The sequence below is a fragment of the Pristiophorus japonicus genome, chromosome 11 (genome assembly GCF_044704955.1).
Source record: "Pristiophorus japonicus isolate sPriJap1 chromosome 11, sPriJap1.hap1, whole genome shotgun sequence".
NCBI lineage: Eukaryota > Metazoa > Chordata > Chondrichthyes > Pristiophoridae > Pristiophorus > Pristiophorus japonicus.
Window position 1 is genome coordinate 25,677,696 of NC_091987.1, and position 72,089 is coordinate 25,749,784.

General features: G+C 49.2%; 1 long non-coding RNA gene across 1 annotated transcript; it reads left to right on the forward strand.

Annotated features, from left to right (window-relative positions):
- Positions 1 to 8,461: 8,461 nt before the first annotated feature.
- Positions 8,462 to 52,850, forward strand: LOC139275701 (uncharacterized). Its single transcript, XR_011595735.1, has 3 exons — positions 8,462 to 8,517; positions 42,467 to 42,510; positions 52,747 to 52,850. It is a non-coding gene; the product is annotated as an uncharacterized lncRNA (long non-coding RNA).
- The last annotated feature ends 19,239 nt before the right edge of the window (positions 52,851 to 72,089 follow it).

Sequence of the window (72,089 nt, forward strand, 5' to 3'; positions counted from 1 at the left end):
TATTTTGAAGAAGAGCAGGGGAGTTATCCCCGGTGTCCTGGGGCTAATATTTAACCTCAATCAACATAACAACAACAGATTATCTGGTCATTGTCACATTGCTGTGTGTGGGAGCTTGCTGTGCTCAAATTAATTCCCACATTCCGACAGTGCGAAAGTGACCAGCGTGATTTCAAGCGCATTCTGAGCGCAATTTCCCGTTGCACTCAGAGCAGAATCTCTGGCCCTCACGGTTAAAGGGTTAATTTGCAGTCGCTACTCACGGACGGGAAGAAAAGTTCCTGGAAATGCTTTGCGATCGTAGTCATGGTTCGGGTTGTTCTCGGCTTCTTGGATCCGCTGAAGATCTCTGAACATTGCTGCGGGGGTGGGGCCGTATTTATACATCCGATACCAGGGTAATTCCAGGCCGGGTGCTTTAACCAATGATCAGAGGCGCACAATTCACAATGTCTCAACATGAAACCAAAAGCGATCTGTGACCCACACACCCTGACAGAGGGGAGAGAGAGAGAGGGGGAGGAGAGAGAGAGAGAGAGGGGAAAGAGAGGGAGGGAGAGAGGGCGGGAGAGGGGGGGAGAGAGGGAGAGAGAGAGTGGGGGAGAGAGGGAGAGAGAGAGGGCGAGAGAGGGAGAGGGGAAAGAGAGGGGGGGAGAGAGAGGGCGGGAGAGGGGGAGAGAGAGGGGGGAGAGAGAGGGGGAGAGAGGGAGAGAGAGAGAGAGAGGGAAAGAGAGAGAGAGAGGGCGAGAGAGGGAGAGAGAGAGGGGGGACAGAGAGGGGGAGAGAGAGTGGGGGAGAGAGAAAGAGAGCCTCTCACCCTCACTGTCTGCACCTGGGGGAGAGGCTAAATATAGAGAGAGCGGGAGAGAGGGGCAGAGTATTGTGTTCCGAACACAGATGAGACTGCACACAGGGAGGTTAAAGTAACAGTGACCTCAGTCTTTAATAAGACACTCCAGAGTGAGGAACAGGCCTTAGGGGCCGGCTTATATACAGTGCTCCCAAGGGAAGTCCCTTGGGACTTCAGTAGATGCGCTCCCTAGTGGCGGAACATGGGAGTGCATGCTTTACAGATACACAACATCACTCCCCCCACAAAGTCAAAGTGAAATCTATTTACAAGGTGAGGTGGTTGGGAGCCTTTCTTTCCCTGGTGGACCGCCTCGATACAAATGTCTGTTCTGGTGTGTTGGCTGTGCTCTCGCTGGGCTGGCGTGTTGTTGGCCCTGCAGGGCTGCTGTGTGAGCCTGGCTTTGCTGGGCTGTTGGGCGTGATGGGTTCAATTTCCTGGTCCGGCGTGGTGTCGTTGATCCTTTGGGTGTGTGTTGGGGGCTCGAAAATGTTGGTGTCTGCTGTGGGTTGTTCAGGGCAGTCTGTGAACCGCAGCCTCGTTTGGTCCAGGTGCTTTCTGCAAATTTGTCCATTGTCTAGTTTGACTACAAACACCCTATTCCCTTCTTTAACTATCACCATGCCCGCGATCCACTTGGGACCATGTCCATAGTTTAGCACATACACAGGGTCATTCAGATCAATTTCCTGTAACACAGTGGCGCGACCATCGTTTACATTCTGTTGCTGCCGCCTGCTCTCTACCTGATCATGCAGGTTGGGGTGAACCAGCGAGAGTCTGGTTTTAAGTGTCCTTTTCATGAGTAGCTCAGCCGGGGGCACCCCTGTGAGCGAGTGGGGTCTCGTGCGGTAGCTGAGCCGTTCTTGGGACAGGCGGGTTTGGAGTGAGCATTCTGTGACTCATTTGAGGCTCAGTTTGATGGTTTGTACTGCCCGCTCTGCCTGTTCATTGGAGACTGGTTTAAACGGGGCCGAGGTGACATGTTTGATCCCATTGTGGGTCATGAATTCTTTAAATTCGGCACTGGTGAAACATGGCCCGTTGTCACTGACCTGTATGTCAGGCAGGCCGTGGGTGGCAAACATGGCCCTCAGGCTTTCAATGGTGGCGGTGGTGGTGCTTCCCGACATTATTTCATATTCAATCCATTTTGAAAAAGTATCCACCACCACCAGGAACATTTTACCGAGAAACGGGCCCGCATAGTCGACATGGATCCTCGACCATGGTCTGGAAGGCCAGGACCACAAACTTAGTCTTGCCTCTCTGGGCGCATGGCTCAACTGAGCACATACGCTGCATTGCCATACACAGGACTCTAAGTCAGAGTCGATACCGGTTCACCACATGTGGGATCTGGCTATCGCTTTCATCATTACTATACCCGGGTGTATGCTGTGGAGGTCTGAGATGAACGTCTCCCTGCCCTTTTTGGGTAGCACTACGCGGTTACCCCACAACAGGCAGTCTGCCTGAATGGACAGCTTGTCCTTTCACCACTGGAACGGCTTGATTAGCTCTTGCATTTCAACGGGGATGCTGGCCCAGCTCCCATGCAGGACACAGTTTTTTACTAGGGACAGCAGAGGAGCTTGCCTCATCCAGGTCCGAAACCCGCGGGCCGTGACAGGTGATTTATTATTTTCAAACGCTTCCATGATCATCAACAAGTCTGCGGGCTGCGCTACCATCAACAAGTTTGAAGGCTGCGCCATTTCCACCCCCGTGGTGGGCAATGTAGCCGACTGAGAGCATCCGCACAGTTCTCGGTGCCTGGCCTGTGGCGGATGGTATAGTTATACGCTTTTAGCGCGACTGCCCACCTTTCTATGCGAGCTGAGGCATTAGTATTTATCCCCTTGTTTTCAGCGAACAGGGATATGAGGGGCTTGTGATCGGTTTCCAGCTCAAATTTGTGGCCAAACAGGTACTGATGCATTTTCTTTATTCCGTACACACATGCTAATGCCTCTTTGTCAATCATGCTGCAGGCCCTCTCGGCCTTAGACAAGCTCCTGGAGCCATAGGCGACAGGTTGCAACTTCCCCGCAACGTTAGCTTGTTGTAATACACACCCGATTCCATACGACGCCGTATCACATGCTAGCACAAGTCTTTTCCATGGGTTATACAATACAAGCAGCTTGTTGGAGCATAAAATGTTTTTGGCTTTCTCAAAAGCAATTACTTGTTTTTTTTCCCATACCCAGTTCTCACCTTTGCGCAATAGCACATATAGGGGCTCTAAGAGGATGCTTAACCCCAGTAGGAAGTTCCCAAAATAGTTGAGTTCCATGAACGACTGCAGTTCCGTGACGTTCTATGGCCTGGGCGCATTCCTGATAGACTCTGTCTTGGCATCTGTGGGCCAAATGCCGTCCGCCGCAATCTTTCTCCCCAAAAACTCCACTTCTGTTGCGATGAAGACGCATTTCGTCCTCTGCAGCCGCAGCCCTACGCGATCCAGACGCTGGAGGACTTCCTCCAGGTTTTGTAGGTGCTCGATTGTGTCTCGACCTGTGACCAATATGACGTCCTGAAAAACCACCATGCATGGTACCGACTTGAGTAGGCTCTCCATGTTTCTCTGGAAGATCGCTGGAGACGTCCGAATTCCAAACGGGCATCTGTTGTAGTTGAACAGTCCCTTGTGCGTGTTGATGCAGGTGAGGCCCTTCGAAGACTCCTCCAGCTCCTGCGTCATGTAGGCCGAAGTCAGGTCGAACTTGGTGAACATCTTGCCTCCTGCCAGCGTTGCAAATAGGTTGTCTGCCTTAGCAGCGGGTATTGGTCCTGTAGCGAGAAAAGATTAATAGTTACTTTTTAATTGCCGCAAATCCTGACCGTGCCATCACTTTTGAGAACTGGAACAATCGGGCTGGCCCACTCGCTGAATTCCACTGGGGAGATGATGCCCTCACGTTGCAGCCTGTCCAGCTCGATTTTCACTCTCTCCCTCATCATGTGAGGTACCGCTCGCGCCTTGTAGTGAATGGGTCGGGCCTCTGGGATGAAGCAGATCCGCACCTTCGCCCCGGAAAAGTTTCCAATGCCTTGCTCAAAAAGGGAAGGAAATTTGTTAACAACCTGGGTACATGAGGCCTCATCGACATGTGATAGCGCTCGGATGTCATCCCAGTTCCAGCAGATTTTGCCCAGCCAGCTCCTTCCAAGCAGTGTGGGGCCATCGCCCGGGACAATCCAGAGTGGCAGTTTGTGCACCGTGTCCTCGTAGGTGACCTTGACCATGGCGCTGCCCAGGACAGTGATAAGCTCATTGGTGTACGTTCTCAGTTTCGTATGGATGGGGCTCAGGGCTGGTCTGAATGCCTCATTGCACCACAGTCTCTCAAACATCTTTTTACTCATGATGGATTGGCTAACGCCAGTGTCCAGTTCCATGGCTTCAGGTAAAACATTCAAATTTACACTCAGCATTATAGGTGGACATTTCATCGAAAATGTGTGCACCCCGTGTACTTCAGCATCTGTCTCCTCTCTTTGAGGCTCAAAATTACTTTGATCCACCATGGACCGATCTTCCCCTGCCACGTGGTGGTTAACATGTTTTGCAGAGCTTGCAGCTCGTCTGCAAGTTCGTTGGAGGTGCCCCATTGTTCCACAGCTCTTGCAAACATACCCTTTGAAGTGGCATGAATAGGCTGAATGGAAGCCTCCACAACGCCAACAAGGTGTGAATTGTCTTGTATTCATCGTTTGTTGGGGACTCTCAGTCATCTGGGTCACCTGAGGCCTGCTGGCAGTTGCAGGCTCGTGGTTTCTGCCCTGTACATTTCTGCTCGCAAACACAGTTCCAGTTAATTAATGAACATTGCTCGCACTTGTGTGCTGAGAGATTTGTTTGGTGTTATCACTGGTGGACACAAACACCTGTGCTATCACAATGGCCTTACTGAGGGTCGGTGTCTCTACAGTCAAAAATTTTCGTAGGATGGTCTCGTGACCAATGCCCAGAACAAAAAAGTCTCTGAGCATCTGCTCCAGGTAGCCATCAAACTCACATTGTCCTGCAAGTCGCCTTAGCTCGGCGACGTAGCTCGCCACTTCCTGACCTTCAGATCGCTGGCACGTGTAGAACCGATACCTCGCCATCAGCACGCTCTCCTTCGGGTTAAGATGCTCCCGAACCAGTGTACACAGCTCCTCATCTGTGGGTTTCACCGGAGCCAGAAGATTCTTCATGAGGCTGTAGGTCGGTGCCCCGCGGACCGTGAGGAGGACCACTCTCCTTTTTGCAGCGCTTCCTTCTCCATCCAGCTCGTTGGCTACAAAGTACTGGTCAAGCCGTTCGACATAGGCTTCTCAGTCCTCAACCTCTGAGAACTTCTCCAGGATGCGCACAGTTTGCTGCATCTTTGCGTTGGATTCGTATACTCGTCGCCAGTTATTGTGTTCTTAACACAGATGAGACTGCACACAGGAAGGTTAAAGTAACAGTGACCTCAGTCTTCATTAAGACACTCCAGAGTGAGGACCAGGCCTTAGGAGCCGGCTTATATACAGTGCTTCTAAGGGATGCTGGGAACCCTTGGGACTTCAGTAGATGCGCTCCCTGGTGGCGGAACATGGGAGTGCATGCTTTACAGATACACAACAAAGAGGAGGAGGGAGAGAGAAGGGGCGGGGTGGGGCGGGGGGAGAGACGGTGGAGAGAGAGGAGGGGAGAGAGTAGGAAATGGGTGACCAACAGGAAGAGCAGTGCAAGGAAGGTAGTGCAGGGGTCCCGAGCGGTCATCCCCCTGCAAAACAGATACACCGCTTTGGGTACTGTTGAGGGGGATGACTCATCAGGGGAGAGCAGCAGCAGGCAAGTTCATGGCACCGTGGGTGGCTCTGCTGCACAGGAGGGCAGGAAAAAGAGTGGGAGAGCTATCCTGATAGGGGATTCGATTGTAAGGGGAATAGATAGGCGTTTCTGCGGCCGCAACTGAGACTCCAGGATGGTATGATACCTCCCTGGTGCAAGGGTCAAGGATGTCTCGGAGCGGATGCAGGACATTCTGAAAAGGGAGGGTGAACAGCAAGTTGTCGTGGTACATATAGGTACCAACGATATAGGTAAAAAATGGGATGAGGTCCGACGAGATGAATTTAGGGAGCTAGGAGCTAAATTAAAAAGTAGGACCTCAAAAGTAATAATCTCAGGATTGCTACCAGTGCCACATGCTAGTCAGAGCAGGATCGCAGGATAGCTCAGCTGAATACGTGGCTTGAGGAGTGGTGCAGAAGGGAGGGATTCAAATTCCTGGGACATTGGAACCATTGGTTCTTGGGGAGGAGGGGCCAGTAGAAACCAGACGGTCTGCACCTGGGCAGGACCGGAACCAATGTCCTAGGGGGAGTGTTTGTTAGTGCTGTTGGGGTGACAGATTAGGAAAAGGGGAGGTGCAACGAGACCTGGGTGTCATGGTTCATCAGTCATTGAAAGTTGGCATGCAGGTACAGCAGGCGGTGAAGAAGGCAATGGTAATTTGTCCTTCATAGCTAGGGGATTTGAGTACAGGAACAGTGAGGTCTTACTGCAGTTGTATAGGGCCTTGGTGAGACCTCACCTGTAAGATTGTGTTCAGTTTTGGTTTCCTAATCTGAGGAAGGATGTTCTTGCTATTGAGGGAATGCAGCGAAGGTTCACCAGACTGATTCCAGGGATGGCAGGACTGACATTGGAGGAGAGACCGGATCAACTGGGCCTTTATACACTGGAGTTTAGAAGAATGAGAGTTGTTGATGCAGTTCATTGGATATATTCAAAAGGGAGTTAGATATGGCCCTTATGGCTAAAGGGATTGAGGGCTTTGGAGAAAAAGCAGGAAAGGGGTACTGAGGTGAATGATCAGCATGATCTTATTGAATGATGGTGCAGGCTCGAAGGGCCGAATGGACTACTCCTGCACCTATTTTCTATGTTTCTATGTTTCTATGTTGGAGGGGCAGTACTGAGGGAGTGCCGCACCATTGGAGGGTCAGTATTGAGGGAGTGCTGAACTGTCGGAGGGTCAGTACTGAGGGAGTGCCGCACTGTCGGAGTGGCAATACTGAGGGAGCGCCGCACTGTCGGAGGGGCAGTACTGAGGGAGCGCCGCACTGTCGGAGGGACAGTTCCGAGGGAGTGCTGAGCTGTCGGAGGGTCAGTTCTGAGGGAATGCCGCACTGTCGGAATGGCAGTACTGAGGGAACGCCGCAATGTCGGAGGGGCAGTACCGAGGCAGTGTCGCACTGTCAGAGGTGACGGTTTCGGGATGAGACGTTAAACCGAGGCCCCGTCTGCCCTCTCAGGTGGATATAAAAGATCGCATGGCCAGTATTTCGAAGAAGAGCAGGGGAGTTCTCCCCAGTGTCATGCTGCAAATATTGATCCTCAATCAACCTCAGTAAAACAGATTGTCAGCTCACTATCACATTGCTGTGTGTGGGAGCTTGCGGTGCACAAATTGGCTGCCGTATTTCCCACATTACAACTGACTACACACCAAAATAATCCGTAATTGTCTGTGACGTGCTTTGGGACATCCTGAGGTGGTGCAAGGCGCTACAGAAATGCAAGTCTTTACATCTTTTCCTTGGATACTCTCTCATCTCCTGTTTCCCATATTTTGTCTCATCCATCTTTCTCAAACCAGACAAAGTTGGCCAGTTCCCCAGCTCAGGGCAGCCAATCAGAATTCAGACTGGATGATGAGTCACCGGTATCCAGGGAGAGCGGAAGTTTTCAGTTTGTTAATTAAACAAGAAAGTTTACGCCCGAGAATAAAGTTCCCTTTATACTGTCCCAACAAACACTTCCAGGGCAGGTACAGGGGGTTAGATACAGAGTAAAGCTCCCTCGACACTGTCCCATCAAACACACCCAGGGCAGGTACAGCTCAGGGTTAGATACAGCGTAAAGCTCCCTCTACACTGTCCCATCAAACATTCCCAGGGCAGGTACAGCACGGGGTTAGATACAGAGTAAAGCTCCCTCTACACTGTCCCATCAAACACTCCCAGGGCAGGTACAGGGGGTTAGATACAGAGTAAAGCTCCCTCTATACTGTCCCATCAAACACTCCCAGGGCAAGTACAGGGGGTTAGATACAGAGTAAAGCTCCCTCTACACTGTCCCATCAAACACTCCCAGGGCAGGTCCAGGGGGTGAGATACAGAGTAAAGCTCGCTCTACACTGTCCCATCAAACACTCCCAGGGCAGATACAGCATGGGTTAGATACAGAGTAAAGCTCTCTCTACACTGTCCCGTCACTTACTCCCAGGGCAGGTACAGCACGGGGTTAGATACAGAGTAAAGCTCCCTCTACACAGTCCCATCAAACACTCCCAGGGCACGTGCAGCTCGGGTTAGATATAGAGTAAAGGTCCCTCTACGCTGTCCCATCAAACAGGTCAGATACAGGGGGTTAGATACGGAGTAAAGCTCCCTCTACAATGTTGCTGGAGCTTTTCAGTTTGTTTCAGCTGTTTCATGTGTTGTGTTTACATCTGAAAGTGAAAGTGTGTTGGGACGGTCAGATGAAGATTTGGAGCTGGGAATAGCCCTCCATACACTCACACCCTGTGTCTGAAGCTGGCACCCTGGTCCTGAGGATCCCCAGGGACATTCCTGAGCTGACACTCCTGAGTATCAGGAAGAGATATACACCGGCCTCTGTGAGCAGTTTATTCTGACACCGATTGCTCTGTGGGGAGTTTGGGATGGAGGGAGTTTCTGGTCTAAACTGATGAATCACTCGGTGGTTGAATTCCGATGGGTTCACAGTCCGAGCTTATTCCTGGCATCCTTCAATTGTATTCCCCAGTCTCTCTCTCTCTCTCTGTCTTGCTCTCTCTGTCTCACGCTTTGTCTCTCTCTCTAACTCTGTCTCTCTCTCCCTCTCTCTCCCCCCCCTCTCTCTCTCTCTTGCTGTCTTTCTCTCTCGCCCTCTCTCTCTCTTGCTGTCTTTCTCTCTCCACCCCTCTCTCTCTGTCTCATTCTCTCTCTTTCTTTCTGTCTCTCCCTCTCTATCTCTCTCTCTCTCTCTGTCTCTCTGTCTCTCTCTCTCCCTCTCTCTCTGACTCTGTCTCTGTCTCTCTTTCTCTGTCTCACTCTCTCTCTCTGTGTCTCTCTCTCTGTCTGTCTGTCTCTCTCTCTCCCTCTCTCTATCTCTCTGTCTCTGTCACTCTCTCTGTCTCAAAGGAACATAGAAACATAGAAAATAGGTGCAGGAGTAGGTCATTCGGCCCTTCGAGCCTGCAGTGCCATTCAATGAGTTCATGTCTGAACATGCAACTTCAGTACCCCATTCCTGCTTTCTCGCCATACCCCTTGATCCCCCGAGTAGTAAGGACTACATCTAACTCCTTTTTGAATATATTGAGTGAATTGGCCTCAACAACTTTCTGTGTTAGAGAATTCCACAGGTTCACCACTCTCTGGGTGAAGAAGTTTCTCCTCATCTCGGTCCTAAATGGCTTACCCATTATCCTAAGACTGTGACCCCTGGCTCTGGACTTCCCCAACATTGGGAACATTCTTCCTGCATCTAACCTGTCTAAACATGTCAGAATTTTAAACATTTCTATGAGATCCCCTCTCATTCTTCTGAACTCCAGTGAATACAAGCCCAGTTGATCCAGTCTTTCTTGATATGTCAGTCCCGCCATCCCGGGAATCAATCTGGTGAACCTTCGCTGCACTCCCTCAATAGCAAGAATATCCTTCCTCAAGTTAGGAGACCAAAACTGCACACAATACTCCAGGTGTGGCCTCACCAAGGCCCTCTACAACTGTAGTTGCACCTCCCTGCCCCTGTACTCAAATCCCCTCGCTATGAAGGCCAACATGCCATTTGCTTTCTTAACCGTCTGCTGTACCTGCATGCCAACCTTCAATGACTGATGTACCATGACACCCAGATCTCGTTGCACCTCCCCTTTTCCTAATCTGTCACCATTCAGATAATAGTCTGTCTCTCTGTTTTTACCACCAAAGTGGATAGCCTCACATTTATCCACATTATACTCCATCTGCCATGCATTTGCCCACTCACCTAACCTATCCAAGTCACTCTGCAGCCTCATAGCATCCTCCTCGCAGCTAACACTGCCACCCAACTTAGTATCATCCACAAATTTGGAGATACTACATTTAATCCCCGCATCGAAATCATTAATGTACATTGTAAACAGCTGGGGCCCCAGCACAGAATCTTGCGGTACCCCACGAGTCACTGCCTGCCATTCTGAAAAGTACCCATTTACTCTTACTCTTTGCTTCCTGTCTGCCAACCAGTTCTCAATCCACGTCAGCACACTACCCCCAATCCCATGTGCTTTAACTTTGCACATTAATCTCTTGTGTGGGAACTTGTCGAAAGCCTTCTGAAAGTCCAAATACACCACATCAACTGGTTCTCCCTTGTCCACTCTACTGGAAACATCCTCAAAAAATTCCAGAAGATTTGTCAAGCATGATTTCCCTTTCACAAATCCATGCTGACTTGGACCTATCATGTCAAATGCGCTGCTATGACATCCTTAATAATTGATTTTATCATTTTACCCACTTCCGATGTCAGGCTGAGCAGTCTATAATTCCCTGTTTGCTCTCTCCCTCCTTTTTGAAAAAGTGGAGTTACATTGGCTACCCTCCACTCCACAGGAACTGATCCAGAGTCTATGGAATGTTGGAAAATGACTGTCAATGCATCCGCTATTTCCAAGGCCACCTCCTTAAGTACTCTGGGATGCAGACCATCAGGCCCTGGGGATTTATCGGCCTTCAATCCCATCAATTTCCCCAACACAATTTCCCGACTAATAAGGATTTCCCTCAGTTCCTCCTTCTTACGAGACCCTCTGACCCCTTTTATATCCGGAAGGTTGTTTGTGTCCTCCTTAGTGAATACTGAACCAAAATATTTGTTCAATTGGTCTGCCATTTCTTTGTTCCCCGTTATGACTTCCCCTGATTCTGATTGCAGGGGACCTACGTTTGTCTTTACTAACCTTTTTCTCTTTACATATCTATAGATATCTCTCTCTTCCTCTCTCTGTTGTGTATCTGTAAAGCATGCTCTCCCATGTTCCGCCACCAGGGAGCTTATCCCCTGAAGTCCCAAGGGATCTCAGCATCCCTTGGGAGCACTGAATATAAGTCGGCCCCCAAGGACTGTTCCTCACTCTGGAGTGTCTTATTAAAGCCTGAGGTCACTGTTACTTTAACCTCCCTGTGTGCAGCCTCATCTGTGTTAGGAACACAATAACTGGCGACGAGTATACGAATCCAACGCAAAGATGCAGCAAACTGTGGGCAACCTGGAAAAGTTCTAAGAGGGTGAGGACTGGGTAGCCTATGTCGAACGGCTGGAGCAGTACTTTGTAGCCAACGAGCTGGACGGAGAAGGAAGCGCTGCAAAAAGGAGAGCGGTCCTCCTCACAGTCTGCGGGGCACTGACCTACAGCCTCATGAAGAATCTTCTGGCTCCGGTGAAACCCACAGATCAGTCGTATGAGGAGCTGTGTACACTGGTTCTGGAGCATCTTAACCCGAGGGAGAGCATGCTGATGGCGAGGTATCGGTTCGACACGTGCCAGCGATATGAAGGTCAGGAAGTGGCGAGCTACGTCACCGAGCTAAGGCGACTTGCAGGACAATGTGAGTTTGATGGCTACCCGGAGCAAATGTTCAGAGACTTTTTTGTACTGGGCATGGCCACGAGACCATCCTACGAAAACCGTTGACTGTAGAGACACCGACCCTCAGTAAGGCCATTGCGATAGCACAGGCGTTGATGTCCACCAGTGATAACACCAAACAAATCTCTCAGCACACAAGTGCTAGCAATGTTCATTAATTAACTGGAACGGTGTTTGCGAGCAGAAATGCACAGGGCAGAAAACACGAGTCTGCAACTGCCAGCAGGCCTCAGGTGACCCAGATGACTCTGAGTCCCCAACGAAGGATGAATACAAGCCAATTCACACCTTGTTGGCGTTGTGGAGGCTTCCATTGAGCCTATTCATGCCGCTTCAAAGGGTATGTTTGCAAGAGCTGTGGAACAATGGGGCACCTCCAACGAGCTTGCAAACGAGCTGCAAGCTCTGCAAAACCTGCTAACCACCGCGTGGCAAAGCAAGATCGGTCCATGGTGGATCAAAGCAATTTCGAGCTTCAGAGAGAGGAGGCAGATGCTGAAGTACACGGGGTGCACACATTTTCGATGACATGTCCACCTATAATGCTAAACGTCAAATTGAATGGCTTACCCATAGCCATGGAACTGGACACTGGCGCTAGCCAATCCACCATGAGTAAAAATATGTTTGAGAGACTGTGGTGCAACAAGGCATTCAGACCAGCACTGAGCCCCATCCACACGAAACTGAGAACGTACACCAAAGAGCTTATCACTGTCCTGGGCAGCACCTTTTCAGAGCTCCTACATGTGTTATTACGCAAAGGAAGATACAAATAACCGTCCAAAGGTACGAAGGGACAGTGTGTCTCATGACAAGGAGGAACTGAAGGATATCCTTATTAGGCAGGAAATTGTGTTCGGGAAATTGATGGGATTGAAGGACGATAAATCCCCGGGGCCTGAGAGTCTGCATCCCAGAGTGCTCAAGGAAGTGGCCCTAGAAATAGTGGATACATTGGTGATCATTTTCCAACAGTCTATCGACTCTGAATCAGTTCCCATGGACTGGAGGTTAGCTAATGTAACACCACTTTTTAAAAAAGGAGGGAAAGAGAAAACAGGTAATTGTAGACCGGTTAGCTTGACATCAGTAGTGGGGAAAATGTTGGAATCAATCATTAAGGATGAAATAGCAGCGCATTTGGAAAGCAGTGACAGGATCGGATCAAGTCAGCATGGATTTATGAAAGGGAAATCATGCTTGATGAATCTTCTGGAATTTTTTGAGGATGTAACTAGCAGAGTGGACAAGGGGGAACCAGTGGATGTGGTGTATTTGGACTTTCAGAAGGCTTTTGACAAGGTCCCGCACAAGAGATTGGTGTGCAAAATCAAAGCACATGGTATTGGGGGTAATATACTGATGTGGATCGAGAACTGGTTGGCAGACAGGAAGCAGAGAGTCAGGATAAACGGGTCCTTTTCAGAATGGCAGGCAGTGACTAGTGGCGTGCCGCAGGGCTCAGTGCTGGGACCCCAGCTCTTTACAATATACATCAATGATTTGGATGAAGATATTGAGTGTAATTTCTCCAAGTTTGCAGATGACATGAAACTGGGTGGCGGTGTGAGCTGTGAGGAGGATGCTATGAGGCTGCAGAGTGACTTGGATAGGTTAGGTGAGTGGGCAAATGCATGGCAGATGGAGTATAATGTGGATAAATGTGACTCCCTCCCTAAATCTCTCCGCCTCTCTACCTCTCTTTCCTCTTTCAAGACGCTCCTTAAAACCTCCCTCTTTGACTAAGCTTTTGGTCACCTGCGGTAATGTCTCCTTACATGGCTCAGTGTGAAATTTATTTGTTTTGTATTATAATACTGGGATGTTTTGCCACGTGCTGCTGTACAGAGGGGCTCCTTGTGCATGAAACACAAAAAATTAGTATGCAGGTACAGCAAGTAATCAGGAAGGCAAATGGGATGTTGGCCTTTATTGCAAGGTGGATGGAGTATAAAAGCAGAGAAGTCCTGCTACAACTGTACAGGGTATTCGTGAGGCCACACCTGGAGTACTGCGTACAGTTTTGGTCTCCGTATTTAAGGAAGGATATACTTGCATTGGAGGCAGTTCAGCGAAGGTTCACTCGGTTGATTCCGGAGATGAGGGGGTTGACTTATGAAGATAGGTTGAGTAGGTTGGGCCTATACATATTGGAGTTCAGAAGAATGAGAGGTGATCTTATCGAAACATAAAAGTGTCATGTATCTCACACTACTGTATATAACTGTATCTTACCATGCTATACATGACTGTAACTAGATATGACCTGTAACCACAAGCATACTTTACCACCAGGGGTGCACTTGCAGGAGACACTGCATACGTGTTCCACACAGGTATATAAAGGCAGGTCTCAGGCAAGTGAGGCACTCGAGAGCTGTGAAATAAAGGTGCAGGGCCAGAGTGACCTTGACTTCAGCATGTGCCTCGTGTAAGTCTGTACTGCAGGGTCAGGACTTTACAATAAAATAATGAGGGGGCTCGACAAGGTGGATGCAGAGAGGATATTTCCACTCATAGGGGAAACTAAAACTGGGGACATTGTCTCAGAATAAGGGGCCGCCCATTTAAAATTGAGGTGGGGAGGAATTTCTCCTCTCAGAGGGTTGTACATCTGTGGAATTCTCTGCCCCAGAGAGTTGTGGAAGCTGGATCATTGACTATATTTAAGGTGGAGACAAACAGATTTTTGAACGATAAGGGAGTGAAGGGTTATGGGGAGTGGGCGGGGAAGTGGAGCTGAGTCCATGATCAGATCAGTCATGGTCGTATTGAATGGCGGAGCAGGCTCGAGGGGTCGAATGGCCTACTCCTGCTCCTATTTCTTATGTTCTTATGATCTAACCCATGTGTAGTTTGGGATGCGGTGCTCATTGACACAGAGAGGAATTTCCGTAGGCTTATATTCATTGACACACTCAGTTTATTTTGAAAGCGTACAGTTCAATGAGCGAATTACACGGTGTATTGTGAGACGGCGGTGGGGGGGGTCTTCACCACTTCTCTGTCCCACCCGGGCGGTGTGAGGATTAACCCCCAAACACCTTGTGCACCGCTTGGAGGTCCAGGGTCCCCTTCAGACAGTAGTGGCTCAGATCGGCCCCCTCCTCCAGGCTCTGTCCCCCCGAGTACAGGATCAGGTTGTGGGCAGGTATTCCCGTCCCCTCCGCGATCTCTGCCTTCAGCTCCCGCACACCGGTCCCGGGATCCACGCTCAGTGCCAGATTGCGCCCGCCGCAATGCCACACCCGCACGCTGAGTCGCCGCGGGGCGGCGGGTGGGAGCAGTGCATTGTGGGCCCGGGCCCCCACATGGTCCGCACCGAGGGCCTTCACCCGCGGGTAATCGGAGCGGGCACTGGGCTGGGCCGCAGGTGGGCAGCTCTGGAGAGAACAAACACACAGATTAATAGCTCCGTCAAAAGCCCTGGTGGTGGACAACACCTCCATTAAACATCCCCTTAACCTCCTCTGCTCCATGGAGATCAACCCCTCATTCTCCAGTCTCTCCACCTCACTGAAGTGCCTCACCCCTGGGACCATTCTGCTCAATGTCCCTCTCAACATCACAACATCACAACATCATAAGATAAGAAATAGGAGCAGGAGTAGGCCATACGGCTCCTCGAGCCTGCTCCACCATTTAATACGATCATGGCTGATCCGATCATAGACTCAGCTCCACTTCCCTGCCCGCTCCCCATAACCCCTTATCCCCTTATCGGTTAAGAAACTGTCGATCACTGTCTTAAATTTATTCAATGTCCCAGCTTCCACAGCTCTCCGAGGCAGCAGATTCCACAGATTTACAACCCTCTGAGAGTCTGAGAGAAGAGATTTCTCCTCATCTCAGTTTTAAATGGGAGACCCCTTATTCTAAGATCATGCCCTCTAGTTCTAGTCTCCGCCATCAGTGGAAACATCCTCTCTGCATCCACCTTGTCAAGCCACCTCATAATCTTATATGTTTCGATAAGATCACCTCTCATTCTTCTGAACTCCAATGAGTAGAGGCCCAACCTACTCAACCTTTCCTCATAAGTCAACCCCCTCATCTCCGGAATCAACCGAGTGAACTTCCTCTGAACTGCCTCCAAAGCAAGTATATCCTTTCGTAAATACGGAAACCAAAACAGCACGCAGTATTCCAGGTGTGGCCTCACCAATACCCTGTATAACTGTAGCAAGACTTCCCTGCTTTTATACTCCATCCCCTTTGCAATAAAGGCCAGGATTCCATTGGCCTTCCTGATCACTTGCTGTACCTGCATACTAACCTTTTGTGTTTCATGCATAAGGACTCCCAGGTCCCTCAGTACTTCAGCATTTTGCAATTTTTCTCCATTTAAATAATAACTTGTTCTTTGATTTTTTCTGCCAAAGTGCATGACCTTGCACTTTCCAACATTATACTCCATCTGCCAAATTTTTGCCCACTCACTTCTCTGCTCCAAGGAGAACAACCCCAGCTTCTCCAGTCTCTGCACGTAACTCAAGTCCCTCATCCCTGTTAACTGTTAAATTTTAAAAACTCATTTTGTATCAGCTGTAGGTAGTACCATTGTCTCTGAGTCAGAAGGTTGTGGGTTCAAGTCCCACTCCAGGGACTTGAGTACAAAAATCTAGGCTGACACTGCAGTGCAGTGCTGAGGGAGCACAGCACTGTCGGAGGGGCAATACTGAGGGACTGCCACACTGTCTTGGGGGCAGTACTGAGGGAGTGCCCCACTGTCGGAGCGCCAGTACTGAGGGAGTGCCGCACTGTCAGAGGGGCAGTACTGAGGGAGTGCCCCACAGTCGGGGGGGCAGTACTGAGGGAGCGCCGCACTGTTGGTGGGGGGGGCAGTACTGAGGGAGCGCCGCACTGTCGGAGGGGCAGTACTGAGCGAGTGCCGCACTGTCGGGGGGGGCAGTACTGAGGGAGTGCCACACTGTCAGAGGGGCAGTACTGAGGGAGTGCCCCACTGTCGGGGGGGCAGTACTGAGGGAGCACCGCACTGTCGGGGGGGCAGTACTGAGGGAGCGCCGCACTGTCGGAGGGGCAGTGCTGAGGGAGTGCTGCACTGTCGAAGGGGCAGTACTGAGGGAGCGCCGCACTGTCGGATGCAGTACTGAGGGAATGCCGCACTGTCAGAGGGGCCTGAGGGACTGCTGCACTGTCGGAGGGGCAGTACTGAGGGAGTGCAACACTGTCAGAGTGGCAGTACTGAGGGAGTGCCGCACTGTCAGAGGAGCAGTACCGAGGGAGCGCCGCACTTTCGGAGGGGCAGTACTGAGGGAGCGCCACACTGTCGGAGGGCCAGTACTGAGGGAGCGCCGCACTGTCGGGGGGGGGGCAGAACTGCGGGTGTGCCGCACTTTCGGAGGGACAGTGCTGAGGGAGTGCTGCACTGTCGGAGGGGCAGTAATGAGGGACTGCTGCACTGTCGGAGGGGCTGTAGTGAGGGAGTGCAACACTGTCGGAGGGGCAGTACTGAGGGAGTGCCGCACTGTCAGAGAGGGAGCACTAAGGGAGCACTGCATTGTCGGAGGGGCAGTACTGAGGGAGCACTGCATTGTCGGAGGGACAGTACTGAGGGAGTGCTGAACTGTCGGAGGGACAGTACTGAGGGAGAGCCGCACTGTCGGAGTGACATTCCTGAGGGAGTACTGCACTGTCGGAGGGGCAGTACAGAGGGAGCGCCGCACTATCGGAGGGGTAGTACTGAGGGAGCGCCTCACTGTCGGAGGGACAGTATTGAGGGAGCGCCGCTCTGTCAGAGGGGCAGTCCTCAGGGACTGCTGCACTGTCGGAGGGGCAGTACTGAGGGAGTGCAACACTGTCGGAGGGGCAGTACTGAGGGAGTGCCGCACTGTTGGAGGAGCAGTACTGAGAGAGTGCTGCACTGTCGGAGAGGCAGTACAGAGGGAGTACTGCATTGTCGGAGGGGCAGTACTGAGGGAGCACTGCATTGTCGGAGGGACAGTACTGAGGGAGCGCCGTACTGTCGGGGGGGCAGTACTGAGGTAGCACCGCACTGTCGGAGGGCCAGTACTGAGGGAGCGCCGCACTGTCGGAGGGCCAGTACTGAGGGAGCGGCGCACTGTCGGAGGGCCAGTACTGAGGGAGCGTCGCACTGTCGGAGGGGCAGTGCTGAGGGAGCGCCACACTGTCGGAGGGCCAGTACTGAGGGAGCGCCGCAATGTCGTGGGGGCAGTACTGAGGGAGCATTGCACTGTCGGAGGGGGAGTGCTGAGGGAGTGCTCCACTGTCGGAGGGGCAGTACTGAGGGAGCGCCGCACTGTCGTGGAGGCAGTACTGAGGGAGCGCCGCACTGTCGGAGGTGCCGTCTTGCGAATGAAACGTTAAACCGAGGCACCGTCTGCTCTCTGAGGTGGATGTAAAAAATCCGATGGCATTATTTTGAAGAAGAGCAGGGGAGTTATCCCCGGTGTCCTGGGGCTAATATTTAACCTCAATCAACATAACAACAACAGATTATCTGGTCATTGTCACATTGCTGTGTGTGGGAGCTTGCTGTGCGCAAATTAATTCCCACATTCCGACAGTGCGAAAGTGACCAGCGTGATTTCAAGCGCATTCTGAGCGCAATTTCCCGTTGCACTCAGAGCAGAATCTCTGGCCCTCACGGTTAAAGGGTTAATTTGCAGTCGCTACTCACGGATGGGAAGAAAAGTTCCTGGAAATGCTTTGCGATCGTAGTCATGGTTCGGGTTGTTCTCGGCTTCTTGGATCCGCTGAAGATCTCTGAACATTGCTCCGCGGATGGGGCCGTATTTATACATCCGATACTGGGGGAATTCCAGGCCGGGTGCTTTAACCAATGATCAGAGGCGCACAATTCACAATGTCTCAACATGAAACCAAAAGCGATCTGTGACCCACACACCCTGACAGAGGGGGAGAGAGAGAGGGGGAGGAGAGAGGGAGAGAGAGGGGAAAGAGAGAGGGAGAGAGAGGGCGGGAGAGAGGGGGAGAGAGAGGGGGGAGAGAGAGTGGGGGAGAGAGGGGGAGAGAGAGTGGGGGAGAGAGAAAGAGAGCCTCTCACCCTCACTGTCTGCACCTGGGGAGAGGCTGAATATATAGAGAGGGGGAGAGAGAGACAGAGTATTGTGTTCCTAACACAGATGAGACTGCACACAAGGAGGTTAAAGTAACAGTGACCTCAGTCTTTAATAAGACACTCCAGAGTGAGGAACAGGCCTTAGGGGCCGGCTTATATACAGTGCTCCCAAGGGAAGTCCCTTGGGACTTCAGTAGATGTGCTCCCTAGTGGCGGAACATGGGAGTGCATGCTTTACAGATACACAACATCACTCCCCCCACAAAGTCAAAGTGAAATCTATTTACAAGCTGAGGCGGTTGGGAGCCTTTCTTTCCCTGGTGGACCGCCTCGGTACAAATGTCTGTTCTGGTGTGTTGGCTGTGCTCTCGCTGGGCTGGCGTGTTGTTGGCCCTGCAGGGCTGCTGGGTGAGCCTGGCTTTGCTGGGCTGTTGGGCGTGATGGGTTCGATTTCCTGGTCCGGCGTGGTGTCGTTGATCCTTTGGATGTGTGTTGTGGGCTCGAAAATGTTGGTGTCTGCTGTGGGTTGTTCAGGGCAGTCTGTGAACCGCAGCCTCGTTTGGTCCAGGTGCTTTCTGCAAATTTGTCCATTGTCTAGTTTGACTACAAACATCCTATTCCCTTCTTTAACTATCACCATGCCCGCGATCCACTTGGGACCATGTCCATAGTTTAGCACATACACAGGGTCATTTAGATCAATTTCCTGTGACACAGTGGCGCGACCATCGTTTACATTCTGTTGCTGCCGCCTGCTCTCGACCTGATCATGCAGGTTGGGGTGAACCAGCGAGAGTCTGGTTTTAAGTGTCCTTTTCATGAGTAGCTCAGCCGGGGGTACCCCTGTGAGCGAGTGGGGTCTCGTGCGGTAGCTGAGCAGTTCTTGGGACAGGCGGGTTTGGAGTGAGCATTCTGTGACTCATTTAAGGCTCAGTTTGATGGTTTGTACTGCCCGTTCTGCCTGTTCATTGGAGACTGGTTTAAACGGGGCTGAGGTGACATGTTTGATCCCATTGTGGGTCATGAATTCTTTAAATTCGGCACTGGTGAAACATGGCCCGTTGTCACTGACCAGTATGTCAGGCAGGCCGTGGGTGGCAAACATGGCCCTCAGGCTTTCAATGGTGGCAGTGGTGGTGCTTCCCGACATTATTTCATATTCAATCCATTTTAAAAAAGTATCCACCACCACCTGGAACATTGTGCCGAGAAACAGGCCCGCATAGTCGACATGGATCCTCGACCATGGTCTGGAGGGCCAGGACTACAAACTTAGTGATGCCTCTCTGGACGCATGGCTCAACTGAGCACATACGCTGCATTGCCATACACAGGACTCTAAGTCAGAGTCGATACCGGGTCACCACACGTGGGATCTGGCTATCGCTTTCATCATTACTCTACCCGGGTGTGTGCTGTGGAGGTCTGAGATGAACGTCTCCCTGCCCTTTTTGGGTAGCACTACGCGGTTACCCCACAACAGGCAGTCTGCCTGAATGGACAGCTTGTCCTTTCACCACTGGAACGGCTTGATTAGCTCTTGCATTTCAACGGGGATGCTGGCCCAGCTCCCATGCAGGACACAGTTTTTTACTAGGGACAGCAGAGGAGCTTGCCTCATCCAGGTCCGAAACCCGCGGGCCGTGACAGGTGATTTATTATTTTCAAACGCTTCCATGACCATCAACAAGTCTGCGAACTGCGCTACCATCAACAAGTTTGCAGGCTGCGCCATTTCCACCCCCAAGGTGGGCAATGTAGCCGACTAAGAGCATCCGCACAGTTCTCGGTGCCTGGCCTGTGGCGGATGGTATAGTTATACGCTTTTAGCGCGACTGCCCACCTTTCTATGCGAGCTGAGGCATTAGTATTTATCCCCTTGTTTTCAGCGAACAGGGATATGAGGGGCTTGTGATCGGTTTCCAGCTCAAATTTGAGGCCAAACAGGTACAGATACATTTTCTTTATTCCGTACACACACGCTAATGCCTCTTTGTCAATCATGCTGCAGGCCCTCTCGGCCTTAGACAAGCTCCTGGAGCCATAGGCGACAGGTTGCAACTTCCCCGCAACGTTAGCTTGTTGTAATACACACCCGACTCCATACGACGACGTATCACATGCTAGCACAAGTCTTTTCCACGGGTTATACAATACAAGCAGCTTGTTGGAGCATAAAATGTTTTTGGCTTTCTCAAAAGCAATTACTTGTTTTTTTTCCCATACCCAGTTCTCACCTTTGCGCAATAACACATATAGGGGCTCTAAGAGGATGCTTAACCCCAGTAAGAAGCTCCCAAAATAATTGAGTTCCATGAACGACTGCAGTTCCATGACGTTCTATGGCCTGGGCGCGTTCCTGATAGACTCTGTCTTGGCATCTGTGGGCCAAATGCCGTCCGCCGCAATCTTTCTCCCCAAAAACTCCACTTCTGTTGCGATGAAGATGCATTTCGTCCTCTGCAGCCGCAGCCCTACGCGGTCCAGACGCTGGAGGACTTCCTCCAGGTTTTGTAGGTGCTCGATTGTGTCTCGACCTGTGACCAATATGACGTCCTGAAAAACCACCGTACATGGTACCGACTTGAGTAGGCTCTCCATGTTTCTCTGGAAGATCGCTGCAGACGTCCGAATTCCAAACGGGCATTTGTTGTAGTTGAACAGTCCCTTGTGCGTGTTGATGCAGGTGAGGCCCTTTGAAGACTCCTCCAGCTCCTGCGTCAAGTCAGGTCGAACTTGGTGAACGTCTTGCCTCCTGCCAGCGTTGCAAATAGGTTGTCTGCCTTAGCAGCGGGTATTGGTCCTGTAGCGAGAAAAGATTAATAGTTACTTTTTAATTGCCGCAAATCCTGATCGTGCCATCACTTTTGAGTACTGGAACAATCGGGCTGGCCCACGCGCTGAATTCCACTGGGGAGATGATGCCCTCACGTTGCAGCCTGTCCAGCTCGATTTTCACTCTCTCCCTCATCATGTGAGGTACCGCTCGCGCCTTGTGGTGAATGGGTCATGCCTCTGGGACCAAGCAGATCCGCACCTTCGCCCCGGAAAAGTTTCCAATGCCTTGCTCAAAAAGGGAAGGAAATTTGTTAAGAACCTGGGTACATGAGGCCTCATCGACATGTGATAGCGCTCGGATGTCATCCCAGTTCCAGCAGATTTTGCCCAGCCAGCTCCTTCCAAGCAGTGTGGGGCCATCGCCCGGGACAATACAGAGTGGCAGTTCGTGCACCGTGCCCTCGTATGTGACCTTGACCATGGCGCTGCCCAGGACAGTGATGAGCTCTTTGGTGTACGTTCTCAGTTTCGTATGGATGGGGCTCAGGGCTGGTCTGAGTGCCTCATTGCACCACAGTCTCTCAAACATCTTTTTACTCATGATGGATTGGCTAACGCCAGTGTCCAGTTCCATGGCTTCAGGTAAAACATTCAAATTTACACTCAGCATTATAGGTAGACATTTCATCGAAAATGTGTGCACCCCGTGTACTTCAGCATCTTCCTCCTCTCTTTGAGGCTCAAAATTACTTTGATCCACCATGGACCGATCTTCCCCTGCCACGTGGTGGTTAACAGGTTTTGCAGAGCTTGCAGCTCGTCTGCAAGTTTGTTGGATGTGCCCCATTGTTCCACAGCTCTTGCAAACATACCCTTTGAAGTGGCATGAATAGGCTGAATGGAAGCCTCCACAACGCCAACAAGGTGTGAATTGTCTTGTATTCATTGTTTGTTGGGGACTCTGAGTCATCTGGGTCACCTGAGGCCTGCTGGCAGTTGCAGGCTCGTGGTTTCTGCCCTGTACATTTCTGCTCGCAAACACAGTTCCAGTTAATTAATGAACATTGCTCGCACTTGTGTGCTGAGAGATTTGTTTGGTGTTATCACTGGTGGACATAAATGCCTGTGCTATCACAATGGTCTTACTGAGGGTCGGTGTCTCTACAGTCAAAAGTTTTCATAGGATGGTCTCGTGACCAATGCCCAGAACAAAAAAGTCTCTGAGCATCTGCTCCAGGTAGCCATCAAACTCACATTGTCCTGCAAGTTGCCTTAGCTCGGAGACATAGCTCGCCACTTCCTGACCTTCAGATCGCTGGTACGTGTAGAACCGATACCTCGCCATCAGCACACTCTCCCTCGGGTTAAGATGCTCCCGAACCAGTGTACACAGCTCCTCATCTGTGGGTTTCACCGGAGCCAGAAGATTCTTCATGAGGCTGTGGGTCGGTGCCCCGCAGACCGTGAGGAGGACCGCTCTCCTTTTTGCAGCGCTTCCTTCTCCGTCCAGCTCGTTGGCTACAAAATACTGGTCTAGCCGTTCGACATAGGCTTCCCAGTCCTCAACCTCTGAGAAGTTCTCCAGGATGCGTACAGTTTGCTGCATCTTTGCGTTGGATTCGTATAATCGTCGCCAGTTATTGTGTTCTTAACACAGATGAGACTGCACTCAGGGAGATTAAAGTAACAGTGACCTCAGTCTTCATTAAGACACTCCAGAGTGAGGAACAGGCCTTAGGGGCCGGCTTATATACAGTGCTTCTAAGGGATGCTGGGATCCCTTGGGACTTCAGTAGATGCGCTCCCTGGTGGCGGAACATGGGAGTGCATGCTTTACAGATACACAACACAGAGGAGGAGGGAGAGAGAAGGGGCGGGGTGGGGCGGGGGAGAGACGGTGGAGAGAGAGGAGGGGAGAGAGTGAGAGAGAGAGGGAGACAGACACAGACAGGAAGAGAGAGGGGGAGAGAGAGGGGGAGAGAGAGAGAGCCTCTCACACTCACTGTCTGCACCTGGGGAGAGCCCAAATATATAAAGAGATAGAGAGAGCGGGACGGGGGAGGGAGAGAGAGAGAGTGGGGGGGGGGAGAGAGAGAGGGGGGGATAGCCCCTCAACGTCACTGTCTGCTCCTGGGGGAGAGGCCAAATCTATATAGAGAGAGAGAGGGACGGAGAGAGGGGGAGAGAGATGGGGAGAGAGAGGGGGTGAGAGTGAGAGAAAGGGGGGAGAGAGAGGGGGGAGAGAGAGAGGGGTGAGAGTGAGAGAGAGGGGGGAGAGAGAGGGGGGAGAGAGAGAGGGGGAGAGAGAGGGGGGAGAGAGAGGAGGGAGAGAGAGAGGGGGAGAGAGAGAGAGAGAGGGGGAGAGAGAGGGGGAGAGAGAGAGAGAGACAGAGAGAGAGAGAGACAGAGAGACGGAGAGAGAGAGAGGGATAGCCAGAGAGAGAGAGAGGCAGACAGAGAGAGAAAGAGGCAGAGAGAGATAAATTGATAGACAGAAGGAGAGATGAAGAGAAACAGATTAAGAGAGAGAGGGCGAGGGAGACAGGGGGAGAGACAGTGGGACAGAGTGAGAGAGAGAGAGAGAGAGAGGAAGATAGACAGAGATAGAAGGGACCTAGAGACAGTCTCTCTCTGTCTCTCAGCTCATGTGTTGTGTGTGTGACGTTCTCCCTGATCTTCACCTGCTCTTTCCCATTTTTGTCTCCTGGTCAGACATGGCTCAGTGGGATCCCCGTTCTCACAGCTCTGAGTCAAAGGTTCGTGGGTTCAAGTTCCTCTCCAGAGACTTAAGCACAAGAATCCAGGCTGACATTCCCAGGGCAGTACTGAGGGAGTGCCGCACTGTCAGAGGGGCAGTACTGAGGGAGTGCCGCACTGTCGTAGGCGCAGTACTGAGAGCGCCGCACTGTCGGAGGGGCAGTACTGAGGGAGTGCTGCACTGTTGGAGGGGTAGTACTAAGGCAGTGCCGCACTTCGAGCGGGGAGTTCGAGGCGCGTCAAGGAGCGGCCTATAAAAAGGCCTTTGATCGTCGGAGGCAGTGGGACTTCGAGCGGGGAGTTCGAGGAGGCAGCGGCCTATAAAGGCCCAGCCGGTGCAGCTGCAGCTGGGAGAGAAGGCAAAATAGATGTAGAAAGAAATCGAAAGGTGACGTCACAGCCAAGGGGGTAAGTGATTGGCTGGTGATTGGTAAGTAGTTTTTCGTTTTCTTTATCAGTTAGTAACCTTTTAATATTGTTGTTGCCAAATTAAATTAATCTAAGGGGTTAAATCATGGCAGGAGAGCTCGGACACGTGTTATGCTCCTCCTGTACTATGTAAGAAGTCAGGGACGCTTCCGGTGTCCCTAACGACTACATGTGTGGGAAGTGTATCTGCCTGCAGTTCCTGACGGACCGCATTGCGGCCCTGGAGCTGCGGGTGGATTCACTCTGGAGCATCCACGATGCTGAGAATGACGTGAATAGCACATTTAGTGAGTTGGTCATACCGCAGGTAAAGGGTACACAGCCAGATAGGGAATGGGTGACCAACAGGAAGAGCAGTGCAAGGCAGGTAGTGCAGGGGTCCCTAGCGGTCATCCCCCTGAAAAACAGATACACCGCTTTGGGTACTGTTGAGGGGGATGACTCATCAGGGGAAGGTAGCAGCAGCCAAGTTCATGGCACCGTGGGTGGCTCTGCTGCACAGGAGGGCAGGAAAAAGAGTGGGAGAGCTATAGTGATAGGAGATTCGATTGTAAGGGGAATAGATAGGCGTTTCTGCGGCCGCAACCGAGACTCCAGGATGGTATGTTGCCTCCCTGGTGCAAGGGTCAAGGATGTCTCGGAGCGGGTGCAGGACATTCTGAAAAGGGAGGGTGAACAGCAAGTTGTCGTGGTGCATATAGGTACCAACGATATAGGTAAAAAATGGGATGAGGTCCGACGAGATGAATTTAGGGAGCTAGGAGCTAAATTAAAAAGTAGGACCTCAAAAGTAATAATCTCAGGATTGCTACCAGTGCCACATGCTAGTCAGAGCAGGATCGCAGGATAACTCAGCTGAATACGTGGCTTGAGGAGTGGTGCAGAATGGAGGGATTCAAATTCCTGGGGCATTGGAACCATTGGTTCTTGGGGAGGAGGGGCCAGTAGAAACCAGACGGTCTGCACCTGGGCAGGACCGGAACCAATGTCCTAGGGGTAGTGTTTGCTAGTGCTGTTGGGGAGAAGTTAAACTAATATGGCAGGGGGATGGGAACCTATGCTGGGAGACAGAGGGAAATAAAATGGAGGCAGAAGTAAAAGATAGAAAGGAGAACAGTAAAAGTGGAGGGCAGAGAAACCCAAGGCAAAAAACAAAAAAGGCCACCACAGCAAAATTCTAAAGGGGCAAAGTGTGTTAAAAAGACAAGCCTGAAAGCTCTGTGCCTCAATGCGAGGAATATTCGGAATACGGTGGACGATTTAACTGCGCAGACAGCAGTTAATGGATATGATGTAATTGGCATCACGGAGACATGACTCCAGGGTGACCAAGGCTGGGAACTCAACATCCAGGGGTATTCAACATTTAGGAAGGATAGGTAGAAAGGAAAAGGAGGTGGGTTGGCATTGCTGGTTAAAGAAGAGATTAATGCAATAGCAAGAAAGGACATTAGCCTGGATGATGTGGAATCGGTTTGGGTGGAGCTACGGAATGCCAAAGGGCAGAAATCGTTAGTGGGAGTTGTGTACAGACCAAACAGTAGTAGGGAGGTTGGGGACAGCATCAAACAAGAAATAAGGGATATGTGCAATAAAGGTACAGCAGTCATCATGGGCGACTTTAATCTACATATTGATTGGGCTAACGAAACTGCTGGCATTGCGGTGGAGGAGGATTTCCTGGAGTGTATTAGGGATGGTTTTCTAGACCAATATGTCGAGGAACCAACTAGAGAGCTGGCCATCCTAGACTAGGTGATGTGGAATGAGAAGGGAGTAATTGGCAATGTTGTTGTGCGAGGCTCCTTGAGGAAGAGTGACCAGATGGAAAGTTAATTCAGAAACTAGGGTCCTGAACTTAAGGAAAGGTAACTTCGATGGTATGAGACGTGAATTGGCTAGAATAGACTGGCAAATGATACTTAAACGGTTGACGGTGGATAGGCAATGGCAAACATTTAAAGATCACATGGATGAACTTCAACAATTGTACATGCCTGTCTGGAGTAAAAATAAAATGGGGAAGGTGGCTCAACCGTGACTAACAAGGGAAATTAAGGAAAGTGTTAAATCTAAGGAAGAGGCATATAAATTGGCCAGAAAAAGCAGCAAACCTGAGGACTAGGAGAAATTTAGAATTCAGCAGAGGAGGACTAAGGGATTAATTAAGAGAGGGAAAATAGAGTACAAGAGGAAGCTTGCCGGGAACATAAAAACTGACTGCAAAAGTTTCTATAGATATGTGAAGAGAAAAAGATTAGTGAAGACAAACGTAGGTCCCTTGCAGTCAGATTCAGGTGAATTTAGAATGGGGAACAAAGAAATGACAGACCAATTGAACAAATACTTTGGTTCTGTCTTCACGAAGGAAGACACAAATAACCTTCCGGAAGTACTAGGGGACCGATGGTCCAGTGAGAAGGAGGAACTGAAGGATATCCTTATTAGGCAGGAAATTGTGTTGGGGAAATTGATGGGATTGAAGGCCGATAAATCCCAGGGGCCTGATAGTCTCCATCCCAGAATAATTAAGGAAGTGGCCCTAGAAATAGTGGATGCATTGGTGATCATTTTCCAACAGTCTATCGACTCTGGCTCAGTACCCATGGACTGGAGGGTAGCTAATGTAACACCACTTTTTTAAGAAGAGAGAGAGAGAAAAAGGGAGAGAGAAAACGGGTAATTATAGACCGGTTAGCCTGACATCAGGAGTGGGGAAAATGTTGGAATTAATCATTAAGGATGAAATAGCAGTGCATTTGGAAAGCAGTGACAGGATCGGATCAAGTCAGCGTGGATTTATGAAAGGGAAATCATGCTTGACGAATCTTCTGGAATTTTTTGAGGATGTAACTGGTAGAGTGAACAAGGGAGAACCAGTGGATGTGGTGTATTTGGACTTTCAAAAGGCTCTTGACAAGGTCCCACACAAGAGATTGGTGTGCAAAGTCACATGGCATTGGGGGTAATGTACTAAAGTGGATAGAGAACTGGTTGGCAGACAGGAAGCAGAGAATCGGGATAAATGGGTCCTTTACGGACTGGCAGTAGTGACTAGTGGAGTGCCGCAGGGCTCAGTGCTGGGACCCAAGCTATTTACAATATACATTAATGATTTGGATGAAGGAATTGAGTGTAATATCTCCAAGTTTGCAGATGACACTAAACTGGGTGGCGGTGTGAGCTGTGAGGTGGATGCTAAGAGGCTGCAGGGTGACTTGGACAGGTTTGATGAGTGGGCAAATGCATGGCAGATGTATAATGTGGATAAATGTGAGGTTATCCAGTTTGGGGGCAAAAACACAAAGGCAGAATATTATCTGAATGGCGGCAGATTAGGAAAAGGGGAGGTGCAACGAGACCTGGGTGTCATGGTTCATCATTGAAAGTTGGCATGCAGGTACAGCAAGTGGTGAAGAAGGCAAATAGTATGTTGGCGTTCATAGCGGGGGGATTTGAGTATAGGAGTAGTGAGGTCTTACTGCAGTTGTACAGGGCCTTGGTGAGACCCCACCTGGAAAATTGTGTTCAGTTTTGGTCTCCTAATCTGAGGAAGGACATTCTTGCTATTGAGGGAGTGCAGCGAAGGTTCACCAGACTGATTCCAGGGATGGCAGGACTGCCATAGGAGGATAGACTGGATCAACTGGGCCTTAAAACATTGGAGTTTGAAAGGATGAGAGGGGATCTCATAGAAACATATAAGATTCTGACGGGACTGGACAGGTTAGATGCGGGAAGAATGTTCCCGATGATGGGAAATCCAGAACCAGTGGACACAGGCATAGGATAAGGGGTAGGCCATTTAGGACTGAGATGAGGAGTAACTTCTTCAGTCAGAGAGTTGTTAACCTGTGGAAGTCTCTGCCGCAGAGAATTGTTGATGCCAGTTCATTGGATACGTTCATGAGGGGGTTAGATATGGCCCTTACGGCTAAAGGGATCAAGGGGTATGGAGAGAAAACAGGACAGGGATACTGAGGGAATGATCAGCCATGATCTTATTGAATGGTGGTACAGGCTTGAAGGGCCGAATGGCCTACTCCTGCACCTATTTTCTATGTTTCTATGTCGGAGGGGCAGTGCTGAGGGAGTGCTGCACTGTCAGAGGGTCAGTACTGAGGGAATGCTGCACTGAAGGAGGGTCAGTCCTGAGGGAGTGCCGCACTGTCAGAGTGGCAGTACTGAGGGAGTGCTGCACTGACGGAGGGTCAGTATTGAGAGAGTGCTGCACTGTCAGAGGGGCAGTACTGAGGGAGCACCGCAATGTCAGAGGGGCCGCACTGAGGCAATGCCACACTGTCAGAGGTGCCGGCTTCAGGATGAGACGTTAAACCGAGGCCCCGTCTGCCCTCTCAGGTGGATGTAAAAGATCCCACGGCCAGTATTTCAAAGAAGAGCAGGGGCGTTTTCTCCAGTTTCCTGCTGCTAATATTGATCCCTCAATCAATCTCAGTAAAACAGATTGTCAGCTCACTATCACAATGCTGTGTGTGGGAGCTTACTGTGCACAAATTGGCTGCTGCATTTCTCACTTAACAACTGACTACACGCCAAAATAATCCGTAATTGTCTGCGACGTGCTTTGGGACGTCCTGAGGTGGTGCAAGGCGCTACAGAAATGCAAGTCTTTACATCTTTTCCTCGGATACTCTCTCATCTCCTCCTGTTTCCCATATTTTGTCTCATCCGTCTTTCTCAAACCAGACAAAGTTGGCCAGTTCCCCAGCTCAGGGCAGCAAATCAGAATTCAGACTGGATGATGAGTCAACGGTATCCAGGGAGAGCGGAGGATTTCAGTTTGTTAATTAAACAAGAAAGTTAACACCCGAGAATAAAGTTCCCTTTACACTGTCCCATCAAACACTCCCAGGGCAGGTACAGGGGGTTAGATACAGAGTAAAGCTCCCTCTACACTGTCCCATCAAACACTCCCAGGTCAGATACAGGGGGTTAGATACAGAGTAAAGCTCCCTCTACACTGTCCCATCAAACACTCCCAGGTCAGATACAGGGGGTTAGATACAGAGTAAAGCTCCCTCTACAATGTTACTGGAGCTTTTCAGTTTGTTTCAGCTGTTTCATGTGTTGTGTTTACATCTGAAAGTGAAAGTGTGTTGGGACGGTCAGATGAAGATTTGGAGCTGGGAATAGCCCTCCATTCACTCACACCCTGTGTCTAAAGCTGGCACCCTGGTCCTGAGGATCCCCAGGGACATTCCTGAGCTGACACTCCTGAGTATTAGGAAGAGATATACACCGGCCTCTGTGAGCAGTTTATTCTGACACCGATTGGTCTGAGGGGAGTTTGGGGTGGAGGGAGTTTCTGGTCTAAACTGATGAATCACTCGGTGGTTGAATTCCAATGGGTTCACAGTCCGAGCTTATTTCTGGCAACCAAAAATATTGTGAATTATGAGCAGGTACAGAGCGAGGCGAGATATTTCTCCCATTACACACTGTACAGGGGCAGACTTCATTCTAAACCCTGGACAAAATATATCCTGCCATCCTTCTATTGTATTCCCCAGTCTCTCTCTCTCTCTCTCTCTCTGTCTTTCCCTTTGTCTCATTCTCTCTCTGTCTCAGTCTCTCTATGTCTCTCTCTCTCTGATTCTCTCTCTGTGTCTCCCTGTCTCCTTCTCGCTCTGTCTCTTCCCCTCTCTCTGTCTCTCTGTCTCTCGCTCCCTCGCTCTGTTGTGTATCTGTAAAGTATGCACTCCCATGTTGCACCACCAGGGAGCTCATCCCCTGAAGTCCCATGGGATCTCAGCATCCCTTGGGAGCACTGTATATAAGCCGGCCCCTGAGGCCTGTTCCTCACTCTGGAGTGTCTTGATAAAGACAGGTCACTGTTATTTTAACCTCCCTGTGTGCAGCCTCATCTGTGTTAGGAACACAATAACTGGTGACGAGAATACGAATCCAACGCAAAGATGCAGCAAACTATGGGCATCCTGGAGAAGTTCTCGGAGGGTGAGGACTGGGAAGCCTATGTCGAACGGCTAGACCAGTACTTTGTTGCCAATGAGCTGGACGGAGAAGGAAGCGCTGCAAAAAGGAGAGCGGTCCTCCTCACAGTCTGTGGGGCACCGACCTACAGCCTCATGAAGAATCTTCTGGCTCCGGTGAAACCCACAGATAAGTCGCATGAGGAGCTGTGTACACTGGTTCGGGAGCATCTTAACCCGAGGGAGAGCAAGCTGATGGCGAGGTATCGGTTCTACACGTGCCAGCGATCTGAAGGTCAGGAAGTGGCGAGCTACGTCGCCGAGCTAAGGCGACTTGCAGAACAATGTGAGTTTGATGGCTACCTGGAGCAAATGCTCAGAGACTTTTTTGTACTGGGCATTGGCCACGAGACCATCCTATGAAAACCTTTGACTGCAGAGACACTGACCCTCAGTAAGGCCATTGCGATAGTACAGGCGTTTATGTCTACCAGTGATAACACCAAACAAATCTCTCAGCACACAAGTGCTAGCAATGTTCATAAATTAACTGGAACTGTGTTTGCGAGCAGAAATGCACAGGGCAGAAACCATGAGTATATCCTTCCTTAAGTAAGTTGACCAAAACTGCACGCAGTACTCCAGGTGCGGCCTCACCAGTACCCTAAACAGTTGCAGAAGGACCTCCCTGCTTTTGTACTCCATCCCTCTCGCAATGAAGGCCAACATTCCATTCGCCTTCCTGATTACCTGCTGCACCTGCAAACTAACTTTTTGGGATTCATGCACAAGGACCCCCAGATCCCTCTGCACCGCAGCATGTTGTAATTTCTCCCCATTCAAATAATATTCCCTTTTACTGTTTTTTTTCCCACGGTGGATGACCTCACACTTTCCGACATTGTATTCCATCTGCCAAACCTTAGCCCATTCGCTTAACCTATCTAAATCTCTTTGCAGTCTTTCTGTGTCCTCTACACAACCCGCTTTCCCACTAATCTTTGTGTCATCCTCAAATTTTGTTACACTGCACTCTGTCCCCTCTTCCAGGTCATCAATGTTTATTGTAAACAGTTGTGGTCCCAGCATCGATCCCTGTGGCACACCACTAACCACTGATTTCCATCCCGAAATGGACCCATTTATTCCGACTCTCTGCTTTCTGTTCGGCAGCCAATTCACTTTTCACGCTAATACATTTCCTCTGACTCCGCGTATTTTTATCTTTTATCTTCTGCAGTAACCTTTTGTGTGGCACCTTATCGAATGCCTTTTGAAAATCTAAATACACCACATCCATCGGTACACCTCTATCCACCATACTCATAATATCCTCAAAGAATTCCAGTAAATTAGTTAAACATGATTTCCCCTTCATGAATCCATGCTGCGTCTGCTTGATTGCACTATTCCTATCTAGATGTCCCGCTATTTCTTCCTTAATGATAGTTTCAAGCATTTTCCCCACTACAGATGTTAAACTAACCGGCCTATAGTTACCTGCCTTTTGTCTGCCCCCTTTTTTAAACAGAGGCGTTACATTAACTGCTTTCCAATCCGCTAGTACCTCCCCAGAGTGCAGAGACTTTTGGTAGATTATAACGAATGCATCTGCTATAATTTCCGCCATCTCTTTTAATACCCTGGGATGCATTTCATCCGGACCAGGGGACTTGTCTACCTTGAGTCCCATTAGCCTGTCCAGCACTACCTCCCTAGTGATAGTGATTGTCTCAAGGTCCTCCCTTCCCACATTCCCGTGACCAGCAATTTTTGGCATGGTTTTTGTGTCTTCCACTGTGAAGACCGAAGCAAAATAATTGTTTAAGGTCTCAACCATTTCCACATTTCCCATTATTAAATCCCTCTTCTCATCTTCTAAGGGACCAACATTTACTTTCGTCACTCTTTTCCGTTTTATATATCTGTAAAAGCTTTTACTATCCGTTTTTATGTTTTGCGCAAGTTTACCTTCATAATCTATCTTTCCTTTCTTTATTGCTTTCTTAGTCATTCTTTGCTGTCGTTTAAAATTTTCCCAATCTTCTATTTTCCCACTAACCTTGACCCCCTTATAAGCATTGGTTTTTAATTTGATACTCTCCTTTATTTCCTTGGTTATCCACGGCTGGTTATCCCTTCTCTTACCGCCCTTCTTTTTCACTGGAATATATTTTTGTTGAGCACGATGAAAGAGCTCCTTAAAAGTCCTCCACTGTTCCTCAACTGTGCCACCGTTTAGTCTGTGTTTCCAGTCTACTTTAGCCAACTCTGCCCTCATCCCACTGTAGTCCCCTTTGTTAAAGCATAGTACACTCGTTTGAGACACTACTTCCTCATCCTCAATCTGTATTACAAATTCAACCATACTGTGATCACTCATTCCGAGAGGATCTTTTACTAGGAGATCGTTTATTATTCCTGTCTCATTACACAGGACCAGATCTAAGATAGCTTGCTCCCTTGTAGGTTCTGTAAGATACTGTTCTAAGAAACAATCCCGTATGCATTCTATGAATTCCTCCTCCAGGCTACCCCGTGCGATTTGATTTGACCAATCGTTATGAAGGTTAAAATCCCCCATGATTACTGCCATTCCTTTTTCACATGCCTCCATTATTCCCTTGATTATTGCCCTCCCCACCGTGAAGTTATTATTTGGGGGCCTATAAACTACACCCACCAGTGACTTTTTCCCCTTGCTATCTCTAATCTCCACCCACAATGATTGAACATTTTGTTCATTAGAGCCAATATCGTCTCTCACAACTGCCCTGATATCATCCTTTATTAACAGAGCTACCCCACCTCCTTTCCCTTCTTGTCTATCTTTCCGAATTGTCAGATACCCATGTATGTTTAATTCCCAGCCTGCAACCACGTTTCTGTAATGGCCACCAAATCATACCCATTTGTAATGATTTGTGCCGTCAACTCATTTACTTTATTTCGAATGCTGCGTGCGTTTAGGTAGAGTGTTTTAATACTAGTTTTTAAACCATGATTTTTAGTTTTGACCCCTCCTGCAGCCCTTTTATATTCAGTGGCCCGCTTTGTTTTTTGCCTTGGGTTTCTCTGCCCTCCACTTTTACTCATCTCCTTTCTGTCTTTTGCTTTTGTCTCCTTTTTATTTCCCTCTGTCTCCCTGCATTGGTTCCCATCCCCTTGCCATATTAGTTCAACTCCTCCCCAACAGGAGGGGGAGAGAGGGAAAGAGAGAGAGGGGGGAGGAGAGAGGGAGAGAGAGAGAGCGGGGACAGAGAAAAAGAGCCTCTCACCCTCACTGTCTGCACCGGGGGAGAGGCTAAATATATAGAGAGAGGGAGAGAGAGAGGGGGGGAGAGAGAGAGGGGGGAGAGAGGGAGAGAGAGAGGTGGAGAGAGACAGAGGGGGAGAGAGACAGAGGGGGTGAGAGACAGAGGGGGTTAGAGACAGAGGGGGAGAGAGGGAGAGAGAGAGGGGCAGAGGGGGCAGAGAGAGGGGGTGAGAGAGAGAGAGGGGGGAGGAGAGAGGGATAGAGAGGGGGGAGAGAGAGTGGTGGAGAGAGGGAGAGAGAGGGGTAGAGGGGGCGAGATAGAGGGGGAGAGAGACAGAGGGGGAGAGAGACATAAGGGGAGAGAGAGGGAGAGAGAGAGAGGGAGGGAGAGGGAGAGACATAGGGGGAGAGAGACAGAGGGGGAGAGAGACAGAGGGGGGGAGAGAGAGAGAGAGAGAGGGGAGGAGAGAGGGAGAGAGAGGGGGGGAGAGAGAGAGGTGGAGAGAGGGAGAGAGAGAGGGGGAGAGAGAGAGAGAATGAGGGGGAGAGAGAGAGTGCGGGAGAGAGAGGGGGGAGAGAGGGGGAGAGAGAGAGGGGGAGAGAGCGAGAGAGAGAGGGGGAGGGGGAGGGGGAGAGAGGGGGGAGAGAGAGGGAGAGAGAGGGGGGAGAGAGAGGGAGAGAGAGAGGGGGAGAAGGAGGTGGGGGAGAGAGGCGGGGGCGGAGAGAGGGAGAGAGAGGGGGGGAGCGAGAAAGAGAGCCTCTCACCCTCACTGTCTGCACCTGGGGAAGAGGCTAAATATATAGTGAGAGGGAGAGAGAGCAAGTATTGTGTTCCTAACACAGATGAGACTGCACATAGGGAGGTTAAAGTAACAGTGACCTCAGTCTTTATTAAGACACTCCACAGTGAGGAACAGGCCTTAGGGGCCGGCTTATATACAGTGCACCCAAGGGATGCTGGGATCCTTTGGGACTTCAGGGGATGAGCTCCCTGGTGGCGGAACATGGGAGTGCATGCTTTACAGATACACAACATCACCCTCGCCAAAGTCAAAGTGAAAACTATTTACAAGGTGAGGCGGTCGGGAGCCTTTCTTTCCCTGGTGGACCGCCTCGGTACAAATGTCTGTTCTGGTGTGTTGGCTGTGCCCTCGCTGGGCTGGCGTGTTGTTGGCCCTGCAGGGCTGCTGGGTGAGCCTAGTCTTGCTGGGCTGTTGGGCGTGATGGGTTCAATTTCCTGGTCTGGGGTGGTGTCGTTGATCCTTTGGGTGTGTGTTGGGGGCTCAAAAAAGGTGGTGCCTGCTGTGGGTTGTTCAGGGCAGTCTGTGAACCACAGCCTCGTTTGGTACAGGTGCTTTCTGCAAATTTGTCCATTGTCTAGTTTGACTACAAACACCCTACTCCCTTCTTTAGCTATCACCATGCCCGCGATCCACTTGGGACCATGTCCATAGTTTAGCACATACACAGGGTCATTCAGATCAATTTCTCGTGACACAGTGGCGCGACCATCGTTTACATTTTGTTTCTGCCTCCTGCTCTCGACCTGATCATGCAGGTTGGGGTGACCCAGCGAGAGTCTGGTTTTAAGTGTCCTTTTCATGAGTAGCTTAGCCGGGGGCACCACTGTGAGTGAGTGGGGTCTTGTGCGGTAGCTGAGGAGTACTCGGGACAGGCGGGTTTGGAGTGAGCATTCTGTGACTTGTTTAAGGCTCTGTTTGATTGTTTGTACTGCCCGCTCTGCCTGTTCATTGGAGGCTGGTTTAAACGGGGCCGAGGTGACATGTTTGATCCCATTGTGGGTCATGAATTCTTTAAATTCGGCACTGGTGAAATATGGTCCATTGTCACTGACCAGTATGTCAGGCAGGCCGTGGGTGGCAAACATGGCCCTCAGGCTTTCAATGGTGGCGGTGGCGGTGCTTCCCGACATTATTTCACATTCAATCCATTTTGAAAAAGCATCCACCACCACCATTTTATCGAGAAACGGGCCCGCATAGTCGACATGGATCCTCGACCATGGTCTGGTGGGCCAGGACCACAAACTTAGTGGTGTATCTCTGTTGCTCAACTGAGCACATACGCTGCATTGCCATACACAGGACTCTAAGTCAGAGTCGATACCGGGCACCACACGTGGGATCTGGCTATCGCTTTCATCATTACTATAACCGGGTGTGTGCTGTGGAGATCCGAGATGAACGTCTCCCTGCCCTTTTTGGGTAGCACTACGCGGTTACCCCACAACAGGCAGTCTGCCTGAATAGGCAGCTCATCCTTTCGCAGCTGGAACGGCTTGATTAGCTCTTGCATTTCAACGGGGATGCTGGCCCAGCTCCCATGCAGTACACAGTTTTTTACAAGGGAGAGTAGAGGAGCTTGGCTGGTCCAAGTCCTAATCTGGCGGGCAGTGACAGGTGATTTATCATTTTCAAACGCTTCCATGATCATCAACAAGTCTGCGGGCTGTGCCACCATCAACAAGTTTGCAGGCTGTGCCATTTCCACCCCCGTGGTAGGCAATGGTAGCCGACTGAGAGCATCCGCACAGTTCTCGGTGCCTGGCCTGTGGCAGATGGTATAGTTGGACGCTGATAGCGCGAGTGCCCACTTTTGTATGCGGGCTGAGGCATTTGTATTTATCCCCTTGTTTTCAGCGAACAGGGATATGAGGGGCTTGTGATCGGTTTCCAGCTCTAATTTGAGGCCAAACAGGTACTGATGCATTTTCTTTACCCCATACACACACGCTAATGCCTCTTTCTCAATCATGCTGTAGGCCCTCTCGGCCTCAGACAAGCTCCTGGAAGCATAGGCGACAGGTTGCAACTTCCCTGCAATGTTAGCTTGTTGTAATACACACCCGACTCTGTATGACGACGCATCACATTCTAGCACAAGTCTTTTACACGGGTTATACAATACAAGCAGCTTGTTGGAGCATAAAATGTTTCTGGCTTTCTCAAAAGCATTACTTGTTGTTTTCCCCCCATACCCAGTTCTCACCTTTACGCAATAACACATGTAGGGGCTCGAAGAGGGTGCTTAACCCCGGTAGGAAGTTACCAAAATAGTTAAGTTCCATGAATGACCGCAGTTCCGTGATGTTCTGTGGCCTGGGTGCGTTTCTGATAGCCTCTGTCTTGGCGTCTGTGGGCCGAATGCCGTCCGCCGCGATCTTTCTCCCCAAAAACTCCACTTCTGTTGCCATGAAGACGCATTTCGACCTCTTCAGCCGCAGCCCTAAGCGATCCAGTCGCTGGAGGACCTCTTCCAGGTTTTGTAAGTGCTCGACGGTGTCCCGACCCGTGACCAATATGTCGTCCTGAAAAACCACCGTGCGTGGTACCGACTTGAGTAGGCTCTCCATGTTTCTCTGGAAGATCGCTGCAGCCGACAGAATTCGAAACAGGCATCTGTTGTAGATGACTAGTCCCTTGTGCGTATTGATGCAGGTGAGGCACTTCGAAGACTCCTCCAGCTCCTGCATCATGTAAGCCAAAGTCAGGTCAAGCTTGGTGAACGTCTTGCCTCCTGACAGCGTCGCAAATAGGTCGTCTGCCTTCAGTAGCGGGTATTGGTCCTGTAGCAATAAACGATTAATAGTTACTTTATAATCGCCGCAAATCCTGACCGTGCCATCACTTTTGAGTACTGGAACAATCAGGCTGGTGCACTTGCTGAATTCCACTGGGGCGATGATGCCCTCGCGTTGCAGCCTGTCCAGCTCGATTTCCACTCTCTCCCTCATCATGTGAGGTACCGCTCGCACCTTGTGGTGAATGGGTCGTGCCTCTGAGACCAAGTGGATCCGCACCTTCGCCCCGGAAAAATTTCCAATGCCTGGCTCAAAAAGGGAAGGAACTTTGTTAAGAACCTGGGTACATGAGGCCTCATCGACATGTGATAGCGCTCGGATGTCACCCCAGTTCCAGCGGATTTTGCCCAGCCAGCACATTCCAAGCAGTGTGGGGCCATCGCCCAGGACAATCCAGAGTGGCAGTTCATGCACCGTGGCCTCGTAAGTGACCTTGACCATGGCGCTGCCCAGGACATGAGCACTTTGGTGTACGTTCTCAGTTTCATGTGGATGGGGCTCAGGGCTGGTCTGAGTGCCTTATTGCACCACAGTCTCTCAAACATCTTTTTACTCATGATGGATTGGCTAGCGCCAGTGTCCAGTTCCATGACTATGGATAAGCCATTCAATTTTACATTTAGCATTATAGGTGGACATTTCGTAAAAAATGTGTGCTCCCCATGTACTTCAGCATCTGACTCCTCTCTCTGAGGCTCGAAATTGCTTTGATCCACCATGGACCGATCTTCCTCTGTCACGCGGTGGTTAACAGGTTTTGCAGAGCTTGCAGCTCGTCTGCAAGCTTATTGGAGGTGTCCCATTGTTCCACAGCTCTTCCAAACATACTCTTTGAAGTGGCATAAATAGGCTGAATGGAAGCCTCCACAACGCCAACAAGGTGTGAATTGCCTTGCATTCATCCTTTGTTGCGGACTCTGAGTCATCTGGGTCACCTGAGGCCTGCTGGCAGTTGCAGACTCATGGTTTCTGCCCTGTACATTTCTGCTCGCAAACACAGTTCCAGTTAATTTATGAACATTGCTAGCACTTGTGTGCTGAGAGATTTGTTTGGTGGACATAAACGCCTGTGCTATCGCAATGCCCTTACTGAGGGCCGGTGTCTCTACAGTCAAAAGTTTTCGTAGGATGGTCTCGTGGCCAATGCCCAGTACAAAAAAGTCTCTGAGCATCTGCTCCAGGTAGCCATCAAACTCACATTGTCCTGAAAGTTGCCTTAGCTCGGCGACGTAGCTCGCCACTTCCTGACCTTCAGATTGCTGGCACGTGTAGAACCGATACCTCGCCATCAGCACGCTCTCCCTTGGGTTAAGATGCTCCCGAACCAGTGTACACAGCTCCTCATACGACTTATCTGTGGGTTTCACCGGAGCCAGAAGATTCTTCATGAGGCTGTAGGTTGGTGCTGCGCAGACCGTGAGGAGGATCGCTCTCCTTTTTGCAGCGCTTCCTTCTCCGTCCAGCTCGTTGGCTATAAAGTACTGGTCTTGCCATTCGACATAGGCTTCCCAGTCCTCACCCTCCGAGAACTTCTCCTGGATGCCCACAGTTTGCTGCATCTTTGCGTTGGATTCGTATACTCGTCGCCAGCTATTGTGTTCCTAAGACAGATGAGACTGCACACAGGGAGGTTAAAGTAACAGTGACCTCAGTCTTTATTAAGATACTCCAGAGTGAGGAACAGGCCTTAGGGACCGATTATACACAGTGCTCCTAAGGACTGCTGGAATCCCTTGGGACTTCAGTAGATGCGCTCCCTGATGGTGGAACATGGGAGTGCATGCTTTACAGATACACAACACAGAGGAGGAGGGAGAGAGAGTGTGGCGGGGCGAGAGAGGGTGGAGAGAGAGGGGAGGGGGGAGAGAGAGAGAGAGAGAGAGAGTCAGGCACAGACAGCGGGGGAGAGAGCGGGGAGAGAGAGAGAGAGCCCCTCAACCTCACTATCTGCACCTGGGGAAGAGCCCAAATATATATATATTTATAGAGAGAGAGGGAGGGAGAGAGGGGGGTGGGAGAGAGGGGGAGAGAGAGAGGGTGAGAGAGTGAGGGGGGGGGCGTGAGGGGGGGGTAGGGGGAGAGAGAGCGAGAGAGACAGACACAGACAGAAAGAGAGAGGGAGAGAGAGAGGGGGAGAGAGAGAAAGAGAGAGCCTCTCACCCTCACTGTCTGCACCTGGGGGAGAGCCCAAATATATAGAGAGAGGGAGAGAGAGAGCGAGGGGGGAGTGGTGCACGGAGGGAGAGTGAGAGACTCAGACACAGACACAGACAGGGAGAGAGAGGGAGAGAGAGAGACAGAGTGAAAGAGAGAGAGCGAGAGAGAGCGAGAGAGAGAGAGAGAGAGACAGTGAGAGAGAGACAGAGATAAAAACAGAGATGGAGAGAGAGAGTGACAGAGAGAGACAGAGCGAGAGAGACAGAGAGAGAGAGAGAGAGAGAGAGACAGAGAGACAGAGAGAGTGAGTGAGAGGGAGAGAGAGAGACAGAGAGAGAGAGACAGGGAGAGAGATACAGAGAGAGGGACAGGGAGAGAGAGAGACAGAGAGACAGAGATAAAGATAGAGAGAGACAGAGACAGCGACAGTGATAGAGAGATAGAGAGAGAGAGAGAGATAGAGAGAGAGAGAGAGAGAAAGACAGAGAAGTAGAGAGGGAGGGAGAGCGAGAGTGACAGAGAGAGAGAGAGAGGGAGGGTGAGAGAGAGTGACAGAGAGAGAGGGAGAGAGAGAGAGACAGAGAGAGAGAGATGGAGAGAGAGAGAGGGATAGACAGAAAGAGAGAGAGGCAGGGAGAGAGAGAGACAGAGATAGAGAGAGACAGGGAGAAAGAGAGAGACAGAGAGACAGTGACAGTGATAGAGAGAGAGATAGAGAGCGAGGCAGAGAGCGAGAGAGAGAGTGAGAGAGAGTGAGAGAGGGAGAGAAAGAGGGAGAGAGAGTGATAGAGAGAGAGAGAGAGAGACAGAGTGAAGGTGCAAAATTAACAAGAACCCGCCCCCGCCCCCGTGTTTGGGCTCATTCAAAAGGGAATGTAATTTGGGACTATCTACCCGAAAGGTTTGGAACCCTTAAGTGCTTATGGAAGAAACTACGAACTTTAATAGAATTTTGGATTTTAAAAGACAAATTCAAGGCTGTGGGCGGGCCTAAGGAACTAGCAGGAGAAACCTGATTAAGGGAGTCTACCTGGGTGTGAGGACTAAAGTAACCTGTCTGGAGAAATGAGTATTCGAGAATCCTTCTCCACAAGAGACATTAACATCACAAAAACACCCAGAGGTAGCTCCCTATCAACATGGGTCTGAACAACCATTTCAGCATATACATCACAAAGAGGCCCAATCCAGCCTTTATGCGAAAAAACTAAGCACAAAAGGACATTGCAATTACCAAACTAATATTTCCATCAGGAAATATTTTTCGAACATCAATCCACTCGAGACATATCAACTTTAACGAGCCCGCCAACATATTACAAAGAATTCTGAACAGATTTAGTGCCAAGATTAGAACCACTGAAATCGTATAACTGGCCCCTGTTTTCAACAAAGCGGATGACACACTTTGCCATACAACCGAGACCAAGCTGATGTCATCAAGACAAGGAGAGAAACCAACGTGACAGTTGTAAACTATCTTCTCCAGCCTCGAAGTCCTGAAGTCCTGAAGGAAGGAAGAACATCACCATCGCGGCAGTGACCGACCACAGTCAACGTGGTATCAAGGGAAAACCACTGCGATCGACCAAACTCGAACAAAACTCCAACGGGAAAAAAACCAAAGAATCGAAAAGTTTCCACTCTACAATCTAATCCTGACCTACCAACGGGTAAAACATTACCTAAAGGACTGTAGAAACCTATTGCTAACCAAAGAAAACGGGTACTTACCTGACAGACCCAAAATGCACCTTACTGCATCAGCGGACTCAACCCAACTGAAGATTGCGCAGCAAGAAGTCCTCTTCAATGTTCGGGGTACGGCAAGCAGACCCTACCACTTCCAGCGAATCCCGAAACCGTGATCTACCGTTAACTGTCAAAAGGATAGGTAAGCATAGTCTCTGTCTGCCCTGGAGTCTAACCGAGCTAGAATTAGGTATTGGGAGGTGGGAGGTGTAATTCTACTGTAACTCCCTTTGAATGTGTAGTGTATGGTTCTTTATTAGAGTGATTATAAGTTTGACCTTGTACCTTTCCTTGTATTGTCCCTGATCAGAACGATTCTAAGTCTGGCCTTGTATTCTCTTACTAGAGTAATAAGCTTGTATTTCCTCGACTGTAATAAAAACAAAGTTCTTTTGCATCAAACCAGTGTCCTTTGCACTTTTGTCACACCCCCGCAAATAAATCCAGAGTCTAGAACCCAAGGGAGTGGGAGTGATTCGAACCGCTCAAGTTGGTGAGAAGGGAACCTGACCCCCTCATAGAGATCACCCCCCGCTTACAAGAGAGAGTCAGAGAGACAGAGAGAGAGAGAGGCAGGGAGAGAGAGAGAGAGAGAGAGAGAGAGAGAGAGACAGTGACAGTGATAGAGTGAGAGATAGAGAGAGTGATAGAGAGTGAAAGATGGAGGGAGAGAGAGAGAGAGAGGGAGAGAGAGTGAGACAGAGAGAGAGAGAGAGAGAGAGAGAGGGAGGGAGAGAGAGAGAGAGAGAGAGAGAGAGTCAGTGATAGAGTGAGAGATAGAGAGACAGATAGAGAGTGAGAGATGGAGAGAGAGAGAGAGAGAGAGAGAGGGAGAGAGAGAGAGAGAGAGAGAGAGTCAGAGAGACGGAGAGAGAGAGGGGTAGCCAGAGAGAGAGAGAGGCAGACAGAGAGAGAGAGAGAGGCAGAGACAGAGAAATTGATAGACAGAGAGAGAGATGAAGAGAAATAGATTAAGAGAGAGAGGGCGAAAGAGACAGGGGGAGAGACGGAGGGACAGAGTGAGAGAGAGTGAGAGGGAGAGAGAGAGAGAGGAAGATAGACAGAGATAGAAGGGACCTAGAGAGAGTCTTTCTCTGTCTCTCAGCTTGTGTGTTGTGTGTGTGACGTTCTCCCTGATCTTCACCTGTTCTTTCCCATTTTTGTCTCCTTGTCAGACATGGCTCAGTGAGATCCCTGTTCTTTCGGCTCTGAGTCAAAGGTTCGTGGGTTCAAGTTCCTCTCCAGAGAATTAAGCACAAAAATCCAGGCTGACATTCCCAGGGCAGTACTGAGGAAGTGCTGCACTGTCGGAGGGGCTGTACTGAGGGAGTGCCGCACTGTCAGAGGGGCAGTACCGAGGGAGTGCCGCATTGTCGGAGGGGCAGTACTGAGAGAGTGCTGCACTGTAGGAGGAGCAGTACTGAGGGAGTGCCTCACTGTCGGAGGCGCAGTACTGAGGGAGTGCTGCACTGTTGGAGGGGCAGTACTGAGGGAGCACCGCACTGTCGGAGGGGCAGTACTGAGGGAGCGCCGCACTGTCGGAGGAGCAGTACTGAGGGAGTGCTGCACAGTTGGAGGAGCAGTACTGAGGGAGCGCTGCACTGTCGGAGGGGCAGTACTGAGGGAGTGCTGCACGGTTGGAGGAGCAGTACTGAGGGAGCGCTGCACGGTTGGAGGAGCAGTACTGAGGGAGCGCTGCACTGTCGGAGGGCAGTACTGAGGGAGCGCCGCACTTCGAGCATGGACTTCGAGGCGCGTCAAGCAGCGGCCTATAAAAAGGCCTTTGATCGTCGGAGGCAGTGGGACTTCGAGCGGGGAATTCGAGGAGGCAGCGGCCTATAAAGGCCCAGCCGGTGCAGCTGCAGCTGGGAGAGAAGGCAAAATAGATGTAGAAAGAAATCGAAAGGTGACGAAACAGCCAAGGGGGTAAGTGATTGGCTGGTGATTGGTAAGTAGTTTTTCTTTTTCTTTATCAGTTAGTAACCTTTTAGTATTGTTGTTGCCAAATTAAGTTAATAGAAGGGGTTAAATCATGGCAGGAGAGCTCGGACACGTGTTATGCTCCTCCTGTACTATGTGGGAAGTCAGGGACGCTTCCGGTGTCCCTAACGACTACATGTGCGGGAAGTGTATCTGCCTGCAGTTCCTGACGGACCGCATTGCGGCCCTGGAGCTGTGGGTGGATTCACTCTGGAGCATCCACGATGCTGAGAATGACGTTTACGTGAGTTGGTCATACCGCAGGTAAAGGGTACACAGCCAGATAGGGGATGGGTGACCAACAGGAAGAGCAGTGCAAGAAGGTAGTGCAGGGGTCCTTTATGGTCATCCCCCTGCAAAACAGATACACTGCTTTGAGTACTGTTGAGGGGGGTGACTCATCAGGGGAGGGCAGCAGCAGCCAAGTTCATGGCACCATGGGTGGCTCTGCTGCACAGGAGGGCAGGAAAAAGAGTGGGAGAGCTAGAGTGATAGGGGATTCAATTGTAAGGGGAATAGATAGGCGTTTCTGCGGCTGCAACCGAGACTCCAGGATGGTATGTTGCCTCCCTGGTGCAAGGGTCAAGAATGTCTCGGAGCGGGTGTAGGATATTTTGAAAAGGGAGGGTGAACAGCCAGTTGTCGTGGTGCACATAGGTACCAACGATATAGGTAAAAAACGGGATGAGGTCCTACGAGATGAGTTTAGGGAGCTAGGAGCTAAATTTAAAAAGTAGCACCTCAAAAGTAGTAATCTCAGGATTGCTACTAGTGCCACATGTTAGTCAGAGTAAGAATTGCAGGATAGCTCAGATGAATACGTGGCTTGAGGAGTGGTGCAGAAGGGAGAGATTCAAATTCCTGAGACATTGGAACCGGTTCTGGGGGAGGTGGGACCAGTACAAACCGGACGGTCTGCACCTGGGCAGGACCAGAACCAATGTCCTGGGGGAGTGTTTGCTATTGCTGTTGTGGAGGAGTTAAACTAATAGGGCAGGGGGATGGGAACCTATACAGGGAGACAGAAGGAAATAAAATGGAGGCAGAAGTAAAAGATAGAAAGGGGAACAGTAAAAGTGGAGGGCAGAGAAACCCAAGGCAAAAATCAAAAAGGGCCATGTTACAGCAAAATTCTAAAGGGTCAAGGTGTATTAAAAAGACAAGCCTGAAGGCTCTGTGCCTCAATGCGAGGAGTATTCGGAATAAGGTGGACGAATTAACTGCGCAGACAGCGGTTAACGGATATGATGTAATTGGCATCACGGAGACATGGCTCCAGGGTGACCAAGGCTGGGAACTCAACATCCAGGGATATTCAACATTTAGGAAGGATAGACAGATAGGAAAAGGAGACGGGGTGGCATTGCTGGTTAAAGAGGAAATTAATGCAATACTAAGGAGGGACATTAGCCTGGATGATGTGGAATCGGTATGGGTGGAGCTGCGGAATATCAAAGGGCAGAAACCGTTAGTGGGAGTTGTGTACAGACCACCAAACAATAGTCGTGAGGTTGGGAACAGCATCAAACAAGAAATAAGGGATATGTGCAATAAAGGTACAGCAGTTATCATGGGCGACTTTAATCTACATATTGATTGGGCTAACCTAACTGGTAGCAATGCGGTGGAGGAGGATTTCCTGGAGTGTATTAGGGATGGTTTTCTAGACCAATATGTCGAGGAACCAACTAGAGAGCTGGCCATCCTAGACTGGGTGATGTGTAATGAGACGGGACTAATTAGCAATCTTGTTGTGCGAGGCCCCTTTGGGACGAGTGACCCTAATATGGTAGAATTCTTTATTAAGATGGAGAGTGACACAGTTAATTCAGAAACTAGGGTCCTGAACTTAAGGAAAGATAACTTCGATGGTATGAGGCGTGAATTAGCTAGAATAGACTGGCAAATGATACTTAAATGGTTGACGGTGGATAGGCAATGGCAAACATTTAAAGATCACATGGATGAACTTCACCAATTGTACATCCCTGTCTCGAGTAAAAACAAAACGGGGCAGGTGACTCAACCGTGACTAACAAGGGAAATTACGGATAGTGTTAAATCCAAGGAAGTGACATAGAAATTGGCCAGAAAAAGCAGCAAACCTGAGGACTGGGAGAAATTTAGAATTCAGCAGAGGAGGACCAAGGGATTGATTAAGAGAGGGAAAATAGAGTACAAGAGGAAGCTTGCCAGAAACATAAAAACTGACTGCAAAAGCTTCTATCGATATGTGAAGAGAAAAAGATTAGTGAAGTCAAACGTAGGTCCCGTGCAGTTGGATTCAGGTGAATTTATAATGGGGAACAAAGAAATGGCAGACCAATTGAACAAATACTTTGGTTCTGTCTTCACGAAGGAAGACACAAATAACCTTCCGGAAGTACTAGGGGACCGATGGTCCAGTGAGAAGGAGGAACTGAAGGATATTCTTATCAGGCGGGAAATTGTGTTAGGGAAATTGATGGATTGAAGGCCGATAAATCCCCGGGGCCTGATAGTCTCCATCCCAGAGTACTTAAGGAAGTGGCCCAAGAAACAGTGGATGCATAGGTGATCATTTTCCAACAGTCTATCGACTCTGGATCAGTTCCCATGGACTGGAGGGTAGCTAATGTAACACCATTTTTAAAAAAAGAGAGAGAGAGAAAAAGGGAGTGAGAAAACAAGTAATTATAGACCAGTTAGCCTGACATCAGCAGTGGGGAAAATGTTGGAATCAATCAGTAAGGATGAAATAGCAACGCATTTGGAAAGCAGTGACAGGATCGGATCAAGTCAGCATGGATTTACGAAAGGGAAATCATGCTTGACGAATCTTCTGGAATTTTTTGAGGATGTAACTAGCAGAGTGGACAAGGGAGAACCAGTGGCTGTGATGTATTTGGACTTTCAAAAGGCTTTTGAGAAGGTCCCACACAAGAGATTGATGTGCAAAATCAAAGCACATGGTATTGGGGGTAATGTACTGACGTGGATAGAGAACTGGTTCGCAGACAGGAAGCAGAGAGTCGGGATAAACGGGTCCTTTTCGGAATGGCAGGCAGTGACTTGTGGAGTGCCGCAGGGCTCAGTGCTGGGACCCCAGCTCTATACAATATACATTAATGATTTGGATGAGGAATTGAGTGTAATATCTCAAGTTTGCAGATGACACTAAGCTGGGTAGCAGTGTGAGCTTTGAGGAGGATGCTAAAAGGCTGCAGGGTGACTTGGACAGGTTAGGTGAGTGGGCAAATGCATGGCAGATGCAGTATAATGTGGATAAATGTGAGGTTATCCACTTTGGGGCAAAAACACAAAGGCAGAATATTATCTGAATGGTGAAAGATTCAGAAAAGGAGAGGTGCAACGAGACCTGGGTGTCATGGTTCATCAGTCATTGAAAGTTGGCATGCAGGTGCAGCAGGCGGTGAAGAAGGCAAATGGTATGTTGGCCTTCATAGCTAGGGGATTTGAGTATAGGAGCAGGGAGATCTTACTGCAGGTGTACATGGCCTTGGTGAGACCTCACCTGGAATGTTGTGTTCAGTTTTGGTCTCCTAATCTGAGGAAGGACGTTCTTGCTATTGAGGGAGTGCAGCGAAGGTTCACCAGACTGATTCCTGGGATGGCAGGACTGACATAGGAGGAGAGACTGGATCAACTGGGCCTTTATACATTGGAGTTTAGAAGGATGAGAGGGGATCTCATAGAAACATGTAAGATTCTGACAGGAGTAGACAGGTTAGATGCGGGAAGAATGTTCCCGATGTTGGGAAGTCGAGAACCAGGTGACACAGTCTTAGGATAAAGGGTAGGCCTTTTCGGACTGAGATGAGGAGAAACTTCTTCACTCAGAGTTGTTAACCTGTGGAATTCCCTGCAGAGAGTTGTTGATGCCAGTTCATTGGATATATTCAAGAGGGAGTTAGATATGACCCTGACGGCTAAAGGGATTAAGGGCTTCGGACAAAAAGCAGGAAAGAGGTACTGAGGTGAATGATCAGCCATGATCTTATTGAATGGTGGTGCAGGCTCGAGGGGCCGAATGGCCTACTCCTGCATCTATTTTCTATGTTTCTATGTCGGAGGGGCAGTACTGAGGAAGATCTGCACTGTCGGAGGGCGGTACTGAGGGAGCACCGCACTGTCGGAGGGGCAGTACTGAGGGAGCGCCGCACTGTCGGAGAGGCAGTACTGAGGGAGTGCTGCACTGTCGGAGCGGCAGTATTGAGGGAGCGCTGTACTGTCGGAGGGTCAATACTGAGGGAGCACTGCACTTTTGGAGGGGCAGTACTGAGGGAGTGCGGCACTGTCAGAAGGGCAGTACTGCGGGAGCGCCGCACTGTCAGAAGGGCAGTACTGAGGGAGCACCGCACTGTTCGAAGGGCTGTGCTGAGGGACCGCTGCACTGTTGGAGGGGCAGTACTGAGGGAGTGCTGCACTGTCGGAGGGGCAGTACTGAAGGAGCCCTGCACTGTTGGAAGGGCAGTACTGAGGGAGCGCTGCACTGTCGGAGGGCAGTACTGAGGGAGCCCTGCACTGTTGGAGGGGCAGTACTGAGGGAGCGCCGCACTGTCGGAGGGGCAGTACTGAAGGATTTCCGCACTGACGGAGGGGCAGTACCGAGGGAGTGCAGCACTGTCGGAGGGGCAGTACTGAGGGAGCACCGCACTGTCAGAAGGGCTATGCTGAGGGAGCGCCGCACTGTTGGAAGGGCAGTACTGAGGGAGTGCTGCTCTGTCAGAGGGGCAGTACTGAGGGAGCGCCGCACTGTCAGAGGGGCAGTACTGAGGGAGCCCTGCACTGTTGGAGGGGCAGTACTGAGGGAGCGCCGCACTGTCGGAGGGGCAGTACTGAGGGAGCCCTGCACTGTCAGAGGGGCAGTACTGAGGGAGCGCCTCACTATCGGAGGGGCAGTACTGAGGGAGCCCTGCACTGTTGGAGGGGCAGTACTGAGGGAGCGCCGCACTGTCGGAGGGGCAGTACTGAGGGAGTGTCGCACTGTCGGCAGTGCCGTCTTCTGCATGAATTGTCAAACCGAGGCACCGTCTGCTCTCTCAGGTGGATGTAAAAGATCCCTTGGCACTATTTTGAAGAAGCCAATATTTATCCCTCAATCAACATAACAAAAGCAGATTATCTGGTCATTGTTGTGTGTGGGAGCTTGCTGTGCGCAAATAATTTGCCGTGTTTCTCACATTCCGACAGTCCGAAAGTGACCAGCTGAATTTCAAGCGCATTCTGAGCACAATTTCGCATTGCACCAAGAGCAGAATCTCTGGCCCTGACGGTAAAGATTTAATTTGCAGTTGCTACTCACGGACGGGAAGGAACGTTCCTGATGACACTTTACGATCTGTCATGTCTGTAAGCTTGTAATGTTTGTAGCTCCACACTGTGGATGTGGACGTATTGTGTACTGCAAGTGCTGGGTTAATAATAAACAGAACCAGGCAGATTTCGGGAGGCTTCCGAGAGAGCTGCCCGCCATGTTAGGAGCTGTGTGTGCTGTGCTCTGTGAATATATCACACTTGATGATTGAGATGGGATTTTTCGGATGATTTAAAGCTTAAATTTTGTTGGTGAAGGATTCAACCAGCTGACAGAGAGATTTTGGAAGTTCCTGCCTTTGGAAAAAAGCTACAAAATCCAAGGTAAAATACAGCACATGGTGTGAACAGCTAGAGATTAAAATGGCAGGTGTAATAGGACATTTGGGGGAATATAGACATGACCAGGAATGTTTTAAAGCGTATGTGGTATCGGCTAGAAATGTATTTCACTGCAAATAACATAATCGAAGTTCCAAACAATGCAGTCCAGAACCGGGATGTGTTGGAACGTAAGAAAGTGATCTTCTTATCAGCGACGGGTTCGACATTATACGAAACCCTTGTAAATCTGCTTGTGCCTGACGAGACAAAGGACACAACGCTTAAAGAGATTTTAACAAAGCTGGAGCAGCACTGTAACCCCAAACCGTTAGAAATTGCTGAAAGCTATCGTTTCGGGATTCGGAATCAAAAGGCTGATGAAAGTATCAGTGATTACATCGTAGCATTAAAAAAGCTATTGATGCACTGTAATTTTGGAAACTTTCAAAACCGAGCATTACGGGATCGTTTTGTTTGTGGGGTGAAAAATGATGCGATCAGAAGGAAGTTATTGACGACGGGTGACTTGACTTTTGAGATTGCTTGTCAGACAGCGAGGTCGATGGGCATGGCTGAACAATATTCCCGAGAATTAAATAATGATTACGGTCATCAGTCAACCTAGGTAAATCACCTGCAGGTTCAAAGTAAAAGACGGTGGGGGCCCAAAGTCTCAGAAACTGGAAATTCTAACAGAGCATCGAAGTTGTGCTATAGGTGCCTGGGACAACACATTGCTCAAAGTTGTCCATACGTGAAGGCAGAGTGTTTCTTCTGCAGGAAGACTGGGCATCTTGCGAAGGCATGCCGACTGAAGGGTAAACCAGCTTCCAAAGCTATGAGTCCAGCGTTCAAAGCTATGAGTAGAAATACCAAGAGACTACATGGCATGGAAGAACAACAACAGGACGAGGAGATGTTAGAGTTACACGTCATCAGGAGCACGAGGTTAACGGACAGCGATTCGGAAAGCATCAAAATCCACATAGATGTTGCGGGATTCAAGATACCAATGGAAATTGACACGGGTGCATCCATGAGTGTAGTACCGGAGTCACTGTACCTCGACAAATTGCGTGATTTCCAACTGGAGAAATCCAAGATGGAGCTGCGAGGCTACTCGGGAGAGAAAATTCTTGTGGTAGGTCATATCACCGTACCGGTGAAATATAAAGATCAATTTCAGAACTTGCCTCTAATAGTAATGAAAGGAGACAAGTCTGCCTTATTAAGAAGAAATTGGTTGAGCTCACTGAAGCTGGATTGGAGTAAGATTTTCTGTGTGGAAGCGAGATTTTCATCAACGGATGAGGTTATCAAGAAGTATCCGAAGGTGTTCTGTGAAACGGGCCGTCCGATCCAAGGCTTCAAGGCGAGTGTCAGGGTACAGAAGGATGCTAGATCGGTTTACTACAAGCCATTTTCCATATCATATGCGCTCAAAGAGAAAGTTGAGCAAGAACTCAAAAGACTAGAGACTGAGAACATTATTTGTAAGATAGATCGATGTAATTGGGCTACACCCATTGTTGTTGTACCTAAGTCTGATGGTAAGGTAAGATTGTGTGGTGATTATAAAGTAACCGTAAACCAGGTTCTAGAGGGTAATGTCCCCAATACATTGCCGAATATAGAAGATTTGTTCACAACACTGACCGGTGGTCAGATCTTCTCAAAACTGGATCTTATGAATGCCTACTTACAGCTTGAACTAGATGAGGAGTCCAAGTCATGTTTGACTATAAATACTCATCTCGGCCTGTCTTCCGCCCCTGCCATATTCCAAGGGGTGATGAACCAGATTTTTCAAGGTATTGAAGGGGTAGTATGTTATTTGGATGAAATATTAATTTCAGCACCAAGTAGGCAAATTCATAATAACATATTGAATGAAGTCCTCTAACAGCTAGAGAAGCACAGAGTACGAGTGTCTGCTCGTAAGTGTGAGTTATTTAAAAACTCAGTGGAGTACTTAGGGTACAGAGTAGACAAAGATGGTTTACATCCAACCATGGAAAAATTGGATGCAATTAGAAATGCACCCACTCCCAGGAACGTCACTGAACTTCGTTCATTCTTGGGTCTTTTGAACTATTATGGGACGTTCCTACCAAATTTGGCTACAGTATTACACCCATTGAATGAACTTTTGAAAAAACAGGTCCATTGGAAGTGGTCAAAAGAATGCGATACAGCATTCAAGGAGTGTAAAAGCCAATTTGTAGAGAGCACCATGTTAGTTCACTATGACATATCTAAGGAGATTAAGCTAGCATGTGATGCCTCTCCGTATGGAGTTGGGGGCAGTAATCTCTCATGTATCACGTAGTGGGGAGGAGAGACCAATTGCTTTTGCTTCACGCACTCTCAGTGCCAGTGAGAGTAATTATGCGCAAATTGAAAGGGAAGCTTTGACATTAATTTTTGGGGTCAAAAAGTTTCACAAATACTTGTATGGTCATAAGTTTACATCGTTACGGACCATAAGCCCCTAACAGCAATCCTCCATCCAAAGTCCCCAGTTCTAACATTAGCTGCAGCCCGAATGCAGAGATGGGCTTTGATTTTGTCAGCATATACATATGATATTGAATACAGATGATCAGCTGATCACAGCAATACTGATGCAATGTCTAGATTGCCTTCCCCATCACAAGTTACACCCGATAGGGGAGAAGTGTTTTATTTTTCATACATTGATAAATTGCCAGTCACAGCTGAAGAGATTGGTAGAGCAACCAAACGTGACCCAGTGATGTCAAAGGTGTATGATTATATTGCAAATGGATGGCTAAGCCAGGTAACAGACAAAGATACACATCCATTCTTCATTCGTAGGAATGAATTATCAGTCGATAAAGATTGAATTATGTGGGGTGCAAGAGTGTTATACCAAATAAATTCAGGTCCAAATTATTAGGAGACCTCCATGACCAACACCTGGGAATGTACTTGACCAAGAATTTTGCACAGTTATTTATGGTGGCCAGGTCTTGATAAAGATATGGAGTACATCGTGAGTCAGTGTATGACATGTCAATCGCAAAGCAAGCAACCACCACCAGTACCATTACAGCCATGGAAATGGCCTCCCAGAATGTGGCAAAGGCTACATATTGATTTTGCTGAGTTAGAAGGACAACAATTGTTCATTGTGTTTGATAGCCATTCGAAGTGGGTTGAGGTGTTTCCAATGTACAACAAGTAAAACATTGTAACAAAAAGTAAAACATTTTACGAAAATTATTTTCTTCATTTGGCCTCCCTGAAGAAATTGTTTTGGATAATGGACCACACTTTCGTTCAGAAGAATTTGCACAATTCACGAGCAAAAATGGTGCGAAACATACCAAGGTTCCACCATACCATCCTGCTTCGAATGGTGCAGCAGAGCGCACTGTACAAATTGTAAAACGTACCCTCATAAAACAAATGTTAGTTCCAAATCCAAGGAAACGACAGTTGTCATTGGATCACAAATTGGCTAATTGTTTAATTACATATCGAAATACTCCTCAGACAACTACTGATAGAACACCAGCAGAGTTGTTTCTCAAACGACAGCCACGAACCAGATTTTCATTGTTAAAGCCAAATTTGGCACAGTCCGTAGAAGAGACACAATTAAGACAGAAAGAGAATCATGATAGAGGTAGAGTAAAAGAGAGAAGTGTGAAATTAAACTAGAAGGTGAGAGTGAAGAACCATCACCATAAATGGTTAAAGTGGTTGCCAGGAAGAGTGGTGAAGATATGTGGTCCTCGCACATATTTGTTCAAGATGTTTGATAATGGACAGGTTCGGTTTGTTCATATTGATCATATTTTACCTACAGGCATGGAAGGAGTTGAAGGTGGGAATGATTCAATTATGTCTGACTCATCAGATAGTTTTGATACACCAGTAGCAAATCGTAAATCCAATGTACTGAAAACAAATCCAGGAGAGAATCAGAATGAAAGTCTGAGTCCGAGTCAGGAAAACAAAGAGCCTGAAGTTAGAGTGAGTTCAAATGAAAATCAAGAAAATTCCGTGGAGGAAAACGTTCCTCAGGATGAGCCTCGAATGAGTGTGAAATCGACAGCATGTTTGGAAGGTTCTGTTCGAGAGCGAAGATATCCTCTTCGAAACAGAAAACAAGTGGTAAAGTAAAATTTGTAAATATGGAAAAAAAAAAGTTTATATCCTGTATTATGTATAAACATGAAAGTTATGTATGATGTTTGTTATAATAACTTCTTCATTAAGGAGGGAGGAGTGTAATGTCTGTAAGCTTGTAATGTTTGTAGCGCCACACTGTGGATGCGGACGTACTGTGTACTTTAAGTACAGGGTTAATAATAAACAGAACCAGGCAGATTTCCGGAGACTTCCGAGGGAGCTGCCTGCCATGTAAGGAGCTGTGTGTGCTGTGCTCTGTGAATATATCACATGATCGTAGTCATGGTTCAGGTTGTTCTCGGCTTCTTGGGTCCGCTGAAGATCTCTGAACATTGCTCCGGGGGTGGGGCAGTATTTATACATCCAACACCGGGGGAATTCCAGACCGGGTGCTTTATCCAATGTTCAGAGGCTCACAATTCACAATGTCTCAACATGAAACCAAAAGCGATCTGTGACCCACACACCCTGACAATAAGGTGCTGAGGTGACAGAGAGTGAGGGGTCAGTGCCCACCCACTGGTCCCTGCACTCCCCCCATCAGAGAGTGAGAGAGAGCCCCTCACCCTCACTGTCTGCACCGGGGGGAGAGGCCAAATATATAGAGACAGGGAGAGAGAGAGAGAGAGGGGGAGAGAGAGGGGGTAGAGAGGGGGGAGAGAGAGTGAGGGGGGGAGAGAGAGAGAAGGGGGAGAGGGAGAGAGAGGGAGAGAGAGAGGGAGAGAGGGGGAGAGAGAGGGGGGAGAGGGGAGAGAGAGGGGGAGAGAGAGAGAGAGAGTGGGGGGAGAGGGAGGGAGAGAGAGAGGGGAGAGAGAGTGGGGGAAAGAGGGAGAGAGAGTGAGGGGGGGGGAGGGAGTGAGAGAGAGCCCCTCACCCTCACTGTCTGCACCTGGGGAGAGCCCAAATATAAAGAGAGAGGAGAGGGGGTGGGGGGGGGAGGGAGAGGGGGGTGAGACAGAGAGAGAGGGAGCGAATGAGGACAGGGAGAGAGAGAGACAGAGAGAGAGAGAGAGACAGGCAGAGAGAGGGGGGAGAGCGAGGGTGGGAGAGAGAGAGGTGGAGAGAGAGCGAGACAGAGAGAAAGGGGGAGAGTGAGTCAGACACAGACAGGAAGAGACAGGGGGAGAGAGACAGAGAAAGAGAGAGAAAGTGAAAGACAGAGAGAGAGAGAGAGAGAGAAAGACAGAGTGAGAGAGAGACAGGGGGAGAGTGAAAGAGAGAGAGAGTGTCAGAGAAAGACAGAGAGACAGAGAGGGAGAGACAGAGAGAGACAGAGAGAGACAGAGAGACAGAGCAAGAGAGAGAGAGAGAGTGAGAGAGAGAGAGAGACGGGAGAGAGACAGAGAGAGAGATACAGTGAGAGAGAGAGTGAGACAGAGAGAGAGGGAGGGAGAGAGAGAGAGATAGACAGAGAGAGAGAGAGAGACAGAGGGAGAGAAAGACAGATAGATACATAGAGAGAGACATAGCGAAAGAGACATAGAGAGAGAGAGACATAGAGAGACAGAGAGAGAGACAGAGAGAAAGAGAGAGAGAGAGAGAGAGAGGCAGAAAGAGACAGAGGGACAAATACTGGAAAAAAAAAAAAAAAGAAAAGAAAAAAAAAAAAAAAAAAAAAAAAAAAAAAAAATAGAGAGAGACAGAGAGAGAGAGAGGGCAGAGAGAAGGGGGAGAGACAGAGAGACAGAGTGAGACAGAGACAGAGAGAGAGATAGACAGAGGTAGAAGGTGTATATACTCTGTACAGCCAGCAGAGGGCTCATTCCCTGGAGTCCTAAGGGCTCTCATAATCCCTTGGGAGCACAGGTATTTAAGGAGGCTTCATAGGTTGGAGAGGCACTCTGGAGACCTGCTATAAAAGACTGAGGTCGCACATTACTTTGAGCTCACAGTGTTCAGTCTGACTCTTTCTCCATACACTACAACTGGCGACGAGACACAGATGGCGAACCCAAAGATGCAGAAAACAATGGGAATCCTGGAGAAATTCTTGGAGGGAGATGATTGGGAAACTTTTGTGGAGTGACTCGACCAATACTTCGTGGCCAGCGAGCTAGATGGGGAAGAGAGCATTGCCAAACATAGAGCGATCCTCCTCACCGTCTGTGGAGCACCAACGTATGGCCTCATAAAGAATCTGCTCACTCCAGCGAAATCCACAGAGAAATCGTACGATGATTTGTGCACACTGGTCCGAGAGCATTTGAACCCGAAGGAAAGCGTTCTGATGGCGAGGTACCGATTCTACACCTACAAAAGATCTGAAGGCCAGGAAGTAGCGAGTTATGTTGCGGAGCTAAGACGCTTTGCAGGACATTGCGAATTTGAAGGACATTTGGAGCATATGCTCAGAGACTTTTTCGTACTTGGCATTGGCCACAAAACCATACTACGCAAACTTTTGACTGTAGAGACCCCAACCTTGAGTAAGGCCATAGCGATAGCCCAGGCGCTCATTGCCACCAGTGACAATACGAAGCAAATCTCTCAGCGCACAAGTGCTGCTACAAGTACTGTGAACAAAGTGATGTAGTTTTCGAATCGTAACGGACAGGACAGGTCACACATACCTGCAGCTGCAGGTCCGCAGATGTCTCAGAGTCCACCATCAAGGGTGATGAATGCAAGGCCATTAAAACCTTGTTGGCGCTGCCGGGGTGATCATCGTTTCCATTCATGCTGATTCAAAGGATACATTTGCAAGGGCTGTGGAACAATGGGACACCTCCAACGAGTGTGCAGGCAAGCAACTAAGCCTGTTAAACCTGCAAACCACCACGCTGCAGAGAAGGACAGATTCACGGAGGATCACGATGAAACAGAACCTCTGATAGAGGAGGCAGAGGTACATGGGGTGCACACATTCACCACAAATTGTCCCCCGATAATGCTGAATGTTGAACTAAATGGACTCCTGGTGTCAATGGAGCTGGACACGGGCACGAGCCAGTCCATCATGGGCAAAAAGACTTTCAAAAGGTTGTGGTGCAACAAGGCCTCAGGGCCAGTCTTAACTCCAATTCGCACGAAACTAAGAACTTACACGAAAGAACTGATTCCTGTAATCGGCAGTGCTACCGTAAAGGTCTCCTATGATGGAGCAGTACACAAGCTACCACTCTGGGTGGTACCGGCCGATGGTCCCACGCTGCTCGGCAGGAGCTGGCTGGGAAAGATACGCTGGAACTGGGACGACGTACGAGTGCTATCGCCCGCTGATGATACTTCTTGTGCACAGGTCTTAAACAAATTTCCTTCATAGTTCGAACCAGGCATCGAGAAATTCCAAGGAGCAAAAGTGCAGATCCACCAAATTCCGGGGGCGCGACCCATCCATCACACGGCGAAAGCAGTACCGTACATGATAAGAGAAAGCGTAGAGATCGAGGTAGACCGGCTGCAAAGAGAGGGTATCATTTCACCGATCGAGTTCAGCGAGTGGGCCATTCCTATTGTCCCAGTCCTCAAGGGAGACGGCACCATCAGAATCTGTGGCGATTACAAAGTAACTATCAATAGTTTCTCCCTGCAGGACCAATACCCACTACCAAAAGCCGACGACCTCTTTGCAACGCTGGCAGGAGGAAAGACGTTCACGAAGCTGGATCTGACTTCAGCCTACATGATGCAGGAACTGGAGGAATCAGCGAAGGCCCTTACCTGCATCAACACACACAAAGGTCTTTTTGTTTATAACAGATGCCCATTTGGAATCCGATCAGCGGCGGCGATATTCCAGAGAAACATGGAAAGTTTACTGAAGTCGGTCCCGCATATGGTGGTCTTTCAGGACGACATCTTGGTCACAGGTCGGAACACAGTCGAGCATCTGCAGAACCTGGAGGAGGTTCTTAGTCGATTCAACCACGTGGGGCTCAAGTTAAAACGCTCGAAGTGCGTTTTCCTGGCACCTGAAATGGAGTTCTTGGGAAGGAGGATTGCGGCGGATGGCATCAGGCCCTCCAACGCGAAGACGGAGGCAATCGAGAATGCACTGAGGCCACAGAACGTGACGGAGCTGCTGCTTTTCCTGGAACTCTTGAACTACTTTGGTAACTTCTTACCAGGTCTCAGCAACCTGCTAGAAGCAGTACATGTCTTACTATGAAAAGGGGGTGAATGGGTTTGGGGCAAAAGCCAAGAAAATGCCTTTGTAAAAGCGAGAAAATTGTTATGCTCAAACAAATTGCTTGTGTTATATGATCCATGTAAGCGTTTGGTACTAGCATGTGATGCGTCGGTATATGGTGTCAGGTGTGTATTGCAACAAGCTAATGATTTCGGGAAACTGCAACCGGTTGCTTATGCTTCCAGGAGTCTGTCTAAGGCTGAGAGAGCCGACAGCATGATTGAAAAAGAAGCGTTAGCGTGTGTTTATGGGGTAAAGAAAATGCATCAATACCTGTTTGAGCTAAAATTTGAATTGGAAACTGACCCGCATCCAGAGTTGGGCGCTCTCATTGTCCGCATACAACTACGCCATCCGCCACAGGCCAGGCACAGAAAACTGCGCCGATGCTCTCAGTAGGCTGCCATTGCCTACCACGGGGGTGGAAATGGCGCAGCCCGCAGATCTAGCCATGGTTATGGAAGCATTTGAGTGTGAGCAATCACCCGTCACTGCCCGGCAGATCAAAACCTGGACAAGCCAGAACCCATTATTATCTCTAGTCAAAAGCTGTGTGCTTCACGGGAGCTGGTCCAGTGTCCCAGTGAAAAGAGATAAAGCCATTCCAGCGGCGCAAAGATGAAATGTCTATACAGATCGACTGCTTTCTGTGGGGCAATCGAGTAGTGGTCCCCAAGAAGGGCAAAGACACCTTCATCAATGACCTCCACAGTACCCACCCAGGCATTGTAATGATGAAAGCGATAGCCAGATCCCACGTGTGGTGGTTTGGCATCGATGCGGACTTAGAGTCCTGCGTTCACAGATGTAATGCATGCTCGCAGTTAAGCAATGTACCCAGGGAGGCGCCGCTAAGTTTATGGTCTAGGCCCTCCAAACCATGGTCTAGGGTACACGTCAACTATGCAGGCCCGTTCTTGGGTAAAATGTTCCTTGTGGTTGTAGACGTGTACTCCAAGTGGATTGAATGTGAGATAATGTCGGCCAGCACGTCTGCTGCCACTACTGAAAGCCTGCGGGCCATGTTTGCCACACCCGGCTTATCCGATGTCCTGGTGAGAGACAATGGGCCATGTTTTACCAGTGCTGAGTTCAAAGAATTTATGACCCGTAACGGGATCAAACATGTCACATCTGCCCCGTTTAAACCAGCATCCAATGGTCAGGCAAAGAGAGCAGTGCAAACCATCAAGCAAGGCTTGAAGAGAGTAACTGAAGGCTAACTGCAGACTCGCCTATCCCGAGTCCTGCTTAGCTACCGCACAAGACCACACTCACTCACTGGGATCCCACCTGCTGAACTGCTCATGAAAAGAGCACTTAAGACAAGGCTCTCATTCGTTCACCCTGATCTACATGAACAGGGAGAGAGCAGGCGGCTTCAACAAAGTGCATACCATGATAGCGCAAATGTGTCATGCAAGATTGAAGTCAATGATCCTGTATTTGTATTAAATTACGAACAAGGTCCCAAGTGGCTTCCCGGCACTGTCGTGGCCAAAGAGGGGAGCAGGGTGTTTCGGGGCAAACTTTCAAATGGACTCATTCACCGCAAACACTTGGACCAAATCAAACTCAGATTCACGGACTATCCTGAGCAACCCACCTTGGATCCCCAACACACACACCAGTGGCAATCGACACCACGGTTGACCACGAAGCAGAACCCATCATCCACAGCAGCCCAGCAGGGCCCAACACACCAGGCAGCCCAGCAAGGCCAGCTGCACAGCTGCCCAGCGAGGACCCAACAAATGATTCAACAACACCAGCTTTCACACCGAGATGATCAACCAGGGCAAGAAGGGCCCCAGATTGACTCACATTGTAAATAGTTACACTATTAGCTTTGGAGGGGAGTGTTGTTATATATGTGGACTTGTATTTACTCTGTACAGCCACCAGAGGGCTCATCCCCTGGAGTCCGAAGGGATCCCATAATCCCTTGGGAGCACAGGTATTTAAGAGTGCTTCACAGGTTGGAGAGGCACTCTGGAGACCTGCAATAAAAGACTGAGGTCACACTTTACTTTGAGCTCAGTGTTCAGTCTGGCTCTTTCTCCATACAATACAAGCTCCTTCCACAGTCCCCATCAAACACTCCCAGGGCAGGTTCAGCAGAGGTCAGATACATAGGCATTCCCATGAAACGAGGATGACTTGCTTCCAGGGCAACAAAGGATAAGTTCACAGGTGTTTCAATGAAGGACCTAATATTCCAGGTCCCGAACTACATCCTGAAGAGTGGAAGATGTCTGTGCGTGGATTTCTTTTAACCTGTGGTGGCCGTTGCACACCAGCCACCGCACATACAGATTCTATATTGCCTCTGCACGATCCTACAAATCCACTGGGAGGACAGGCGCACCAAGGTTAGTGTTCTCGATCAGGCCAACATTCCCAGCATTGAAGCACTGACCACACTCGACCAGCTCCGCTGGGCAGGCCACGTTGTCCGCATGCCCGAAACGAGACTCCCAAAGCAAGCACTCTACTCAGAACTCCTTCACGGCAAACGAGCCAAAGGTGGGCAGAGGAAATGCTACAAGGACACCCTCAAAGCCTCCCTGATAAAGTGCAACATCCCCACTGACACCTGGGAGTCCCTGGCCCAAGACCACCCAAAGTGGAGGAAGAGCATCCGGGAGGGCGCTGAGCACTTTGAGTCTCATCGCCGATGTTGTATATGCAGACTATGGATGTAGTCTCTGTGCAGTCACTGTGTGGTTGCATAAGATGGAGACTTGCTTACCTGGTAGCAGTGCGGTGGAGGAGGATTTCCTGGAGTGTATTAGGGATGGATTTCTAGACCAATATGTCGAGGAAATAACTAGGGAGCTGGCCATCCTAGACTGGGCGATGTGCAATGAGAAAGGACCAATTAGCAATCTTGTTGTGTGAGGCCCCTTGGGGAAGAGTGACCATAACATGTGTCACTCTCCATCTTTATTAAGATGGAGAGTGACACAGTTAATTCGGAAACTAGGGTCCTAGACTTAAGGAAAGGTAACTTTGATGGTTTGAGGCGTGAATTGGCTAGGATAGACTGGTGGATGATACTTAAAGGGTTGACAGTGGATAGGCAATGGCAAACATTTAAAGATCACATGGATGAACTTCAACAATTGTACATCCCTGTCTGGAGTAAAAATAAAATGGGAAAGGTGGCTCAACTATGGCTAACAAGGAAACTTAAGGATAGTATTAAATCCAAGGAAGAGACATATAAATTGGCCAGAAAAAGCAACAAACCTGAGGACTGGGAGAAATTTAGAATTCAGCAGAGGAGGACAAAGGGTTTAATTAAGAGGGGGAAAATAGAGTACGAGAGGAAGCTTGTCAGGAATATAAAAACTGACTGCAAAAGCTTCTATAGTGAAGAGAAAAAGATTAGTGAAGACAAACGTAGTTCCCTTGCAGTCAGATTCAGGTGAATTTATAATGGGGAACAAAGAAATGGCAGACCAATTGAACAAATACTTTGGTTCTGTCTTCACGAAGGAAGACACAAATAACCTTCCAGAAGTACTAGGGAACCGAGGGTCTAGTGAGAAGGAGGAACTGAAGGATATCCTTATTCGGCGGGAAATTGTGTTACGGAAATTGATGGGATTGAAGGCCGATAAATCCCCGGGGCCTGATAGTCTGCATACCAAAGTACTTAAGGAAGTGGCCCCAGAAATAGTGGCAATATTGGTCATCATTTTCCAACAGTCTATCGACTCTGGATCAGTTCCTATGGACTGGAGGGTAGCTAATGTAACACCACTTTTTAAAAAAGGAGGGAGAGTGAAAGCGGGTAGTTATAGACCAGTTAGCCTGGGGAAAATAGGGAAAATGCTGGAATCAATTATTAAGGATGAAATAGCAGCACATTTGGAAACCAGTGGCAGGATCGGTCCAATTCAGCATGAATTTATGAAAGGGAAATTATGCTTGACAAATCTTCTGGAATTTTTTGAGGATGTAACTAGTAGAGTGGACAAGGGAGAACCAGTGGCTGTGATGTATTTGGACTTTCAAAAGGCTTTTGAGAAGGTCCCACACAAGAGATTGGTGTGCAAAATCAAAGCGCATGGTATTGGGGGTAATGTACTGACGAGGATAGAGAACTGGTTGGCAGACAGGAAGCAGAGAGTCAGGATAAACGGGTCCTTTTCGGAATGGCAGGCAGTGACTAGTGGGTTGCCGCAGGGCTCAGTGCTGGGACCCCAGTTATTTACAATATACATCAATGATTTGGATGAAGGAATTGAGTGTAATATCTCCAAGTTTGCAGATGACACTAAGCTGGGTGGCGGTGTGAGCTGTGAGGGGGACACTAGGAGGCTTGGACAGGTTAGGTGAGTGGGCAAATGCATGGCAGATGCAGTATAATGTGGATAAATGTGAGGCTATCCACTTTGGGGGCAAAACATGAAGGCAGAATATTATCTGAATGGCGGCAGACTAGGAAAAGGGGAGGTGCAACGAGACCTGGGTGTCATGGTTCATCAGTCTTTGAAAGTTGGCATACAGGTACAGCAGATGTTGAAGAAGGCAAATGGTATGGTGGCCTTCATAGCTAGGGGATTTGAGTATAGGAGCAGGGAGGTCTTACTGCAGTTCTACAGGGCCTTGGTGAGGCCTCACCTGGAATATTGTGTTCAGTTTTGGTCTCCTAATCTGAGGAAGGGTGTTCTTGCTATTGAGGGAGTGCAGCGAAGGTTGACCAGACTGATTACCGGGATGGCAGGACTGACATAGGAGGAGAGACTGGATCAACTGGGCCTTTATACATTGGAGTTTCGAAGGATGAGAGGGGATCTCATAGAAACATATAAGATTTTGACGGGACGGGACAGGTTAGATGCGGGTAGAATGTTCCCGATGTTGGGGAAGTCCAGAACCAGGGGACACAGTCTTAGGAAACGGAGTAGGCCATTTAGGACTGAGATGAGGAGAAACTTCTTCACTCAGAGGGTTGTTAACTTGTGGAATTCCCTGCCGCAGAGAGTTGTTGATACAAGTTCATTGGATATATTCAAGAGAGAGTTAGCTATGGCCCTTACTGCTAAAGGGATCAAGGGGTATGTAGAGAAAGCAGGAAAGGGGTACTGAGGGAATGATCAGCCATGATCTTATTGAATGGTAGTGCAGGCTCGAAGGGGCGAATGGCCTACACCTGCACCTATTTTCTATGTTTCTATGTTTCTATGATATACTTCAATAAGGTTTACACTGTGTATATGCTATGCTGGCACCACTAGAGGGTGCAACTGGTGGAGACCGGGGTTTCCTGCCCTGGTGGCAGGGCCCAACATAAAAGGCTGGACACCATGCTGCCTCACTCTGGAGTTACGAATAAAGGACAAAGGTCACTACAGTTTGAGTACAACACATAGCCTCGTGGAGTCATTCATAAGTACATTACAGACATAACAACTGGCGACGGGAATCCGGACTTTCACGCGTTCATGGCTACCTTTGGCACACTAAAAGACTTTGCAGAGGGTGATGATTGGGATGCCTTCACGGAAAGGCTGGAGCAATATTTCGTGGCAAACGACCTGGCAGGGGAGACGGACACATTGTCGGAGAAGCGCAAGGCTATACTGCTGACCAGTTGTGGGCCTGAGGTCTACTGCCTCGGCAGGGACTTTCTGGCACCCATGAATGCCAAGGATAAGACCTACGATGAGCTGACTGAAGTAATTGGCGACCAACAAAAATCAAAAGAGAGAATCCTCACGGCGAGCACAGATTGTACACTCACTACAGAACTGAGGGCCAGGAGATTGCAAAATATGCTGCCGACCTCAGGAGACTTGCGGCATTATGTGATGTTGGTACACACCTCAACGAAGCATTGCGAGACATCTTCATTATGGGAATTGGCCACGAGGGCCTCCTTCACAAGCTATTATCTGTCAACACCACAGTCAACCTGCAGAAGGCTATCAGCATCAGTCAGGCGTTCATGACCTCGACCTGCAGCACCAAGAAAATTATTCATCCTGTGGACTCAAACCCGGCAAGTACTGTACACAGAATGGTGCCTTTCACAGGCAAGACTGTAGAACGGGCTCTGCCCAGGGCAGAGAGCACAGACCTCAGGGTTCCAGAACTCAGAGTCTGCCGACGGGTGCTAATCGAGTAGCACCATGCTGACGTTGTGGAGGAAACCACAGGGCTCACCAGTGTCGGTTTGCTGAGTACGTATGCAAAGCCTGTAACACGAAGGGCCACCTCCAGCGTATGTGTAAAAGAAATAGATTCACCGTCTAGCAGAGGAGTCGGTAGATGACTTTGAATCCAGCGGGGGGTATGATGATTTGGCCAGAGAGGCAGCTCAGCCCCAAGAAGAAGTGTATGGAGTATATACCTGCAGCACCGATTGTCCTCCAGTGAAGATGGAAGTCGAGATAAACAGCGTTCCAGTCTTCATGGAAGTGGACACGGGAGCGAGCCAGTCAGTGATGAGTCAGGATGCCTTTGAGAGGCTATGGAACGAAAAAACGACCCGAGCTGGTTCCAGTAAAGGAAAAGTTGCGCACCTACACCAAGGAGCTGATCCCAGTCCTTGGTAGTGCGGATGTAAGTGTAATCCATAATGGCGTGGTGCACAAGTTACCGCTGTGGATTGTTGCAGGTGATGGTCCAATGCTTCTCGGAAGAAGGTGGATGGGGAAGATCCAGTGGAAATGGGAAGACCTCTTCACTCCAGCAATCGATGTCCCCCGTGCTCAGAGGCAGAACAAAATCTCACCTTCGCTTGGGCCAGGCACCAGAGAACAGACCAGCGCAGCACCTGAGGTACAGACCGTCCATCATGACTGCGTGGCAATGATCCAACCAGAACGACCTAAAAGTACCTGCCCGGCTCCAGTGGCAGGACTCTTGGGGAGGAAGATCGAATTCACAGGCACTCTTCCAGCTTTTGTGGCAGAATCGCGGGAGAGAAGGATCAAAGCAATCGACCTCGAGGACAGAGGCAAGATGGCGTCCCTGCTGCAGCGAGGTGCAGCGTGGCTGAAAAAAAAGATGGCCGTGGCCATATCATGAGGTGCAACGCTGAGGGACCAACACGTGGTGTCTAACAAAGGATTTGATTGGAGTAAAGCCAGTAGGGTTCTCTTAAACGAGACCTGCAACCAACTGGACTTAAAGAGACATTATATCCATGGCAATCAATGTAACGAACCGATTAAGATTGTGAACAAAATGTTGTTGCGAATTGTCCGTACTATTCCTAATGTAAAGAACAAAATGTTGTTGCGAGATGTCGGGAATAGAGTGTCCCCAAAAGTAGCAAGCGAGCGAATTTGGGAGGGTGAAGGCGCTGATCCTGATACCCTGCCCCAAGTGTCCCCACAAGTTATAGGCCAACGACCTCAGGTGGGTGAAGGCACTGATCCTGATACCCTGCCCCAGATCTATCCCACGCTGCAGGCACCCGATGGCACTATTCGCCATGGACTGGAAATGAAAACGGCGCCAATACGTGCAGTCAGCCGCTGTTGACCACCACTCGGGTGGAGACGGTGCAGCCCCCAGACCCAGTCGCTACCTCAACCATGTCTGGGAGCGAAAGGTCAGAACCAACGAGTTCCCCAAATGGAACCTGGAACAGTCAAGTTCCCAACACCGTTAGAGAGCAGGCAGAAGATTCTGCAGCCCTCTTAGGAGGACAGGGAGGCCACACACATCTGTGGCTCTGCCCACCACTAGGCAATGGCAAAGGCCCTGAGTCCTGGCGAGGTGAGCTAACCAAGCCCACCCCGTTAGCAGGAGGTGCAGCGCCACTATCAGACGACTAGGACCCCATCTGGTTGCTCTGGAACCTGCGTCCTCGCATACCTGTACTGCTACCTCAGTACTGACCATGACTGAACCATGAATGCAATCTACCCAATCATGGCACACGACCGCAAAACGTAACGAATGTATGAAACTGAACCAAAGTGTCACGATACAAACTGTAACTTCCTTTCTTTGTAATTGCACTGTGTCTGATCCTGTAAGTTAATGTAATGGGCCTGCTGCACAATCTCACTGTGGTGGGGGCGGGGGGGATGGATGTATGTAGCCATGGACACACACATGGATCACACCTAGAACCCACTGGAACCTCCACTGCATCATCGAACCATCCAAACTGGTAACCACTACCCAACGTTGTGGCAAAAGGACTTGGGGGTTAACAGGGAGAAAGCCAAGCCAAAGTACAGCTAAGGTGCAAGAGCTATTGGCACTTCAGTCTGGGGAGAGCTTAGCCAGAGCACATAGTGCAAAGGTAATTGACACAAAGGACTTGGGGGAGAGTGATGATATATATGCAGACTATAGATATACTCACTGTGTAGTCACTGTGTGGTTGCATAAGATGGAGACTTGTTTACCTGATATACTTCAATAAGGTTTACACTGTGTATATACCAGTTGCACCACTCGAGGGTGAAACTGGTGGAGACCGAGGGTTTCCTGGCTGGTGGCAGGGTCCAGTATAAAAGGCTGCTCACCATGCTTGTGCCTCACTCTGCAGTTATGAATAAAGGACCAAGGTCACTGCAGTTTGCGTACAACGCATTGCCTCGTGGAGTCATTCATAAGTTCATTGTAGACATAGTCACCAAGAGCATGCAGAAAACAAGCGCAGGTAGTGGAAGGAGCGTGCGGCAAACCAGTCCCACCCACCTTTTCCCTCAACGACTATCTGTCCCACCTGTGACTGACTGTGTAATTCCTGTATTAGACTGTTTAGTCACTTGAGAACTCACTTTTAGAGTGGAAGCAAGTCTTCCTCAATTTCGAGGGGCTGCCTATGAATAAATGAATGAAATGTATGAATGAATTAGATGAAGGGACTGAGTGTAATGTAGACAAGTTTGCTGGTGATACAAAGATGGGTGGGAAAGCAAATTGTGAGGAGGACACAAAGAATCTGCAAAGAGATAGAGACAGGCAAACATTCGGCAGATGGAATATAATGTGGGGAAGTGTGAGGTTATTGACTTTGGCAGGAAAACCTAAAAAAGCAAATTATAATTTAAATGTAGTTTACAAAGTGCTGCAGTACAGAGGGACCTGGGGGTCCTTGTGCATGAAACACAAAAAGTTAGTATGCAGGTACAGCAAGTGATCAGGAAGGCAAATAGAATGTTGGCCTTTATTGCAAGGGGGATAGAGTATAAAAGCAGAGAAGTTCAGCTACAACTGTACAGGGTATTGGTGAGGCCACACCTACAGTACTGCGTACAGTTTTGGTCTCTGTATTTAAGGAGGGATATACTTGCATTGGAAGCAATTCAGAGAAGGTTCACTCGGTTAAATCCTGAGATGAAGGGTTGACGTATGAAGGAAGGTTGGGCCTCTACTCATTGGAGTTTAGAAGAATGAGAGGTGATCTTATCGAAACGTATAAGATTATGAGGGGGCTCGACAAGGTGGATGCAGAGAGGATGTTTCCACTGATAGGGGAGACTAGAACTAGAGGGCATGATCTTAGAATAAGGGGCTGCCCATTTAAAACTGAGATGAGGAGGAATTTCTTCTCTCTGAGGGTTGTAAATCAGTGGAATTCTCTGCCCCAGAGAGCTTTGGAGGCTGGGTCATTGAATATATTTAAGGCAGAGAAAGACAGATTTTTGAGCAATAAGGGAGTGAAGGATTATGGGGAGCGGTCAGGGAAGTGGAGCTGAGTCCATGGTCAGATCAGCTTTGATCTTATTGGTGGGGCAGGCTCGAGGGGCCAAATGGCCAACTCCTGCTCCTATTTCTTATGTTCTTATGTTCTCCCTTTACACTGTTGATGTCTGCTTGTCCATACATTTCAGCTGTGTTAGATCTCTTAATTTCCAATGGAATACGAACTTCGATTGTAGTTTTAATGTAACTTTATTTCTGGCAGAAAGCAACAAGCTTCTGGCTTTAAGCCAGGTCTTTTTCCTTCTGAGACCACATGGTAAAAATGGCTGTACTTATACTTGGATCAATTTACAGAAAAGAACCGTCTGTACGTGGCATAGGGGTATGTTATGCTTAAGGGAAGGTTGCTTACTGGTTGAATTAAGATATTGATTTGGATTAAATTGGAATAAGGTTCATTAACCTACTAAAACCAGACTTCCATTGTGGCCACGATGGAACTCGGGTTGGTGTAAATTTGTGTGGAAGCTACTAGTCCGGACATGTGGCGAAACACATCAACAAATTTTAGAAGGAAACTCTATTAACATGTATGAAATTATTTTGTAGAATGTTTAACCAATGATACCTGATGTTTTATGATTCAGTTTGTGAAAGAATCAAAGGGGGCATTGATAGAGAATTCAAACAGGTTGCATTTAGACAGACTGGGAAAATTCACAGACCCCCAAGTCAAGGCTGCTACGTGCAGTTCAGCATGTTGCATTAAGTCATCAATCAACTTGACATTTTAGGACTTTGGGTAGTGTAGAGGGAGCTTTACTCTGTATCTAACCAGTGCTGTACCTGCCCTGCGAGTGTTTGATGGGACAGTGTAGAGGAAGCTTTACTCTGTGTCTAACCCCGTGCAGTACCTGCCCTGGGAGTGTTTGATGGGATACTGCAGAGGGAGCTTTATTCTTGATCTGAATGTTTGATGGGATAGTGTAGAGGGAGCTTTATTCTTGATCTAACCCCGTGCTGTACCTGCCCGGGAGTGTTTGATGGTGTAAGATTACAAAATTCGTTGGAAAACCCTCCCTCTACACTACCCAAAGTCCTAAAATGTCAAGTTGATTGATGACTTAATGCAACATGCTGAACTGCACGTAGCAGCCTTGACTTGGGGGTCTGTGAATTTTCCCAGTCTGTCTAAATGCAACCTGTTTGAATTCTCTATCAATGCCCCCTTTGATTCTTTCACAAACTGAATCATAAAACATCAGGTATCATTGGTTAAACATTCTACAAAATAATTTCATACATGTTAATAGAGTTTCCTTCTAAAATTTGTTGATGTGTTTGAAAACCAAATTCGATTTGGAGCTATCAGCCAGAAAGTTTGGGATCCTAAAACGCACATGTAAGAAACTACTTCTTTTAACCAAGTTTGGAATTTTAAAATGCATATTGGGTCCGTGTGAAAAGGAGCTGCAAAACTAAAGGGACAAGTAGCCTCTAAAGAAGCCAGTCTTTGGGTATTGAAACCGTCTAGCATAGTGAAGCTAAACAAATTGTCTGGAGAATTGTGTAAACTTGAAAACCCTTCTCCCCAGGAGACATTAACATAGCAACAATCGATCCAGAGATAGCCAGCCATAGCTCTAAGCAGGAAACCCAGCCCGCATGGAGAACCCAGGCCTAGGCAGACAACGCAAATATCAAAACTAATTTTCCCGGTTGAGAAACGAATTCGACAGATCGACACATCCGAGACAGGTTACCATTAACAAGCCGCCAAAATATGACAAAGAATCGGGGCTGATTTTGCGCGCAGATTAGAACGGCTCCCAAAGTATAACCGAGGCCCTGTTTTACGGGTTAGAGTGAAGCAGCCTTAATGAGCCTTTCCAGAAAGCTTGCTACATAGCCTTCTACACAGCTCTTCTGAGCATCAACATCACTCGCCTCGACGACACTCCTGGGCCACACTGCTCTGCTACCGAAGAAGAAGGAAGAACATCATCAAGACAGAGAAAAGCAGTTCTCAGTAACTTCGGACATCGCCATCGCGGCAGTAACTGACCACAGCCAATGTGGTAACATCGAAAACGCCGTGATCGACAAATTCTAAGAACAAAACTCCTCGAGAAGAAACCAAAGATTCGAAAGTTTCCACTCTACAATCTGTTCCTAGCTACCCACAGGTGAAACATTACCTAAAAGAACTTTAAAACCTACTGCTGACGGAAGGAAGTGGGTACTCCCCCCATAAATCCAATACGTGCCCTACCGCATCAGCGGACACCACCCAACTAAAGACTACGCAGTAAGAAGTCTTCCACGACATTCGGGGTACGGCAAGCAGAACCCACAGAGTCCAGCGAACCCAAAAACCGTGAACCACCGCTAACTGACAATAAAAGGATTGGTAGGCATTATCCCTGTTTGCCCTACAGTTCAACCTAGTCAGAATTAGGCAGTGGGAGGTGGGAGGTGTATTATTTTCTGTAACCCCTTTTGAACATGTGATAAAGTGTTCTTTATTCTCGTAATTGCAAGTTTTGACATTGTATTTTCTTTTCCTTCATAAAATCAAAGTTTCTTGCACCAAAACCAGTTGTCTCTTGCACTTTGTCACATCCTCAAATAAATCCAAAGTCTAGAAGCCAGTGGGAGCGATTTGAACTGCTCAGAAGGTCAGAAGTGAACCTGACCCCGAGACCACCCCTACAGAATGGCGACCGCGGCAGGACTTTGGTACAAAGGATGTGATGCAGAGAGTACTGTTTTAGAGGAAAGAACTAAGATGGAAGAGAGGATTTCCTCTTATGTGAATAAGAAAGTGAATGTCACTATGGAAGGGGTGCTTGGTCTACTGCGTGCTGAGCCTCCGGGAGACACTGCGGCCCAGTGGACAGCAAGCAAGGACCATAAGGAATCAGTAGAAAAGGCAATTTGGTTGGCCTGCTTGCAGCAACAAGTCCAGCTTCTAGATAAAACCATCGAGTCACTACAGGCAGTGCTATGGGAATGTGCAGAAACATCACATGAAAGGGCTATGGCAGGAGAAAGGTTATGGGGAGAACTCTGTAAGTTGAAACATGGAAAGGCTCAGCTAATGGAAAGGTTCAAGAACAGCCAGGACTATTTTCAGTGTCAGGTCACAGAGGCTAAGAGTAACGAAAAGGTACTGCGGGAAGAAAATACTCGCCTTACCCTTCAAGTAAAAGAGCTGGAGAAGAAGTTAAGAGTCGTACAGGCAGCTTACAAAGTAGCCAGCACTAATGGGTTTGAGTCAGGAGACCACGGTCCCTGCCAGCAACAAATCAAAAGTTTAATCCTGCTCTGTCCAAGGCCAAAGGCATGGTATGCCTAATAAGCCCGGGTGCGGCCCGGGTAAACCTGGAAGAGAAGGAGGAAACTGTTCAACCACCACCTGTGGCGCCGGTGTCGGTACCAATTCGGCAGCAGGAGGGGCGAACGAGTTGCAGGGCGGACAGGGATAACGGACCACCACCTGTGGTGCCGAGTTTTAGCTCGGTTTAGCAGCAGGGAGAGGTGGACGAGCCAGAACAGGAAGGGCCAGAACTGAGGCCAATGTGCCCGGTCCGGCAACAGAAGTTTGGTCCCCCCAACGGCACTGGGGGTCAGGGGCCCCTGGAAAGTCAGTTCGTGGTTCCCCACACTACCCAACAGCTTAGGGCTATGAAAAGTCACCTGGGAAAGCTTACTCCGAAGGGAGACCCCTCGATCCACTTTATAGAAGTGGAACAGGCAGGGGATATTAACGGGTGCGATGATGCCGAGATAGCAAAGATGTTCCTCCTCTCACGGGACGGCAAGCTGTACCAGTCCCTCTCTGCCGACAGCAAAAGGGGGCAGAGAACATGTGTCGCTGTCCAGGCAGACATTCTAGAAGCCATGAGCTGTAATGACGGGAGTCCCTTCTCCAGAGTGGAGAAGACAGTGCAGCTCACAGGGGAAACCTCGCAGGCTTTCTCAGGCAGGCTGTGGCCTGTGTACCAGAGCGCCTGTGGTGGGGACCTCAACTGGGATAAGGTAACCGGGACGAGAAAGTCCACTGGCTCCGAAGCCTGGTGGCAAACAGTTCACCGTGGACCAAAGCAAAGGCTGAGGCCTGGTTTGACCCGAGAGATTCCCCAGGCCACCGAGCAGGGAGTAGTCAGGCAACTGACCCTAGCCTACTGGAACGGCAGGGGGACAGAAGAGCACCCACCCAAGGGAAGGGTCCACAAGATCAGACCTAGTCAGGATAAGAGGGAATGGCGCCAGGAGGGGGGTAACCCCTCCAATACGAAGCGTAACTGCTTCGAGTGCGGAAAGAGTCGGCATTGGAGAAAGAATTGTAGGAATCCATGGAAGATTAGCGCAGGGAAGAATTCTCCAGCCCCTGCCCAAACGAGCGAGACCGGGAAAACAGTCCCTCCCCACACGTTTGATACATTCATGACTGCGCTCCGAACAATGCTAGATGGACCTGGGGAGGGTAGCCACCGCCACCGGTACCGAAATCCCATCTACCCCATCCCAGTCAAAACAGTGACTAGGACAGGCGCGGCCTGCTCACCTGTGTTCCCTCGAGTACGATGCGTGGGGGAGACCAACCATTCAGATAGAAGTGGAAAAGGTTAAGGGGACTTACCTGCTGGATACTGGTGCCTCAAGCACCCTTGTCTATGCAGCTAACCCCGCCACCTCACCTCTGTCTAACGGGGTGCCCTACAGCTTGGTGGGTTTCACAGGCGCCGAGCAGGCTGGCTCATTCTCCGTTATTCGTTTGGGAACACTCCACACCAAGTGGACTTGAGTCCTCATGAAGTGGGAACAGGATGGGCGGGGGATCCTGGGGGCCGACTTAATTCTAGGCCATGGAATCCTAGTGGATTTAAGGAACCACTGTCTTTGGGGGGCAGTATGTATGGGACAGGAGAGTGAGGTGGTGGTTATCCCAGAAAAACGGGGAAAAGGGATGGTGTGCACCATGAAGCCAAAGGAGGGTTACGACCTTGAATCACTGGTCAGTAACACTCCGATGGAGTACCAAGCGTATGTGAGAGCAAACCTTGCAGCTTTTGCCACACACAAACATGACTGTGTGAGGATAAACGGGGTCAAGGTTAGCTGGGGATGGGGACCCCATGACCCGACCACAGAAACAGTACAACTTCCCCAGGGAGGCGGAGGCAAACATGGAAACAGCCTTGGGTTCGCTGGTTAAACAGGGGGTACTTAGACCAATAGCTACCCATGTGAACTCT